We start from the raw sequence: 65,190 nt of genomic DNA on the forward strand, positions 1-65,190 counted from the left end.
AACTCTAAAGAATAATAATAATAATAATAAATCCACTCTGCCATTTTAGGAAACTGCACCAAAAGCTAACAATCTGGAGCTTATCTCTTATATTTAGTATTTCTTATGCTTCTTGACAAATAGCCGAAAGTATTCGTTGTAGGGTCCCATAAACATATTAGCTTCTTTATTTTTTTATTCTTCGTGTTTAAAACAAATGGGGCATATCCAGTTTTAGCCATACTCAGAGTAAATCCATTGAAATAAATGAAATAATGAAAGTCCATTGGTTAAATGGCTCTACTCTAACCAATATAAACATATATAAATGTAAGAATAATTTTCTTTATACTCCCCCCCCCCAAAAAAAAAAATCTGGCTGAGTTGTGCCAACCACTCTGGGTGGCTTTCAGCACACGCACACACACACACACACACACACACAAACCCCTTAATAAAACATCAAACATTTAAAAAATTCCCAATACACGGCTGCCTTAAGATTTCTTCTAAAAGTTGTGTGGTTCTTAATCTCCCTGACATCTGATGGGAGGGCATTCCACAGGGTGAGTGCTATATACTGATCCCAAATAAAGGCTGCATTTTAAATAAATAAATAAATAAAGGTAGCATTTCTCTATTTGATAAATCTAAGTATTGAATATTCTACAAAATTTGTTTTTTGTACATATGTCAATAGTTGATTTTCACTTTATTTATTTATCTCTAGATTGCTCCTGAAGAAGGAACTGCAGTTCTCAAAGACATTCGGCTTCAATAAGTATTAATAATTGGCACTTTTGAGAACCAACTACCGTATTCCTTTCTTCAATTTTATTTATAATAAAGGGGAAATTGAAAGAATATAATTGAACAGCAAGTGGACACCATTCATTTCATTTTCATTTATTATATTTCTATGCTGCTTTTCACTCACATGAGTCAGAAAGCAGTTTACATACAATAAATAATAACATAGTAGAACATCACAATTGCAACATAAATGATATAAAACAATTAACAAATTATAAATAAAGCACCTTCTATAAAACACTATTAACAGAACAACTTTAAAAATAGATTGAACAGCTAAAACAACTACAAAAAGTCATATTATAACATTCACAAAGCATTACAGCACTTGTAATCGACAAAACAATATTAACAACACTAACATACTAACAATGAAAAGCAAACTAAACACTGCTGAATTCATTCATACATATATTGATATGCATATACCTGTGGAAACTTGTAGTTACTTAAGAGGATGGACATCTGCATAGAGTATTCTGAACCGAATCCCCCAATAACTGACAATACATCTTTTCTGTCACACTTGTAATTGGGCATATTCTTTCTCTGCTTGAAAAGTAGATCCAGGATGACCTTGTATGTTCTTCTGGAGTTAAACAGGTTATCATAGATATCAAACCCCAGTGTGATGTTGGGCAGGAGCCCTGGGTTGTCATTGATCTCATGGATGGCAAAAATCAAGGCAAAGACATGTTGGTAATTTTTTAACTTTACGCTGCAATGAGGTTGACAATGAGATTTAGAAACATCAATTAGAGAGAACATAAATTGCAATTAGTAGCACAGGTATAAAAGAAGAGCTGTCAGACCTCCTGCTCCAAAAAGCAAAGCCAAACAAAACACTCTAGCTTCATAAATGAGGGTTCAGATCAGAAAATAAGTGTGAGTCGGGGGAATGTATTTTGAATCAGCATGTGTGACTAGAGTTGTTCAATGGAGGGGAAGGGGGAGAATATTTCATTCTAAAATTGGGGCAGATGCAACCAAAATTCAGCACTGTGTGCTTGGGATCAGCTGGAGTTAAAATTTGTAACAGAAGATTTGTAACAGTAGATGTGGAACTCTCACACTGAGATGGGGGGGAGTGGGGCTGGTCAGGATACTTTCTTCATGAGCCCTGCACTGCTTTCTCTCTCCCACCCCAGTCCCATGCTTATTACGTTTATCATATAAAGTCATACTTCGGGTTACAGATGCTTTGGGCTGCGCACCGCGCCAAACCCGGACGTACCAGAACGAGTTACTTCTGGGTTTTGGCGGATGTACAGAAGCACCAAATCATGCTTTGCGCATGCACAGAAGTGGCAAATCGCAACCCGTGCAGCGCTGTGGGTTGCGGACGTGCTTCCTGCATGGATCGTGTTCACAACCCAAGCGTCCACTGTAGTAGGATTACACTGAACAGGCTCCTCTTCCATTTCTTTAGGAAAACAAGGGGTGGGCTTTTGATCTATAGTTTAATGCGTTTGAGTGAGTAGCTCTTCAAAGATCTTTGGTAGCTTCTGGACCTTTAATAAATCTATTACAAGAACAAAATTTAATGCTGCAGCTTTCCCATTAACTTCAGTAATACAATATGAAAAGCACTTCTTGAAGTTCAGCTGTTTAAATTGATAACAAATCTAATACCATCTGGCAAAACTGATTACTAGTAACTACTGTACAAATCTTACACAGCACCGTCATGATTGCTATCAGGAACAGCTGTAAAATTGAGTGAATACTCCAAAGGTTGTATTAGAGAAAGAATGCCACCAATGATTACTTCTCCAGGCTTATACAAATGCTCTTGGATATTTCTGCATTTTCCTGTCATTTCCGTACAGGCAAAAGGAGGGAGCTGCAGCTGCAACAATAATAGCAACAGCAAGTGCCTGCATGTAAAAACATGCCTACCCATGCTACACTTGCATAACATATTGTTTCACCACACTCACAGCAGTAGCAGTAGATAGTACATTTATCCCTATCCTTCTTGCACAGACTACCCACTCTGTGTGTCACACTGGAACCAGTTCTCATTTGAGCTCAAAATTTAGACTCCTTATTATAAAAAATCTTATTATTTTTGTTGTTGCAGACTAAGGAAATGAATAATAGTGCTTTTCATAATTGCCGAGTAGATAAATACCTCCCTGATGTCATATATCCTCTGTTCGTTGGAAATAGAGAAAATGTCACCTGCTTCACAGTGAGGTTGCCTGAGCACAATTGCTTTCATTTACAATATTTAGACCAGGGATAGGGAGCCTGTGATCTTCCAGATATTGTTCTCCTACAGCTGCCTACCTACCACCATCCCTGGTTACTAGCCATGCTGGCTGTGGTTGTTGGGAGGAGAAAATGTTATTCTGCAGGAGAAAATATTGTCTATCCCTTATTTAGGGAGAAATCCTGGGTAGATCATCCCATTTATGCAGGCTGGGAACAGAATGGTTTCTTCTAAATGTCTAGAAAATTTCCTCACATTTGGAATGAAATTAACCATTGTTTTTGTACATATATGGCATGCCATCAAAACCAGAGGTTTCCTTTAATTCCCATGCCCATAAAGATAAACCAGTGGGAGAATCATAGTGGGTGAATGGCAAGGGTAAAATACATAAGAAGGAAGAGGCGCTCATAAAAGCTTATGACAGCCCTCTTCGAGACCAAACATCCCTTTGTGTATAGTCAGGAAAGTTGTTACTGCACCCTTTCCAGCTGTGTAGAACCAAATGTTGAAAATGTCCTGGAAGGCCTGTAAACACCACTTTTATACTCAATATAAGCCTGGGACTAATTGGTATCTGCTGTGGGAATCATAGAATTGTAGAGATGGAAGGGACCATAAGGGTCATCTAGTTCAACCCCCCTGCAATGCAGGAATCTTTTGCCCAACATGGGGCTCAAACCCACAACCCTGACATTAAGAATCTCGTGCTCTACTGATGGAGCTATCTTCTAGACGTGCATATATTTATCTGCTTGCTTTGATATATCATTTTTTGTTTGCTTTGATGCTATGCTGAGAGGCACAGACAATACCTATAAAGGCATGTGCCCCATCCTAAGCTGGCCACAACAACCCAGACATGGAGTTGCTTGGCTGGCAGAAACAGACTGTTACAAATATTAATATTGCACAGTTTGAAGAGACTGGATGCATGAAAACTGACTCCTTTTGGAAATGAAACATTGTCCAGACCCATGAAAATCTTATTCAAATTTTACTAGCAGAACTCTTCAGAAACAAAACAGAGTACAGTAAATTATACATCCAAAACACCCTTACAATGTCTTGTGCTTCCAGCACAGGCTCAGCAGTTTTTGAAATATGAAATAATTCCAGCAGACCTAGGATCAAAGGTCTGTCTCTTCCCAAAACATCCATTTTAGCCTAGGTATGTTTTCTCCCTCTCTCAGTCAGAGAGGGTCTTTTGCATGCCCTGACTTCACAAAGCCTTGAGACAAAAGACACAAAAGCAACTCCATTCAAAATGAAGATTTGCAACCCAATACCTTCATCACATTATCTAAGGTTACAACACTCACATATTAGTTTCCAGAAAACAGCAATCATTAACTAAGCAAGAGCTCTCCTTGGCTTTAATATAGCCCTATAAAAATCCCCATCTTAAACCTTTTCACCAATACATATTTTGGCATTCTCATTTCCATGTCAATTAAACCACTATCCATAACAAAGACTTGACCCTTCTCTCTCTCATCCCTTCATCTTTTTCCATACCCTATTCCCTCCCCTAATCTGCACAATTGGGTAATTTAACTATTTTCTGCAAGCCTAATAGCCATAGGATCATTTTCAGGAAAGTGGCACTGTTGAAAAGCAAAAGGTTAATAACCTTCCCCACCCCAAACTTCTCTCCACAGCGGCATCATGAATCAGACAATTTCCAAAGCCTATTTGCTGCATATGGTGGTATTTGTTGAGATGAGGGATAACCCCCCCCCCCATTGCAGCAAGTAAACTTATAATAAAGTCTCATTTACATGAATTGGACAATCTCCCCTAATATCAGTGCACCCTAGTTAACCCTTTACTTCCCAGCTGCAACACTTGAGAAAATCACTCACATTTTACAGCCAAATTTTCATGTGGGGTGGCGCAGAGGTTTGGAGACCATGGGCCAGATTGGAAGGTACCATTGTTCTAACGTGGCCCTTGAAAGATCCTCACCACTGGTCTACACACGTTTGTGACATACTTTTTATGCCCTTTTTGAATTTCACGACTCATGTGGGGTGAGGTTCAACCCCAGTGCAATGAACTTCTAATTGTGTCCTTCACCTCTTTATTTCTTAGTGTATAGATGAAAGGATTCAGCAATGGAGTCACAACTGTGTTCAATATGTTGACTATTTTGTTCATATCTGAAGAGATATTAGATAGTTTGACATAAAGAAAGATAGTGGATCCATACCAAATGAGCACTACAGCAAGATGGGAGGAACAGGTGGAGAAAGCCTTTTGCTTTCTTTGTGCAGAAGGAATGTGCAGGATGGTATTGATAATGAATATATAGGAAAGAAAGGTGATCACACAGGGACACACAATGACAACAATGGATATAACAAAAGCTGCTATCTCAATCTCAAAGATGCTGGTGCATGAAATGGCTATCCATGAATCAATGCTGCAGTAGAAGTGATTGATCACATTGGGACCACAGAAAGTCAACCTTGAGATCAAGATGGCTGGTATAAGAATAATGAGGAATGCACACAGCCAAGAGCCAGCTGCCAGCTGCAAAGAAAGCTGGCTATCCATGATACTGCTGTAACGCAAAGGGTAACATATGGCCAAATATCGGTCATAAGCCATGACAGACAAGAGGAAGTATTCTGTGGACCCTAAGGCAAACACAAAGTAAAACTGAATAATGCAGTTTGTGAAAGAGATGCTTCTGCCCCTCCCCAGAAAGATGGCAAGACTCTTAGGGATAGAAGCTGTTGTGTACCATATTTCTAGGAAGGAGAGATTACATAGAAAGAAGTACATGGGAGTATGGAGACGACGATTTGCTATTACCAGAATGATGATGGCCAAATTTCCCAGCAGTGCCATCACATACATGATAAGAAAGAGCATGAAGATGGACATCTGTAAATACTGAGTTCCCGGGAAGCCAAGAAGAATGAATTCCATCACATTTGTTCCATTTCTTTCTTTATTCTTCTCTTCCATAAGTTTAACTGCTGGGGAGGGGGGAAATCACCCAATTAACACATTGATAATTCACCAAGGATGTGATGAGGAGTATGCAGACAGAAAAGATCTACATGACTTGAGACCTTCTGAAGGATCACCTATTGCAATGTATGTCTCTTCCTACACTTTGGTCAGATGCAGAAGCCCTCATCTGGATGATCTTCTCATCTAAAGTAAAATGGGTTGCTGCTGTGAAAAGGCTCTTCTTGGCTGTGGTGCTAATAGGATACTTGCCCTTACTGATTTATTTGTTTGTTTGTTTGTTACTTATTTACATTTCCTCCTCTAAACCACATTTCATCTTTCCAAGATCACATGGTGACTTCCAGTATTCATATTAAAAGAGCAATAAATCAACAATAAAAGAACCAATTTAAGCCATTTAAACAGTATTTAAAACAACCATTTAAAAAGTAGAGTTATTTACTATTTGCCAAAAAAAATTTTTTTCTTCCAGTAGTACCTTAAAGACCAACTAAGTTAGTTCTTGGTATGAGCTTTCGTGTGCATGCACACTTCTTCAGATACACTGAAACAGAAGTTGCCAGATCCTTCTATATAGTGAGAAGGTGGGGAGGGGTATTACTCAGAAGGGTGGTGGGAATGGGTGATTGGCAGATAGCTGTGATGAGCCTGTTGACGACTCTTAACGACTGCAATAGGTCTTACAGGAAAAAGCAAGGGGTGAGAAGGTGAAAAATGGCTTTGTCTACTATTTGCCATTTCATTTGTTTGTATCAATTTGCCCAAAGTACCACTTTGAATACACAAAGATTTCCATCTACCCATCCATATATACTCTTCTCCCACTCTTACCACTTACCTTTTTCAATTACTATATACAGGTATATATATGGATTTCTTCTCTTATTCATTCTACTTACACAGTGGAAAACTTGGATAGGTGTGTCCTCTTAAACACATGCTTATAACTGAAATGCAGGTAGCTGAATAATTAAAATTGATATTAAAAAAAAACCCAACAAGATTCCTTTGAGATTTCTTCTCAATTCTGAAAATGTGTTCTAACAGTTCTTACACAACTAAACCGGGGGGGGGGGGGATCCCTGAAGTCACTTAAAACTGTTTGTATTCTATTATCCCAATGGATTTATATTGCTAGGCTCCCACAGATCCTTCACTACAGAGAATAAAACAGAGGGCCATGACAACACCATGGGATCTGAGATCTAGATAGGTGAATAATGAATATTTATCTCATTAAAATCATAGCCACCTTGAGATTTCACCTTGGCTTTCTAGGATTGGGGAAAAATACCAAAGGTCACTTAGTGTTTTTTTGTTTTGTTCTGTTCTCTTGATGTTTTATTTGTTGTTATCTTTATCTAGATCTCTCAATATAGAAATTCTGAAAGAGGTCAAGAAAAAGACAGCAGGATATGAAGGAGAGATGTGACCAATTATAACTAATATGTCACCAATTGGTAAATCGTACCCAACAGAGCGGTCATTTCTTTAATAGACCTTGATAATTCAATTAGCGTGAATTGTATTGAATTTCTTGGTGCACCTTTTGGAATTCTTATATTCCTAACTTCCCAGTTCAGTTTGCTTCCTTCATTTAATTAGAAAGCTATCAGCACAACTTTTCAGGCACACTGCCACTGCACGGTCATGTTAGTAATCCTCCTACTGCTTTGGCTTCAGCCAATCAATTAAAAAGATGGAATGTCAACATCTTTTACATCCAATTTACTGTAAATGCCTTTCTCTTTCCAAGTACCTAACACAAAGGATGCTGGGAAGAAGGGTAAGAAGAGGCATATAAGAGATAAATCCATAATGAACCTTTGTATAATTTCAAAATCAGGAGAGAGAGAGAGAGCCCTGGTCCACACCTTCTCTAGTACATTTGCAAGCTTGGAATATGCCTTTGGACTGGGATAATAGTTCCTTCCTACTTGGATGAAGGGAGGTGGTGTATGTCAAAACTACTGTCCGGACATATTTACCTATATTTACCTATATTTACCCACTAGTTCAGTTCACAGTTCAATTTAAGTTCATCCTAATGATCCTCAACATTTTCTTCCATCATTCGGAATATTACAAGCAGTGTCAAACATACCTGAGAAGATAGTAAGAAGAAGAAAACTCTCACACAGTTGAATGTCAATTACTTAATTTATTTTCCCCAACAATTATGATCTTCAAGCTTAATCACCCAGCAGAGTTTCTCCCTTTAGAGTTTCAGGCCTCTTGTGGCTGATCTACATTTATTTGTATGCACAAGCCCTCCTAACCTTGTAGAATAAAGCTTTTTTCTCTTTCTTATACATTGGTTATTTGGAATTCAGTTTACTTCATAGAAGACTAATGTAATTTTTTATGAGAACGGTGTAGGAAAACCGGCCAGTGTCAGAAGCAAAAATGGCCAACACTTCCACTATCTCAGTATATTCCATTTTTGGTATCATGAATTTGGTTAGAAAAGACATACAAACACTATAAAATACCAGAATCTAGCCATCTAACTATGACAGCTGCTGTAAAAGTACAAGTTTGTACAGTGAGGATGGACAGAACATGGTACAGTAGTGGAGTCTTGATCTGATTCCAGAATAATGTGATCAGTAAATCTAACAGCCAAAAGCCATTTCTGACATGGTTTACTGGTCCAACTGGCTTAAACTTAAAATTAGTAGCCAATATTAAGCCACAAAGTTAATTTCCTGCAGTAAACAATAGTATAAAGGTATATGAAATGTACATGTAACAAAACAGAATAAAAAAACACCCCATGTTCAATTATTCCTTTTCTTGGTTAGCAGCTTCTTGGTATTGAGATCAGCCCTGAAAACAATGACGTAACACTTGGGGAAGAAGATGCAAGCCAACAGCCCGGTATTGGAGGCCAAGATGGCAAAAAGCTCCACAGCCACAATGTGTTTCCCCTTGGTGCTCAGATAACCAGGAATAAAGGAGATCCAAACACTGCAAAACACCAACATGCTGAAGGTGATAAACTTGGCTTCATTGAAAGTGTCAGGCAAGCTTCTGGCTAAGAAAGCTACAATGAAGCTGAAGAGGGCCAGAAAGCCAATGTAGCCCAAGACACAGTAGAACATGGTGATGGAACCTTCATTGCATTCCAGTATGATCTTCCCAGCCTGTGAGTACATGTCAACATCTGGGAATGGTGGAGAGGACAACGACCATGCAATACAAATGCACACTTGTTTGAGGGAGCAGGAAAGAACAATGGTAATAGCCACTTTTTGGCCCAGCCATGTCCTGATTCTGTTGCCTGGCTTTGTGGCCAAGAAGGCCAGGATCACAAGGATTGTTTTTGCCAACACGCAAGAAACTGCCACAGAGAAAATGATGCCAAAGGTCATTTGTCGAAGAAGGCAGGACAGCTTCCCAGGTTTGCCAATGAAGAGCAAACAAGAAAGATAGCACAACAGGATGGCAATGAGAAGAACACAACTGAGGTTCTGGTTGTTGGCTTTGACAATGGGTGTGTTCCAATGCTTTAGGAAGGTTTGTAACACAAAACAAGTGATCACAGCAAAGGAAAGAGCAACACTAACCAAAACAATCCCCAAGGGCTCTTGATAGGATAGGAAAGATATAACCTTAGGGATACACTGATCATGGTTCTCATTTGGATAGTGATCTCCTGGGCACATGGTACAATGAACTGCATCTGAAAGGTATAAAAAGAATATATCATTGAAATAGCACTCTTTGCTTTAAGCAGGAAGGATTAAATGCCATAATGCCCTGTGAATGCCGGACAAAAATGATTCAATCCAAATGTTTTAATGAAGGCGTCTCAATTCCAAATATATACTAAGCACGGAACAAAGCTGAAAGACAGGAGGGTTACATTCAGCGAGGGAACTCAGGGTGACTTGAAGAAATGATCATTAAAATAATAATAATCTTTTCTGTGGGGCAATAAGACCTCACTACTTGCTGTAAGGTGGGGCCCAGGCTTTGGGGCTATATCTTGTCATGCCCTTTGGAATGGGAAGTGTTTGGCTTTGCCAAGCAGAGTCAGCCCACCATGTCCCTGAGTCACACTGAGCCAGTTGCCTCAGGCAGCAGACAGGGCACAGCTGGGAGGGGGGCAGAATGTCCCTCCCACCACCACCACCACCCATGTTGCCCTCGAGGGAAAAGGTCCCTCCACCACTGGCTGGGAAGAGTGGGGCCACTGCTGCCACAGCCTGTTCCTTTCCATCTCTTTTTTTTCTCTCTCTCCCACCTGCTTCAGCATGCTGGGGCTGATTTCTCAGGAAGCAGCAGAGGTGGCAGCAAGGGGCAGATTTTATGAATAAAATGTTCAAATCATCACTTGTGTCTTACTTCTTTATTTCTGGGTCTGGTTGCAAAACACAACCGTTTTAACTTAAGTGTGTCCATTGACAAAAATATCATGAAAACTGATTCACCAATAAAGTTCCAATATATTCCCTTGCAATCATGATTCAAAATTCTGAAGGCTGATTCAGGACAGTAGTCCCAGGGTGGATCTATGCTCATCGTTTTTAATGTTAAGGAAGGGTTAAGAAATGGTTTTGATAATGTAGATGTAATGTAGATAACACATGGTGTCCTCCTTTTTACATTCATAATGTGTTATCACCTTGTCTTTTTATCACTTAATGAATAATCATTTTATGCTGCGATATTGGTAAAACACTGCTCATATGTCCCTATGTAGCATTTTACCTTCTTTTTTTATGTCATTGAAACTCCCATCCCCCTCCAGTGGTATTTGAGGGGCACAGAAATCAAAGACAATGGAGGGAGGGAAGGATGGGAGGGAGGAAGAATTAAAATGTAACACCAGAGGACAAAGCAGAGCAACCAGTGACCAGGAGCAGGGAAAGAAACAACATTTAGGAAAATGTTGTGGCCGGGTATTATTTAAATTAGATGCAAAAACCAAGGTATAAAACATGTTAATTAATAAGTATGCCCTGTGACGTTTTAAAACAACATATCTACCACCGTCCTAATAACAGGAAATAACATTAAACACGTCAGTGTAGATCCCGCCCTGGACATTGTTGACCACTGAACTGCAAAGTAGCTCTGTGAAGCAGAAGCAGTGCCTTTCTTGAACAGCTTTTCAGTTGAGATGTCAAACATGCCCAGTGAAAAGCACTCAATTGTTGGTGGCTTTTCTGTAGAGAAGCAGCTTGCAAAAGTGCATTATGCACAAAGAAGGATTGACACCTCTGACAAACTGAGATGTGAATCTTGTGGGGTGTATGCTTGCTTCTTTGCAAGCAGCTTCCCTGCTGTCAAGCCACATGTAAAGGAGAAGGATTGGCACCTCTGCTGAGCAACCATTCAGTGGAGGCCCTGATCCTACATGTGACAGGGTGCTGCTGTGCAAGAAGCTTGTCAGAGAATTGAACTCCTGCTCCTAGTTTGGAAGTGGGAGGAGAGGGAAAGCAATAGCTCCTTCCTGCTTCCCCTTCCCGGTTACATGTTCATTAAAAATAAGTTCCTCCCTAAAATACTTCAGAACCAGGTTAAAGGTAGAGCAGGTGGTTAACCCTGATTCAAGAGCCCTGGATTGAGGTTTAGTATTGTATGTCAGTGCATAGCCCTGCACACTACAGAACTATACTGATAATTCTTTTGCTATGTTGATAAATCATCAGTAGTGCCAATCTGCATAAACACGGACTTGCAAATTGTAATTTCTCAGGGACCTGAATAGAATTAGGAATGCACTGCAGATGGAAGAGTGTTTTTTACTTTTTCCTGCTGTGCTGTGGTCCTGATAAAGTATAGAACACAAAACTCACGTTTCTAAAATTTACTGTACACTGTCACATACCCTTCTTGTTAGAAATCATGTTTTCTGAGCACGGAGTGCAGTCATAGCAACAGGCTGGTTTTCCTTCTTGAACTATCTTACTGTGTCCAATATGGCAGCTTTCAACACATATGGAACGTGGTGGCACCTATTCATTAAAAAAAGGGGTGGGGAATAGAATGCATGAACCTTGTCCTCAAACATAGGCCAGCCCATCACTTCTGTCCTTGCATGAAATCTGATGTGGTTAGGGTCTTTTTGGTGGTGGGAAATGGGGAAACAATGAAAGCAAACTATAAGGGATGTTTAAAGATATGTAGCAGCCTATATTCCTAATGCTTCACTGTGCTGCACATTTTTGATTTTAAAATATTCTGCTGGGAGCTATGACTTCCTATAGAGTGCATATAGCCCCACACTTTCACTCTTTTATTAATTGCCATACACAGCTTTTTTTACTATTTCTCTGACAAGAAGCACTATATGCCACCTGTTCTGCACTACAGCTCTAACACTAGGAGCTAATCAAGTTTGCCATTTGGTTGTGTGCCGAGCCCTGAAACCCACCCCATGGAAATAAAGACACAGTGAAGACAGAATTTAGTTTAAAGGTTAATGGGCAAATTTAGGCCACAACTTTATTGAATACACAAGTGTGACTGGTATTGGCTTAGGCATTGGTATCTAATGACTATAACAGGCTCCTGCTAACCCAGCAGGGAACCTGCAGGGGTAAACTACCAGCAGAGGGAACTCCATCAATGTATATTGACTGGAGCTCACCCCTGGGGTTTCCGGGGGTCCTGGCATGGCCCTAGCCCCTCCCTGGGCTTTGGACGAGATCCAGACCCCAGATTCCTTTAACGGAATACCCTATCAAAATGGTGGGGCAGGTGATGGCCGCACATCCCCTCCCCACATCCCCTTAAACCATTGCTTAACTGTCAAACCTTACAAAGTTGTGACGATTGCTAAGAGGTAGGCAAAAACCAAGTGGCCACAGCCAATCTGCCACATTGGGGAAAATTACTACCTGGCCTCCGTTCCAAAACAGGCGATCAACTGAAGTCCAAAGCAAGGCCAGACATGACCTAACTAACAGGTGGGAGGGCAGGTGTTCGGCAGCGCAAAGCAAGAGGAGGTCCCCATGTCGTGCTGCCTATTAAATACCCCCAACCCTTGTCACATCGCCGATTGGCCAAGCCTGTTGGGGGGAGTCCCAGGGCAACATGGACTCTCTGTTAAGAGGATCCAACTTCCCTGAGCAAGCAAGAGGCCAAAGTCCTGTCAGCTGGAAAGCTGACAGGCTCCTAGCTGCATGCAGCAGTGGAAGTGCAACCCAGTCTGCTGCTAAAAACCAGTGAACTTGGATTTGTGTGATATTTTATTACCCCAGTCAAGCTCTGGAAGGCTAAGAAATTAGTAAAGAGAAATTATAAACTGAAGGGTCTGCAGCAGGAGTGCAAAATGGCACAGACAGCAGCTCCATTCCATCAAGATACACAATTTCTTCCTACCTGCTTTAATCTCTGATTCCATACAACAACATTTTCCATAATGCTGAACATTTGGCTTGGCAAAACCTTTCCAACTAAGACTTTGATGTAGGACTCATTGGGGAAAATGACCCAGTTGATGATATCATACCCAATGGACAATTCCTTGTTCTCAAACAAGACTTCATGGGCAGCTCCATTGTTAAAATGGATGTTTTCCAGGAAAAGGTGGAGCTAGATTGGGAGACAGCACACCACCTTTTATAAAATGGCATCCGTAGTTACTGTGTACATTCAATATTCGAATTACAAAAAAATTCAAAATTGGACCTGAAGGATTCAAATTCATAAGATTTCCGTCACTTTATCTTCACATAATTCTTAAAAATATACAGTGAATGAGAGTTAGTTTTTCTTCCTGCTGAGTTCCTGTTTGCACAGGCTCAATCTCTACATTGAAAATCTGTTTAGACATGACCGCATTTCATTGGTGTCAAAATTTGACATCTAGTCTGCTTTCTGTTCTGAACAAAGAAGGGTGGGCAAGGAATATATGTTTCTAAGCAAGTGCAGTGAATGGCGATATATGTTCTTTTGTCCAATGACAGGCAGTGGGGGGGGGGTTATGCCCATTCAGTTTCATATCCCTGTCTCTTTTTCTGGTGTTTTGATATGTTACAATGTTGTGTTATGCCATGTTAACCATGGTAGCCACTTTGTGACTGGTGTCCAAGGCATGATCTCAAATTTCCAAATAGACAACACCAGCCTCAGTGCTTTTTTTTCTGGTGGAGTACACCGGAACACCATTCCAGGAACTATTTTTTCCCTGGTGGCAATGGCCATGGTAGGCTTCTTCATCTGGGTAGCAGCTCTCCAGTAGGTTTGTGTGTGAGAGACAGAGCATCAAACAGCTGACTGCTCAGTCTTGACATCAGGTCACACCCCTCCACCATGCACTGGCCCCTCCCCATGTCTGTGCCCCTACCACCACATTTTAATGTCAATAGTGCCCCTTCTTTCTCAGAAAAAAGCAGTGCCCAGCCTTAAAGTGATTACACTTTACCTGCCACGGCTGGACTTCTACATGCTCAAGTCTGCCTTTATACAACATAACTCTTTGTCTGGGAAAGTATATGGCATGCAAAGCATGTGCCACAGCATAGACAGCATTATAGATACTGTAGCTCTCACCAGACATTTCCATTTCAAAAATCCTTATAGGAAGTTCCTCCAAATTCTCCTCTCCTCTACAGCTTCCACACAGTTTAAATGCAGTTTTCCACGGCAAACAGAGAAACATCTCTAAAGTGTCATCAAGCTTGACATTCCGAAGAAATTCCTTGAATTTTGGCATTGCATTTGTGTGGCCTGAGAAAGAAAAGGCACCAAAGAAAATGTTTCTGCCAATCATTTCTCCACTTAGTTTGCTGACAAGATCCCACTGAAGAGGCATTATCCAAACCTTTCCTATGTTGCTCATCACATTGATTTCAATTATTTCCATCAACTGTATTAAAATATTAAGCAACAATACATCCATTTTGAGAACAATCACATTGGCATCAGCTGAAGCAAGTGTTTGCATCAACTCTGTGATTCTTACAATGTAATCCAATTGCATGTGATTGTTAAGAATATAGTTAGTTACTGTTTCTCTTTTCAAGAAGGCAACACATATTTTGTTCTGGGCAAGCAAAGGAGTCAGTTTCTGCACAAAGATTTCCCCAGCATCATCATCAGATACAACTAGGCCAATCCATGTCCATCTGAAATGCCAAAATAGCTGGATGATCCCCATATGATAGGTAGTTTCCCTTGGTGCCATCCGGTACAAAAAAGGGAAATCACTTTTGCCACTTACTGTAGCTTCAAATGAACCGAAAGTGAGCTAACAAACAAATAAAAAACAAAAGAACTCTGCCTTAATAAGCAACTGCATCCAAGAACACCTTTCATGTGGTCACACATTACATTCAGCAAGGCTACAATCTGCATATTTCTATATGGAAATACGGTAGTTCAGCAATACATTCATGCCATTAATCACATTAAATTTTCAATCAGAGCGCCATCTGTAAACTATACAATAATATCTGTAAGAATAGAACAGGTGCCACACTAATATGCTTATTTTCATGTACAGGCACCTAAAAGTAGGGTTTTTATTTTCTGTTCTTTTTGGCTGACAATTTATTTCTTCAGCTAGAAATGTTTTACATACCTCAACTCAAAAGTATTTCAACACTTCTGTTAAATGACCTTTCAATGCTATAGTTAGTCCATAGAATGCGTAGATAAAGGAAAAGCCAGATCTCCTACATAATCGTGTTTTATTGAGGATGTATTCTGTATTCATGCGAAACCATTGCTGAGTTTTGCATGAGGAGCTTGTTAGCAGCTAAATATTTTTCTGTTACATTTAGTCTTGGTGCAACACAGATAGCCCAAATTTATTTGTTGTAGTTGCTCATTAATTTAGGTAATCTAAGTCTATGGTTTTAAATGGCTCTAGTATGAATGTAATGAAGAGCATATATGACCATTATTAAGTGTTAATTTATGTGGAAGTTTAGTTTTTAATCAGTATTCCAACTCAGTGTCATTAACCATTAATTACTTCCACTTTTGAGAAACAACTTCTGATTTTTTTCATACTCTTTTTATGAAAAAGGGAGATTGATAGAGCATAATTGAAAAGCAAGTGGACATCATCCATACGAAGCTTGAGTGTGCATACCTGTGGGATCTTGTAGTTGCTTAAAATGGTAGACATCTTCTTGGAATATTCTGAAGTGAGTCCCCCAATAACAGATAATACATTTTTCCTGTCACACTTGTAATTGGGCATACTATTTCTCTGCTTGAAAAGTAGATCCAGAACGGATTGGAAGGTTCTTTTTAAATTATATAAATTGTTGAAGATATGGAACCCCAGGGTGATATTGGGCAAGAGCTGTGGGTTGTCATTGATCTCACGAATGGCAAAAATCAAGGCGAAAACATGTTGATAATATTTGAAGTTTGTGCTGCAATGAGGTTCACATTGAGATTTATAAAGGTGAGTTTGGGATTGTTCAATCTGCTATTAGCAGCACAGGTTTGTTTGGTTTTTAAAATTGCTGCTGGATAACTTTCTACTAGCTGGAGTAAGGGAGGTTAAGATGAATGTATTTTGGTTCAGTATCTGAGATCATAATTGTTCAGTTGAGTCAGACAGAGAGGGAACAGGTAGAGTAAGTCATTGTAAACCCAGGGCAGATGCAACCAGATTTTATCCCATTGATTAGCTGTTTGCCTTTGGATCAGTGGGACATAATATATTAACATTAGATAGTTCTTGCCAGTGGAGCAGCCAGTTTCGAGTGGGGAAAGCTATGCAGGGTACTCCCTTGTACCTCTTTCTCTTCCTGCCTGGTATATTTCCCTGGTGATTCATGCATACACTATGCATAACATGCAGTGAGAAGGCAGTGAATTGGCTCAGCTTTCATTCTTTCCTTTCCTTTTAGGTGGGGGCATATATAATGGGACACAACATTATAAAGTGGGCTGTTTTGAAGTACTTTCCCTAGAAAAAACTGGGGGGTGGGGAGCTCAAAATCCTACCCCATTACAGGGAATCTTTTGGACATTGCTCCATACAGGTGACAGGATTTTGACCAATAACCCACATTTTCTAAGGGACACGTCAGTTATGAAAAGGAACACTTTGTGGCATTCCAGAGGAATTTCTGCCATGCAGTTGTTGGCAAATCTAACATTGTCAACCAGGATTAGAAGTAGACAAAACTGTACAAAACTTACAAACCAATATCGTGATTTCTGTCTGGAACATCTTTAAAATCAAGTAAATAAACCCACTGTTGTTTTAGAGAAACAACCCCACCAATGATTACTTCTCCAGGCTTATACAAATGTTCTTGGGTGTTTCTGCATTCTCCCGTCATTTCCTTACAGGCAAAAGGAGGGGTCTGTAGCTGCCACAACAACAGCAACAGCAAACACCAGCATTTACGTACATGCCTTCCCATAACAGCATGAATGCTTCACCATACACACAGTGAGAACTGTAGGTGGTGATTTTATCTTTCCTGCATATATCACCATACGTCCAGCTCTAAGAGGCACAGTGTAACTAGCACTCAAAGGAATTCAGCCTTTACCCACCCTTGGTTTCTTTTATTTAATTCTTTGTTGTATTTTTTGGTTACATATGAATAATAGTGTTTTGCATAATTACAGAGCAGGTAAATACCTCCCCAAATTGGTGCATTCTCTGCTTGTGGGAAATAGGGAAAAAAATTCACAGACACAGCCAAGGTACCACCTGCTTCACTGTGAGGCTGTCTGAACATGGTTGGTTCTCCTTACAATATTGAGTTCAGGGATGAGGAGTCTGTGGTGTTCCAGATGCTGTTCACCTACAACTACCATCATCCCTGACTAATAGTCATGCTGGCTGGGGTGGATGGGTGTTGCAGTCCCACAACATCTGCAGTACAGGAGATTGTCCATCGCTGATATAGAAAGCATTCCTATAGCAAGATCCACTGGGATCTTGTATCCAATCCCACTGCCCAATACTTATGTTCCTCTAAGGACTTTGGGGGTAGGATTTAGACTGGATTCTATTTGGATTCAGGTCAGTCAAGTGACCTGGCAACCTGCTGTCTGTTAAGTCAGCAAAAAGGGTGGCGTAACTCAAATACTATCTTGAAGGTTTGTTTTCCCTCTGCAATGCTCAGGCTGGCTCATCCAACAGTAGTACCCTTTCCTGGCAAGCCCCATTGCATCTAGTGTACTGTATGCAGGTTACCTTATGCTGTGCTTGCTTTACACCAGTTTCTTGGGCATAAGATCATTGCCTTACATTAATTATTTACTGACCATAAGAAAAGATTACTTTATCCCAAATAAATGGGAATATCATGCAGGAACAGTAATGGAATTTACATCCAGCAGATGCCAACACAGAGTCTGCAATTCACACATCAGTAATTTTAACCAGACTGGAATTGAGCAGAGCCAAACCTCATGGGACTCCACTGCAGTCTTTTTGAATTTTCTCTGATGAGAACTGAGCAGTTAGGAGTTTGAAGCAACAGGTGTTTTTTATTGTATTTTATTGGCAAAAGAGTGAAACTGTGCAAAAGTGTGACGATGGTATGTCTCAAGTCCAATATTGCTCCAATGAATATCATTGGAAAACGTTTTTCATTAAACTGTGGGTGTTGGTGGTGATAAAAAAGCTCCTCTCTTTTTCAAACTTCTTTTGCAGGCCATCATAATCATACCCCCCCACAGACATTAACTGAGAATATTGGGGGTGGGGACAAGGATAAGCACATCACCTCCATCCTATACAGAGCTGATTCTGTCACTTTACAATTCATACAGGTAAACTTTTTGCACTGAGGTGTCTCTACTTGTTGTGGAAGATCAATACATATCATCTATATATCCAAAAAGATGCAAATAATAACAATCATATATACCAAACTAAAAAAGAAAACAATTATTCTTTGGATGGTTGTGACCAACCATGGCAGTTAGAACGGCTTGCCTCATTGCCCAGACAATGAAAAGGCAGGCATGGGGTGCAATGGAGGCTCTTTTCCTACCACAAGTCAGCCAAGCTTACCTGTGCTCTGGGAGACCTGAGTGAGGGAGTGGGGGGGGCACAATTAAGAAAATGTGGCTCCGTCCTCACAAGGTGGGCAGTAGCTCAGCTCTGCAGGTGGCCAGGAAGGGCCCCCTATCATTAGAGGAGACCACCAGGGGCCAGCAGGCCAGTTGGTAATTGAGTGAGCAAACAGGGAAGGAGGAGTGGAGCACACATGTGAGCCAGAATGGGACTTTCAAGGGAGCTTCTGACACCATCAACACTTATGTGAATATCTGTTCATGTTGCACATCCGTGGAAGGGAAGAAGGGTTGGCTTTTAACCTGAGGTGATTGATGGGAATAAAAGAGCCTGGGTAGTCTGGTGAGTATTGTGAAAGATGTAAGAAAATTGGCCTCTGGTGGAAGTGAAAATGTCCAGAACTTCCACTATATATCCACCTTTTTGGTGTTCAGGTAAGCAGGTTGGAAAGAAATCCACACAGAACAAAATAACAGCATGTCAAGATTTATGAACTTGGCTTCAGTGAATGTGCCAAGCAATTTTCAGGTACAATAAAGCTGTATCTTTGAACAGTGAGAATGGATAATTCTAATTATAGTACATGGCAGCACAGGCTTCATTTCATTCTAGTATGAATTTATTGGTTAACCTGACACCTAAACTATGATATGGTTTCCTTGTCCCAATGGCTTAACAATTGAAAGTTATTAGCCAACATGCAGTTACACAGTTTATTAAGTTCAGTTAAAAAGTCTTTATTGGAACTCTCCCCTCGGGGGGGGGGGGGACATGTAACAAAAACTAATCAGTCATTTCCTTTTTTTGTTAGCACCATCTTAGTATTGAAATCAGCCCTGAAAATAATGATGTAACATTTGGGGAGGAAGATGCAAGCCAACAGCCCAGTATTTGAGGCCAAGATGGCAAAAAGCTCCACAGCCACGATATATTTTCCCTTGGTGCTTAGGTAACCTGGGATAAAGGAGATCCAAACACTACAAAACACCAGCATGCTGAAGGTGATAAACTTTGCTTCATTGAAAGTGTCAGGCAATTTTCTGGCTAAGAAAGCAACAGTGAAGCTGATCATGGCTAGAAACCCCATGTAGCCCAAGACACAATAGAACATGGTGATGGAACCTTCATTGCATTCCAGTATGATCTTCCCAGTCTGTGAGTGCATGTCAACATCTGGGAATGGTGGAGAGGACAACAACCATGCAATACAAATACACACTTGCTGGAGGGAGCAGAAAAAAACAATGGAAGTAGCCACTTTTTGGCCCAGCCATGTCCTGATCCTGTTGCCTGGCTTTGTGGCCAAGAAGGCCAGGACCACAAGGATTGTTTTTGCCAACACACAAGAAACTGCCACAGAGAAAATGATGCCAAAAGTCATTTGTCGAAGAAGGCAGGACAGCTTCCCAGGTTTGCCAATGAAGAGCAAACAAGAAAGATAGCACAACAGGATGGCAATGAGAAGAACACAACTGAGGTTCTGGTTATTGGCTTTGACAATGGGCGTGTTCCAATTCTTTAGGAAGGTTTGTATCACAAAACAAGTGATCACAGTAAAGGAAAGAGCAACACTAACCAAAACAATCCCCAAGGGCTCTTGATAGGACAGGAAAGATATAACCTTAGGGATACAGTGGTCATGGTTCTCATTTGGGTAGTGATCTCCTGGGCACTTGACACAATGAGTTGCATCTGAAAGGAATGAATAGGATATATCATATAAATGAAGGCTTTTATGCAGAAGGGAAGAAATGGCATAATGTATAATTAATACTGGACAAAAATGGCTCAATCCACATGTTTATACGAAGCATAAAAGCAAAGTTTAATTAAGCAATCCCCTTCTCTGATCTTTCATTTTAAGAAAGGGTGGGAAGGATTATTTGCCCAATTTCTCTCTTCAGCAAAGAAGCTGAAGTTGACCTGCAAGAATGGATAGTGAATACATACATACATACATATATACATACATACATACATACACTAAAGAAATAAATTTAACAAGGTAATAAGGGAACAAAAATATGAGGGATAGGCTAGGTACATTCCACAGCCTAGCCGTCAGCCTAGTCATCCTACAGCCTGGTTTAAAATATTTGGTGGTCCGAAATGTGGTTGTTATCCTTTCTTGACATATGTATCACAAATCAAGTTATTATTATGAGATGCTTATACTTCCATATCCTTATCTATCAGGTTGGATGGGATCACTCAGATCAGTCTGCAGCTATTGGGGGATGGGGTACTGAGCAGGAAGGACCAGCATGTATCAGGGGAGGGGGGGCTGAATGAAAAGCCTGGCATCTACCCTGACCACTGGAAGAAGATAGCAGCCCATCGCATGATTCATCTTTTTGTTTGTTGTTAAGGGGCAGAAGCAGAGCCACTGATTTCATCTGCACAGCTGCTCCTTTCCAAGCCACCTCTCTGAGAGGGAGGAGGGAGAGCGGAGCAACATCTCTTTCCTCTGGTGGCTGTATGCTAATTAAAGTAAGACCTACCTATAAACTAGTTCAGAATAGGTCCAGGTTAACCTCTGGTTTAGCCCAGGGTTGGTTGCCCTGGTTAGAGACTCCTAGATTCTGTTTCTGGGGAAAAGGGGATGGGTAGGTATTGGGGACTCTTTGATTCTATATGTATATATTTCTCTCTATGTTGAGAAATCCTCAGTTCTCTGGATAACCTGGGTCAGCCTATATAAACTCTGTCTTGCAGTATGTGAATCTTTAAAAATTGCAAATTGTAATTCCTTGGGGGCCTGCATAGGTTTAGGAATGTACGGCACAAGAAGGAGCTTTTCCCCCTTTCCTGGTCCTGACAAAGTATATAAAAACGTGAAACACATATTTGATTCCCCCTCCCTTTGCATAGCTGTGTACTGCCACATACCCTTCTCGTTGGAAATCATGTTTTCTGAGCATGCAGTGCAGTCATAACAACAGAGTGGTTTGCCTTCTTGAACTATCTTGCTCTGTCCAATATGGCAGCTTTCAACACATATGGAATGTGGTGGCACCTATTCATAAAAAAATGTATGAGTCCAACCATACTTACCTCAGGAATCCAGGCTTCCTACAGCTCTGGTCTCCTTTTATAGCTTGGTTGCAGACCAAGGGAGCACAATTTACTCTCTGTTCTGTGCCCTGGCTATGAGCTAGTCAAGAGAGCTGATTGGCTCCCAGAGCAAGCAGAGGCCCAAGCCCAGCCAGCCAGGAGGGAGCCCGGTTTCCAGCTGCTTACTGCAATAAATGAGCAACTCTGTCTGCTGTGGAGAAACACTGAACCTGAATATGTACAGGATGAGTCCTTTAAAAGAGGCTCCGTGGATACAGAGTACACATGTTCCACGGGGCCTCTTTTAAAAGACTCACCCTGTATAAAAGAAGCCTCGTTTCATTGCACCAGTCTATCTCTGTGGGGCTCAGAGATTATTAAAGACAAATAAGAGGACTTAAGGTTCTACAGCAAGAGTGCGGATAGCAGCTCCATCCACAGTTGATTCCTACCTGCTTCAATCTTGTATTCCACACAATGGCATCTTTGATAATGCTGAAGTTCTGACTTGATGAAACCCTTCCAACCAAGACTTTTAGGTAGGTCTCATTGGGGAAAGTGACCCAGTTGATGATATCATATCCAATGGACAAATCCTTCTTATCAAAAAAGAATTCCTGGGCAGCTCCATTGTTAAAGTGGATGTTTTCAAGGAAAGCATGGAGCTGGATTGGAAGAAAACAAAATGAGTTTTATAAAATGGTAGCCATAGTTTCTGCATGCCCTCAATATGCCATGAGGTCATTTACAAGCATTTTAAATTATAGCTGAAGTGAAGTACAGAGAAAAGTTCAAAAGCTGTCTGTTACCTTATTTCCACACATTATGGGTAGCAGTTTTATGATTTAATTCTCTCCAAGTAAAGACCAGTATTCGGTACCTGGCCTACCTTTTGTTCTAAACAGAGACAACAAGCAGAGATTTTTCTTTCTTTCTCAGCAAGCACAGTGAATGCTGATATAGATCATCCCCCCCATGGATGGGGGCATATTCCCATACAGTTTTGTGTTCCTTTTTCTTTTCCCAGTATTTTGATGTGTTAGCCATGCTGTGCTATTGCCTAATAACCATGGTAGCCATTTTGTAACTGGTGCCCACAACATGTTCTCAAAACTGTGGATTACAAATAGGTACTCCCAGCCTTAAAGTGATTAATTTACCTGCCATGGGTGAACTTTCACAGGCTCCACATTGACTTTATGCAACATAGCTTTTGGTCTGGAAAAGTATATAGCATGCAAAGCATGTGCCACAGCATAGACACCATTGTAGATACTGTAGCTCTCGCCAGACATATCCATCTCAAAAACCTTGGAAGGAAGATCTTCTAAATATTCCTCTCTACAGTTTTTACACCGTAGCAGTGCTAATCGCCAGAAGAAACAGAGGAACATACTAAGTGTTTTATCAAACTTTACATTCAGAAGGAAATCATGGAAACCTGGAACTATATCTGTGTGGACAGAGAAGGAAAATGCACCAAAGAAAATGTTTCTGCCAATCAATTCTCCCTTTAAGAAGGTGCTGAAATACCACTGAAGTGGCATGATCCAAACCTTCCCTACATTGGTGTTCATCTTGAATTCATTTATTTCCATCAAGTGTGTTAAGGTATTCGACAACAGAGCATCCGCCTTGAGAATAATCACACTGGCATTGCTTGAAATAAGTATTTGCATTAATTCCATGATTCTTTCAGTGCATTCAGGTTTCCAGTAATCATTAAGAAGAAAATGAGTTACTATTTCCCTTATCAAGAAGGCAATGCATATGTTGTTGTGGATAAACAAAGAAGACAGCTTCTGTGCAAAGCTTTCCCCTGCATCATCATCAGATACAATGAGGCCAACCCATGTCCATCTAAAATGCAGGAGTAGCTGGATGATACCAACATGATGTATGGTTTCTCTTGGTGCTGTCCAGTATGAAAAAGGGAAATCACTTTTATCATTCACTGTAGCTTCAAATGAGTCAAAGGTGATCTAACAAATGAGCAAACATATGTTTTCTTTTAAAACTCAAGATTTTTTTTTAAAAAACTGCCTTTATAAGAATCTGCAACCAAAAGACCCAATCCAGGTGATGACTATGTTCACACATGACATTCAAAAAGTATACAATTTGTGAATTTTGTTTACACAATAGTTGAGCTACACACTTACTGTTATTCACATTTAATTTTCAATGTGTGTACAATCTGTGAACAAAACAATGATATCTGTAAGAATAGGAAATGTCTCCAACATTAATACACCAATTTTCACAAATGTGCAAGGATCCCCCCTTTTTTTAGTTCTTAGGAAATGCTGAATGAAAAAAAATCTTTCTTTTAATGTTCTACATACTTCATTTCAAAAGTTGATCAATAGCTCTGCTAAATAAAGATTTACAACACCTGTCTCTGCTAAACTAGTACCTAGTATATAAAAGTAAGCCTAGGGCTCTTGCAAACCAGTGTTTTCTTGTGGGTGTAATCTGCAATGTGGTCTTGAAACAAAAACAGTGTGTTGGTAGTAGATTAATTCTGCTTAATTACTTTTTCTGTGATATATCCAATGTAATTACATTATTGCCGTCAAAGGGAGATAGAACAATCCAGAATATTTTTGGTATAAGAAGGTACAGGATTTCAGCAGATGTACCATGTGCATGGTTCAAAAATTGATGTTTACCTTTTAAAATTATGTTTACTTTTGAAATTATGATTATATATATGTCAATTAGAAAGAAAATATAAGCTATTCTACAAACTTTTACAGTAATTGGTATATATGGTAACTTTTACATTAATTGGTATATATTTTGCATTCTTTATTTATCTTCAGGTTGTTCCTAAAGAAGAAAATGCAGTTTCTTCACATTCTTCACATTCTTCACAAACACATTGAGCTTCCCAAACTATTAATAATCAGCACTTATGTGAACCAATTACATTTTTCCTATATCTTTTTTTTTCCAAAGAATGAAAAATTGAGAGGGTATAACTGAACAGCAAGCATGCACATACCTGTGGAATTTTGAAGTTACTTAAGATAGAGGCCATCTGCGTGGAGTATTCTGAAGTGAGTCCTCCAGTAACAGAAAATACATCTTTCCTACCACACTTGTAATTTGGTATATTATTTTTCTGCTTGAAAAGTAGATCCAGGGTGGCCTCGTACGTTCTTCTTGAGTTATATAGGTTGTCAAAGATATGGAACCCCAGTGTGATATTGGGCAACAGCCGTGGGTTATTGTTGATCTCATTAATGGCAAAAATCATGGCGAGGACATGTTGATAATGTTTAAACTTTATGCTGCAATGAGGTTCACAATGAGATTTACAAAGGTCAATTAGATATTATGCATTAGCAGACTGCAAATAGTCAAGGAACACACACAGAGAATGGGATAAAATTAGGGCCCCTTTATTAAAATAACATAAGAACATAATGAAGTCATAAAATTTCATAGTGGGCAATGAAAACTATGTGAAACCCAATTGTATCAGGCTCCTTATCATATTGACTGGGTGAGCCTACCATATGGCAAGTTGGTTCTGAATTCTAACTTTCACCTTTTGGCACTCTTAAGAAGAGGATACAAAACCCCAAGAGAATGATGCAGGCTATCCCCAAAAGTGATCCATATACTGCTCCATGGGCCACAAAGCCCAATGTGTAAGTCTCTGAGATCATTATTCATCTCAACATGCCTCAGAGTACTCACCATCTGTTTCAACCTCTTCCGTTGTCCACACACACATGCCCCCAAATGAAGACAAGTCCCCTGTTTCATTTACCTTCCAGCTTGGTGGTGTTTTTAATTACTGAAAAGCTATTAGACAACTCCCTAATAGCTTGAGAAAGGCAGGTTACTATCAGAAAAGAAGTGTGAATTTTGATTCAGCATTCAGGCAGAGTTGTTGAACTGAGTCAGACAAATGGGGATTAAGGAAAATATTTTCTTGTAAACCTGGGACAGATCCAGCCAGAATTAAGCACTTTGTCCTAATGATTAGCTTGCTGCCTTTGGATCAGCTTAACAATTGTCTGGTTATTGCCAGTGGAATTGTCTATTTTTAAAGCATGGTGGGCAGGATACCATATTTTGGGCAGGAAGGGTGTCATGCACTAATTTCTCTTCCTCCCTCCCTCCCATTAAAGTGCGCTGTTTTGAAGGGCTTTTCCTAGGAAAATTGGGGATGGGGTCAAAATCCTACACTATTGTGCCACCCACAGTGGCTAGGTCTTTAATAAATGTATTACAAGTAGAAATTGAAATTAGACATCTTGCCCATTAACATCATATGAAAAGCAGAACTTCGTAGCATTCCACACACATCTGCTGTGCAATTGTTGGCATATGTAATATTAAGTAGTAAAAATGATTACTAGTAAAAAAACATATGCAAAACTTACAGAGGAAAATCATGAATTCTGTATGGAACGAATGTAAAATTGAGCAAATATACCCCATGTTGTATAAGAGAAAGAATCCCACCGATGATCACTTCTCCAGGCTTATACAAATGGTATTGGGTGTTTGTGCATTTTTCTGACGTTTTCTTGCAAGCAAAGGGAGGGAGCTGTAGCTGCAACAGCAGCAGCAACAGCAAGCACCTTAATTCAAATACATGCCTGCCCATACCACAACTGCACAACGGCATGCTTTGCCACACAGAAAGCAGCAACTGTAAGAGGTCAATTTATCCCTTCTGCATGTGTCACAACAAACACACACCCTCCAACCTATGCAGCACATTGTAACCAGTACTTAAGTGAGCTCAAAATTTGAAGCACTTGTTTTTAATCTCTCCGTCTCTCTTTTTTGATTACAGATTAAGGAAAAACAATAATAGTGTTTTTCATAATTACATAGTGGATAAACATCTCCCTGATGTCACAAAGTGTGAAATACTTGTTTTTCCTTCCTTGTTTGCAACCTTCAGAGGGGCACATGCCAGTAGTGCACAGGGGCAACTGAAAAAGTGGGCGAAGCAAGGCATTCAGATTTTACTTTTGTTCAGAAAATTAGTTTCTACACTCACACACCCCTTTCTCAAGTAGGGCCAGTGACGGATGTGGCCTGGAAAGAGATAGGGTGGCACTGGTATTTCTCCTAATATACATACTTTAGTGTACCAATTTACCAAATATATCCCTTTTTGCAAGCAGTTCTGCATAATTTAGTATACTGCATGTTTGCGTGTAGTTTTCACTAATGTACACTTTTAATGTTCACTTCCCCCCAATATATGCATTTCAGTATACATTTTAAGATTACAGAACTGCACACAATATTGAGAACAGTGTGAATTTTGAAGAATATTTGTGAGACAGAAAGAGGCACTCTGTAAGTGCTCAAAGACACTTTTACTATATTCTGGCTAGCTAGTAGATTTTTTTTCTTTTTGACTATGAAACCCAGACATGGTTTGTTGACTGCAGCTAATGTGCACAATGATTCTTACTGAGATACATTAACTTGTTGCACTTAGCAAATTAAGTTCCTAAGTTAATATGGGAAATGCTATTCACAATGGTCTTTAACTCATATATATATATATATATATATATATATATATATATATATATATAAACTTTAGAAAGTTGGTGAGTGTTCTTAAGTAAACAAGGCTTTGGGGATTATGACTTTTGGGAATATAGAAGTGGAAATAGTTCCATTGTCTATTTATTTCTTAAAAATAAAATAAATTTCTTATGTAATTTGTCTCATTTCCACATATGTTAATCAGGTAGAGGTTTTATTAGAGCCTAGCTGCCTTTTGTTTATTTTGCTAATAATGCTGTAACATCAAATATCCCATCTATGGTTTCCAATTACTCCAACATGGGGGGGGGTCAATTTTTTTTGGGGGGGTGTTCTTACCTTGATTTGAGAAGCTACTTCCAGAATACCCCTCCCCCCCCCACAAAAATTCCATCATGTTAATTAATTGCATGTTGAATGTTTATTACATATTTATATAGTTACTTTAATTCAACGACCTCAGTATGGCTAAGTTATAGACAATTGCTTTTGTGAATGAGCTCTCCTTTATACAACTCCCCATATGAACTGACCTGAACCCTGCAATCACCTTCTGAGGCCCTTCTTCATGTGCACCCTCCACAAGAGGTCAGGAGGGTGGCAACACAAGAACGGGCCTTTTGTGCAGTGCCTCCCCACTTGTGGAATGCTGTATTGGAAAGTGTCATGATTTTAAAAATTGCTGCTGCTTTATTAAATGACAGGGATGTATGCATTTGTATAATGTAAAACAATACCTGAGAAGGACAATATAATTATTTTTTTACAATTAATTGGATGGATCCCAATATATTCATACTTAGAGTTGACCCGTTTAAACCAACAGAACAAGTTAACCAAGCCTATATGGTCCCATTGATTTCAGGGGAACTACATTAAGCATAGCCAAGTCTAGATCCACTGAAAAGTAACCATGCACTCTTTCCATTTGAGTACTACTGCTGCTAATACAATGATTGCAATGAGTTTTTTAATGTATGACATATTAGTGTATTTTTGGTCTTTGTGGAAACTGCCCAGAGTGGCTGGGGAAACCCAGCCAGATGTGCGGGGTACAAATAATAAATTATTATTATTAATTATTATTATTATTATTATTATTATTATTATTATTATTATTATTATTATTATTATTGCTTCTGCTAACATAAAAACAACCTGCTGGATAGGACCAATGACCCACATAGTCCAGCATGTTTTCTCACAGTAGCCAACCAGATGCTTGTAAGAAATCCAGAAACAGGACCTGAACGCAAGGGCCCTCTCACCTCCTACAATTTTCTGTAACTGATTTTCGGAAGCATACTGCCTCTGACTGTGGAGATGGAGCATAACCATCATGACAAGTAACCACTGATAAACGTACCCACCATGAATTTATCCAATCCTCTCTTAAAACAACCCAAGTTGGTGGCCATCACTGCCACCTGTGGGAGAGAGTTCTCTAGTTCAATTACATGCTGTGTGAAGAAGGACTTGCTTATGTATATTGTGAATTTTCTAATATCTAGCTTCATTGGATACCTGCAAGTTCTAGAATCCTAAGAGAAGGAGAAAAACTTTTCTCTATCTGCTTTCTCCATGTCATACATAACTGTATAAAGTCCCAAATGCTGCAGCCTAATTCCATAGCACTGGGGAAGCATCACAAAACAAACAACACCCACACACAATGTTATATTATTATAACAGAGGTTTCCAGCTTTATTGAGTCCACAGCTCCGTTGACCAACTGCATTCTTTCTGTGGCACCCCTGTGGGGCTCAGGAGCCGAGTTATGCTACCCTAGTGCTTTCCAAATGCACTCAGTACTTCTGCTCACTAGACCTGCTGGTCGTTTATCTGGCTGAAGGCAACCTATGGACACAAAAGGCTGTTTACTTGGAGTGGACCATTTTAAAAGACATTGCCTCGTTGCCTGATGGAGATCTGAAAATGTGCATCACCCGGTCATCTTGGTGCAACGATGCTCTTGGAGGGGAGATCAGCCTCTGCAGGTGGATAGGGTGCAATGGCAGTGGCACGTGGTGCGTGCTGTAATGCTCTAGGGTGGCCTGGAAAATCTGTCACCCCTTGATCAGGTTTGAGTTTTCGGACTTCTTTCGCCTAGGTGGGGTTCACCTGTCAGAAAGCGGCAATTAACATTTGATTGGAAGATCTTTATTTGGGCCTTTGGATTGGCCGTGGGGGCAGGTTTGGATTGGCAGGAGTCAGACCGTGGTAGGTCCTCCCTTGTGGTGGAAATGGCATTGGTCAGGATCAAAATAGTATGGGGGGGCATAATGGGCCTAAGAGGAGGATTGACCATGGCAAACCGAAGCGTGGGTTCGATATTTGCCTGGTTGAAATCTGCACCCTGGTCACCCCGTGAGAATTTGCTTGCTTGACTTGCACCACGGCAAGGTTCAACACTGGCTGACTTCCGTCGTACAGGTTTGGAACGATCCAAACCCAGAGGATCCATTCCAGCAACCTGAGGCTTGTGAAACGATGAACTGATCCTGGGACCTGATGCCATGCCAACCTTTGCCCTGCCTGCGGCTGTGAAAAACGAATTGGCCTGATTTTATCCCATCACCATTATACAGTCTGGTTCTTTTGCTGCGCTCATGAGTCACATGGGCAAAAATATCATTATTAGCAGAATAGCATCCCTTCTTTGGTGTTCTAAAATAAATTAAGCATGTTGGGATTATGGCCAGTGGGGATTTTGAAGAAATAGTGAGCATTAAAAAATGAAAATATCAGATTAAAAGCTCCCTTCTAGACTAAAGTTAGGCTTAACTCATCAGTTAAACAGATTTAAACCCCCACCCCAGTCTATTAGGATTGTTTGCTAGGAAATTTCCAAAATGATCTTAGATCCTGTTTTAATGAGCAGTGTTTGATCAACAGCATTAGCAAATCCTTCTACTTGATCAGTTGTTGAATATCAGCCTATATAACAGGTATTTTAGTCAAGGGGTAGAGAGAAAGAGGGGGAGGGGAGTATTTTGATTTTATAAACATTTATGTCGTATCATAGGGCTGATATACGTACGGAATCTCCCAGACATTACTGGAAATTTCCAAAAGGTGTTGCTTTGTTCTGGATCTTCAGCAAGTCAATTTTAGGCATATTTTTTGGCATTTTTGTAAAGAAAAGCTCAGCAACTTTCGGATTGTCCTGGTTTTTACTTTTTGAAATATGGCAACCCTAGGTATCATTACAATATCATCAACTACACTATCATCAACTTTTCTTCTACTTTTCAAGGAATACAAAGAGGCATTGTTTTGTTTAATTCCCTACTGGGGAGGCTATTTTAAAAACAGTTGAAAATAATATTAACCAATTTGTACTTTAATATCAATTTCTCTCTTTGATAGCTCAGGTCCAATATATGGAACCCAATTAGATAAAGGATATTTAATGTAGAAATTAATTCAATTGCTGATTTCTAGGTTCACTTCACAGGAGACCCATGCTTTTACCTGTATAGTTTTACATATAAAATCATTCATCTGTTTGCTTTTTCTAACATTGTAAGCTACCCCACTCTAGGAAAGTTGGTAATAGGTGAACAGAGGTTAACTGTATTGTATTTTTTACGAATGAATGTGATGTGACACATAAAAGAGCTTCAATGTCATAAAACAAACTATTATTCTCAAAAACAGTGTTTTGAAGCCACTTTTCATAATATTGGCTTAATGCTTTCTAAAACATTGAGATGTGATGGACATGCTTAAATTTATTGTGTTTTGCTATTCTGTATGTCTGGCTGTGAAAGATGCAAACATGCCTACCCACAAATGAAATAATCTGTGGAATAATGAGCCCAAAGGACAAGAAATAACAGGTAATAAAGAAAAAGGAGATCAAGAGACAATGCATTTCCCTTTTTCAATTTCAGATCTGCCCTCATGCAGGACATAGGGGAAAATGAGACAGAAGTAACTGAATTTGTTCTCGTGGGATGGTCAGGTCGACCCAAGGCAAGAATGGGATTGATGGTCCTCTTCATTGTATCCTATGCAGTCATCCTTGTTGGAAATGGACTCATTATTGTGGTGGTAATAAATGACTCCCGGTTGCACAGTCCTATGTACTTTTTCCTCTGTAATTTGTCCATCATTGACCTTTGTTTCTCATCGACTGGCATCCCACAATCTATAGTCAATTGTTTAGTGGATAGACCTGTTATGCCTCTTCCGCTGTGCTATTCTCAAATTCTTCTGGGTCTTCTTTTTGGAACGTGTGAATGTTTGCTGCTGGCTGTCATGGCTTATGATCGCTATGTGGCCATTTCCAACCCACTGCGATATACGCTTATCATGAACAGGAATATTTGTATCACCTTTGCTGCTATGATATGGACTACTGCCTTCATGGTTACAATAGTTCCCTGTCTTGCAAAGCCAGCACGATTCTGTGGGAACAATGAGGTGGACCATTTAGTATGTGAATTCAAAGCTGTCTTTAAGTTACTCTGCACTGATACGTCTGCGAGCACGCTGGGCATGTATTTTACAAGCATTTTCACACTGATTTTACCCCTAGCTTTCATTTCTTTTTCTTATATGCGCATTCTTATTGCCATCATGAGAATGCACTCAGATTCTGAAGGGGGTAGGATGAAGGCTTTTTCCACATGTGGGTCTCATCTGGTTGTGGTGGTCATGTACTATGGCTCAGGTATGTCTGCATACCTTATCCCTCAAACTAAAGAAACTCATTTAGGTGACAAGATTGTTTATATATTTTACACGGTAGTTACACCTATGTTTAACCCTATGATTTATGCACTCAGGAATCAGGAAGTGATGGGAGCACTAAAGAGACTAATGAGCGGGAAGAAATAATGCAAAATTATGTTATTAGATGTTTCAAATCTAACATTCTATTGATTTTTCAACTGCAGTCTCAGCTTATGTAAGGGAGTGTTCTATGAAAATCTTATGTAGATAGAAATGTGCACAAGTGCAAATTGCCCATATGGCATCACAATTTTCTCATAAGTGTTGGAAGGGATGTTGAAAAAGAGGCACCTTTTTTCACTTATGGTGGTACAGCCCACAAGTATTCAAATTCAGGACAATGGTTAGTCAAGAAATGACCAAAATACCCAAATATCCCATTGCAACTTCACTGTAGCTTTGTTTACCAAATCAATTGAACAATCAACTGAAAGATTTTTGCCAGGGCTTTTTTTCAGCCTGAATTCATTGGAACACAGCTGGCAGCTGCCAGAATCTCAATTGCCCCCAAATGGACAGGACTTGCAACTTTCATTTCGGTATTAAAATGTATTAAATTTAGCATCAGCTGGGGGGGGGGCGCTAATAAATTATGTGTTGCCAAGTGCTTGGAGTATCATGAAAAAGTATACTGTTTGGTGGGATTTTATCATATAAGCAACAAATGCAAACATATAGGACTCCCTCTCCATGGTACAATGTGAAATTGGGCTTCCTTAATGGTCTTAATTACTTTAAATCTCTTCTATATATACTGTGCTGCTTTTTTGTATTTTTATATCAATTATGTTCAAGCAGTAGTAAGGGGCACTCATTGTAGTAGAATTTTAAAAGAATGGGAACTCCAACATGCAACCAACATCTTCCAATAACTAGAATGGAGGTATTTCTTTTCAGATTAGGATAATTCAGATTAGGATAATTGTGCCTTTTCCAAAACTAAATATAAGTTTTGGATATTTGAAAACTAATCTGTGAAACTATTGTATTCAATAGAGTTGATGATCAGAAAATAAAATATATTGGTTATTTGGGAAATGTACTGCCTGAACATTCTGAACATGCCACTAGAGAAGGACTTGTGTGTCCAACAACTGATGCCAAGTGAGAACTGTGCCCTTACAAAGCACCGTGTTCCTAGCCTATTCTCTGAGGGAGCTGGGAAATAAAATGACCATGGATTTTGCATGTAGGGGATACATGAAGTCACCAAGAGTTGAAAAGCAAACCCCTAGCCATGAGGTGATGGAGGAGTGGGAAAAGGTCATTTAAAGTGTTCCCAAGAACCAGTACATATGGTCACCCCAGGGATACACAATGTGGTGAATTACAAACAACTCCCATCCAGCATGGCCAATTCGATGTCTACCTTCCCAAACGCTTCCATTGTTCATCCTATTGCCCACAATAGACCCTGTTGGTTTCTGTGCCCTCACTGATTTATAGCATCTTTTCCCACTTATATATTCTTTGAATATATAAACCCCATTGTTTGAGCTGAATCACTATTTTGTGCCTGTCTGAGGTGGCAAGATCAGCTGGACTATTTAAGGTTTGTAGAAATGACAGGGAGAAGCTGCATGGCACATTATGTAGTATGTTATGAGATGTGTGGTGCCATCTGATGAAAGGGGAATTGGAGGGAATATATGGCTGTGCTGCAGTTTTGCAATTGTATTGCATTGCTTAATTGTAGAATCACACAAATAGAAAGAGAACATTGGTTTGCAACTATGGCATTGCATTTACAGAAAAAAATCATTTATATCAATTTGAAAGAGGAAGCAAATTCACGCTTCTCTGTATCCTAACATATATAACACACCAGGTGAATGCAATTCTGCTATTTATACACTGCTTAACCAACAATGTTTCTAAGTGGTATACATAAAGATTACAAAAAAGGGCACAACATCCATTAAGATTAATCATAAAACAAAAGTACCATAATAAGTGGTATAGAGATAGGGTGAAATTCTATACTTTTCTCACTGTAATGGGAACCGAATTCATATTTTCTGAAACAATATGCAAACTGGAACACTGTTATCCTTCTGAAGTGGGTAGGATGGAGGCTTTTTCTACCTGTGGTTCTCATTTGCCTTTATTGGTCATGCACTATGGCTCAAGTAAGTCTGCATGCCTTATCCCTCAAACTGAAGAAGCTGTTTAGGTACTAAATTGTTTATATATGTTACACGGTAGTCATACTCATGTTTTATCACGATCCTTCCAAATTTGCACTTCTCCAAATTTTGAACTGCAGTTCTGCAGCAAAAAAAAAAATGTCCACAAGAAAGCATATATTTGGGGGAAGTGTGTATACACACAAAAATATATTGGGGAAAATCACTTGCAAAAATGTGTATATTAGGATAAATAAACACAAAAAATGCAGACAATCTTTCATTAGGTCATTTTTAAATATAAAAGAGCTTCCAATATGTGCATTGGATTCATGTATACTCGGTACTTTTTTCTGGCAGGATACAGGGGTATGCATACCCCTAAACATTTTGTGGAGTTTTGTCAATTTACTGCATTTATTTTTCCCAGTTTGAACTACAAAATTGTGGTTCTCTTGAGTCAAAATGAGAGCACCCCTATATATATATCAATATAGTAGGAAAAAAAGCACTGTGTATACTCATGTATTAAAGTATAGGCAAATTAACAGAAGAACATTCAGTCCCTGATTCTAAAACAAATGAGGCATTTGGGATTATGGCCGTTGGGAATTATGAAGAAATTGTAAGTGTTAAAAAAAATAATCAGATTAATAATTCTGTTCTAGACTTGAGATCTACACCCAACACTATTTGAATTATTTCCTAGGAACTTTCCAAAATGATTTCCCACACCCTTTTAATAAATCGGCACCGTTAATAAATCCTTCCACTTGATTAGATGCTGCATTTCAGTACAGAAATTTGGATCAAAGGGGAGAGAGAACAAGACGGAGAGGAACTATTTAGAATTTATTACTATTCATGTTGCTAGATTTTATTCTGTCCTCATCACCCTACTCACATACTTGTGATATCAGTGCAATCTGGAAGATAAATCACTAACTGGGGGACGATTCACTTTGAAAAACTTATACTTCTTCTTTTCAAGAAATACAAACAGGCAAGTCCTTTGTTTAATTTTCTTATTGCTATATTGAGATATTATTCACACTTTTTTTAAAAAAGGAAATAATACTAATTAACTGATTTGTACATTTATGTCAATCTTTATGTTTAAATACTATATAATATTGATGCCTACATTTAATAATTGAAATCCAAAATATATGTGTACAGTCAAGATAGCCATATTCCCAATGTGTAGAAATCAATTCCGTTGCTAAATTCTTGAATGATTTTAAAAGGACTTCAACGTATCATTCAATGGATTGCGCCTGTTGTGTCTAATTGAATCTCTCAGCCTCTATATCATCACAGTCAAAATGGAGTCGCAAACATCATTTAAAAGCTTTTCTAATTTTTTATCCATCACATTCTTCCAATGAGCTTAGGGTGGAATATATGGTAGCCACCTACACACTATCCTTCCAACAACCTTGTAATTAATGTTAAGTCCAGAAATTGGCCTACAGAGAGCTGAATTAAATATAATACATTTTATGGACTTAACAATTTTTTCAGTGGTTTGCAAGTAGAAGATACATATGGAGGGGAGGGAACCTAGATCAGTGGGAGATGGTGGGTGTTTAAATACTTTGCCTTTTGTTGTGGTTTCAGTCCAGACTAGTCCCCTGCATCTGTTATTTATACTGGAAGTAAAGCTTCCACTGGTGAGAATGGTACTCAACACCCAGTGTATAGAGCAGGTGTGGTATGCATGTGGCAGGTAGAATCCAGATTGAGATTTCAGCAGGAGACTAACAAAAGATTTTCCTACTGCCTCCAAAGTATAGCCTTCACATGAATTAACACATTTTAAAAAATCAAACAATTATCAGTTGTGTGAATGATGCCACGTTTAGTTTATCCTTAAGCACTGTGACTGAAAGGATTGGAATTTTTCATTCCCTCATTGAAGTCCATCTTCTATACTAGCAATAGCTAACATGGTGTCTTCCATATATCTATTCATTTTACTTATTTCATAAAAGTTATATACTGCTTGATCATAGAAGACATCAAAGTGGTTACTGAAAGATTGGTGCTGTTGGACTACAGCTCCCATCATCCATAGTCAGCATGTCAAATGCTCAAAGATAATGGGAGCTGTAGTCAAATATCATCTGGAGGTCACTACATTGATATTCCCTGAATTATTCAAAAATGGATCTATTTTTAAAAAGTTTTATTTGCAATGATTTCCAATATAATCAACATGTATTCATTTGATAAAATGTTGCCCACGGATATACCTAGAGTGAAAAGAAAGGAATGAAATGAATTGTTTCCACTTTGATTAAAAACTGACAGAAGCATTGTATTTTTGTCCATTTTCTAAAATTATTAATCTATTTGCTTCCTCTAACATTATTGAAGGCTACCCTGCTCTGGGATGGTACGTAATAGATTGAGGAACAATTACTGGGTTACATTTTTAAAAACATTTTTTAAAAAAATTTTGTATCTCCCTCATGCTCTCTAACCATAAAACCAAACATTGACAATCACTTCTTAATGTATACCTTTACATATAGGCACAATACTATGTGTGATAATGAAAACTCACAGGACAATAAATAAACGGTAAGAAAGAAAAAGGAGATCAAGAGATAATGCATCTCCCTTTTCTTCTGTTTCAGGTCTACACCCATGCAAGACGTAGGGGAAAATGAGACGGAAGTAACAGAATTTATCCTTGTGGGGTGGTCAGATCGACCCAAGGCAAGAATGGGATTGATGGTCCTCTTCATTGTATCCTATGCAGTCATCCTTGTTGGAAATGGACTCATTATTGTGGTGGTCATAAATGACTCCCGGTTGCACAGTCCTATGTACTTTTTCCTCTGTAATTTGTCCATCATTGACCTTTGTTTCTCATCGACTGGCATCCCACAATCCATAGTCAACTGTTTAGTGGATAGACCTGTTATGTCCCTTCCACTGTGCTATTCTCAAATTCTTCTGGGTCTCCTTTTCGGAACGTGTGAATGTTTGTTGCTGGCTGTCATGGCTTATGATCGCTATGTGGCCATTTCCAACCCACTGCGATATACACTCATCATGAACAGGAACATTTGCATCACCTTTGCTGCTATGACATGGACTACTGCCTTCATGGTTACAATAGTTCCCTGTCTTGCGAAGCCAGCACGATTCTGTGGGAACAATGAGGTGGACCATTTAGTATGTGAATTCAAAGCTGTCTTTAAGTTACTCTGCACTGATACCTCTGCTGATACATTGGGCATGTTTTTTACAAGCACATTCACGCTTGTTTTCCCTCTGATTTTCATCGTTTTTTCTTATATGCGCATTCTTGTCGCCATCATGAGAATGCACTCAGATTCTGAAGGGGGTAGGATGAAGGCTTTTTCTACATGTGGGTCTCATCTGGCTGTGGTGGTCATGTACTATGGCTCATGTATGGCCTCCTACCTCACCCCTCAGAGTAAAGAAACCCATTTAGGTGACAAGATAATTTTTGTATTTTATGCAATAGCCACCCCCATGTTTAATCCTCTGATTTATACACTCCGGAATCAGGAAGTAATGGGGTCATTGAAGAGACTGGTGAGTGGAAAAAAGTAATACAGAAGTATGTTATTAGATGCTTTTAGTCCACTGATATATATTGGTGTTTTCCTATATATAAACTGTTATATTCATACCCCAATCCAATCTTTTTAAAAAAATAAAAAATAAACTTGATTTGGTAGTTTATTTAAAATAAATAGGAATATGTCCGAATTTAACTCTGATTCTCAACAAATTGTGTATATGTATATGTGTGCTCATGTACATAAGGTGTTTATTTAAAAATTAAAATTAAAATGTAAGATTTCAGACTACTTCTGTCCATATGCATTGATCATCACAAAATAAAATAAATTGGTTGTTCAGGAGCTATACTGCCTGCACAGTCTGGCTCTGGAATTAGACAGACACTCAAGTGCCCAGTTCCTGATGCCAGGCTATTCCTAGTCTAGCCTCTGTGGCAGATAGGACAGAAACTATTGGCATACCCCATTAAAAGCTCCTTATGTTCCCTGAAGATCTCAAAACCCAAGCAGGTTTGTATGTGAGAAGAAGGTCTTTCAGATAGCTTGGACCTAAACCACATAGGGATTTATACATCATAAAACTAGCGCTTTGAATTGTGCAGGAAACAGGCTGGAAGCCAGCCTCTATTGTTTTACCAAGAGAGTTGTATGCTACCTATTACCAGCCCCAGTCAACCATTTGGCTGCAGGTCTTTGACCCAGATGAAGTTTCTAAGTCGTTTTCAAAGACAGCCCCACATCATGCATTATAGTAATCCGAACAGGATGTAACTAAGGAATATATCACAGCGGCCAAATCAGATATATAAAGGAATGGGTGAAGCTGGCAACAGGTTCATTACTTCCAAAAGCTGTCCGAAAGCACTCCTGGCCACTGAAGAGACCTGGGCATTTAGGCTGCGAACTTCTATCTTTAGAGGGAACGTTACTCCATCTAGGACTGGCAGAATTAGGTGAAAGCGTAACTAAAAACGCCTATGTTCATGAAAACAACACACAAAAATGCATTGCAACTCAGAAAATTGCTTGCAATGTTAATCAAAACTGCACACAAAATGTGTATCTTTGGAGAAATGTGAAGTAATGTGATGAATTTTAATGAGGAAAGTTTTTTTCCCATGCAAAGTACAGTACTGCAGAAATGTGGAGACCATAATTTTGCATACTTTCCAAGTGTCCCTATTTTCCAGGGACAAAGTTTATATAATTCTTACTGCAGTTCCTCTTGAAGCAAACTGTTGCAGACTACAGACTCTGGGCCTTTTAGGTAATTCCTGACTCCCTCTCTCTCCTCTACCCCAGCTTACTCTCTCAGTTGTGAAATCTTGATCACAACTCTGTGACATTTAAATGGGCCAATCTCTTGTATTACTATAGCCATCTAACTGAAAGCATCAATGGGGTCTGATGTACTTGTCAAGAGACTTATTTCAGATTTTGGATACCAAAGGAGGCGTATGTTCTGTGCCCACCTGGTGCACATCTGAGAGTGAGGGAGATATGGGGAAGAGCCTCAGAAAGGATATTTCAGAAAGGGAGGGGGAGGCTCCTTCAAAAGGTGCTTTTGCCAAGAACTTCAAGACAGTCTCTATGTCTTAAAACTACAGATAAATCTGAAGCAGCCTCTCCCCTCTTTAAATAAGGGGGCAGATGGCAACAGAGTTGTGACTTTTTTTGGTCATGGACCATTTGTGATAGCTCCACATCTCTCATGTGGAGATAAATGGTCTGGGGATAAATGATAATGCCAAATTGCCAATGGTAAGCAAGCCTAGGACTGATCACTGCCCAAATGGAAGTCAGCCTTGAAAACCCATAAAGATCCATGGTTGAAGAAAGCTGGGACACAAAAATGCTAAACCAATGTACTAAATAATGTTGATGTATAAATATACTAAATAATAATACTGGCAAGGATGCTACATAAATTCCGCTGGAGGAATGATCTGAAATCAACATGGCATTTCACATTGACTGATATTTAACAATTATTTTACCTTCAAGTTGGTTTTTGCAATGTTATTTACTGTGGTCATAAGTTTTAGTTATAGAGTAACTTCAGAAAGTAATGAGACATTTGGGAATGCACCCAATGGGAAGACAAAAAGCAGAGTACTAAAATAAAATCTAGCCCATTGTTTCCTATATAAAAACTCCCATTGAAAATTACTTACATCTCTATTAATTTACTCAGGCACCATCTGTGTGGTTTGCTTGGCACTTAAAAAATAATAATAATCCTGATTCTCCAGTGCTAATTCTTCTAAGAGTGCTCGAACTATTAGTGCATTAAAAGGTAATGTAAATTGTATTTGTATTAATGAATAGGACTATTTCAAACCAGGATTTCTACCAAGTTATTTCTTTTCTAGTTTTGCTTACAGTTAAATTCTACCTATGTTTTCTTTTTTAAAACAACAACACCACAGTTTTAACCAATTTGATGCAACTAGCTAATACATAAAGTATGGATAGTACTATTAAAATAGATAATATAGAGAAGTAGAATTTCTTCAATGGCTTTTGATTTCAAGGAGTTTTAAGAAGGTAATGAATTTTCTTACACATTTTATTCTTTATAATAATTATACATCATAATACATGTTTTATGCATTTATATCAATTTTGTTCCATATATAATGTGCAAAATACTATTCTCTCCCTCACTCTCCTAGAAACAACAGTAACTAGTCATTAGTATTATAATAAAATTATTGATGTTTCCATTGGCTGTGTAATTTTCTTACTAGGGGGCTGCAACCACTGGTAGTCACAGTCTAAGTACTAAAAGACAAGTTAAAATTAATAGAAATGGCTATGCAAGGTTTGCTCATTTCTGTTTTTCTGACTGTATGGGGAAGGGAGAAATGAAAATGTTGTGGATAAAATGTTCACCATGTTATTTTCTTGTTCTGTTTCGCAAGACATATATTTGCATCAGAAATTTTCCTTAAAAGTTTACATTGTGGAAAGGAAACATGTGTCCTTTTACCCTCTAAATGGCCACCCATGAAATAATAATAATCTAATAATAATAATCAGACCCTCCAAATCTCTATATTTTCCAAGGACAGTCCTGGATTTACAGAAGGCATCCTAGTTTTTAATTTGGTCCCAGAATGTCCCACTTTTCCTTAGGGCATCCCTATTTCATTGGAGAAATGTTGGAGGGTGTGGAGTTATGGGACCCCTGAGCCAATGCGATAAGTAACTGTACAGACTTTAGGAGAAATCTGAAGGCAGCCTTGTGTAGGGAAGTTTTTTTAACGCTTAAAGTTTTATTAAGTTTACATATATACTGGAAGTTGCCCAGAGTGGCTTGGTCAACACAGTCAGGTGTGCAGAGTAGAATTCTTCTTCTTTCTTCTTCTTCTTCTTCTTCTTCTTCTTCTTCTTCTTCTTCTTCTTCTTCTTCTTCTTCTTCTTGACTAGGACAGCCCTATTTTAATCAGAGAAATGGAGGGTATGATAATTTAAGAAAGTTCAGTGGTTGGAGTCTCTTACTTGAGTATAAGAGACGTTTACTGAGGCAAAGTAGAGGTATAGGCTCAGCAATAGGCAGTGAGTCACAGAAGCCTTTGCACTCTAGCCAGGTGACAGGAAAGGTGAGAGTAGGTAGCCTAGAAAGAATAGTTCAGCCCTGCAGAGTCCAAGATCGGGGCAAAGAGTTCAGAACTGAAAAGAAGCAACCGAGTTGTCACAACAGGTCGGGCTAGATGAGCTTGGTGGCAAACTCTTTTGAGTGTGCAGACCCTTGCTGTGTCAGGGGAGGGGTACGTCCATAGACTAGTTCCTGCACACACACTCACACTCCTCTCTATCATCTGTCTAGGCAAGCAAGAGACATGATCAGACTTCAAATGCATATTTCAGCCATGCAAATGTACTTAAGGGTTCAAAACAGAGTTGCTGAGTGTTGCAACCTTGAAAGAAAAGAAAGGCCGGGGGGGCAGAGACCCAGAGGGTTGCATTCAACTCCTGGATCTGAGGGTCCCCAACCCTGCCATAGAAGGGGGTGTGCAAAGAAGGAAACATATTTCTTTCCATACTCTTCTATGTTTCTTCATGCCAAGAGTCTAGTAATCAACTCCTTAATTTGTGAATGGCATTGTTTAGTTTCCAAACTGATAGTCACTCATCTACCTGAATTCACTATTACAGAGAATTCTAGCCCTTGAAAGTTATGGACCAAAGTCATACTTATAGTATTATGTAGAAGGATTACTCTGTTTCTAAAGATGCAAAATAGGAGAAATTAATGGAAAATTCAATTGGAAAAGGCACTACCTTCCTTTCCCTCAATAAAATAAAAAGTAATATATAAATACATCAGTGCTTTTATATTTTTGCTCTTTTTATATGTTTTTATCATTCTGTTTTACTGTTTTATGTTATCTTTTTTAACACTTAGGGATTAAACAAAATTAAGTTGCTTAGAAATGATGGTAAATAAATGAATAAAATAATTAACTCAACCATAACAATTCTAGACACAAAATAACATTGTAAATATTCCCTGGGATCTCCACATCTCAGGCATTTTGTGTCAGCCCACATTAATACACTCATCTGAGATTTAGATGTTTTTTATGCTCACAATTTTTCCTATATGGTCACATTTAATCTCACAGTCTGATGCTTTATTGCTTCATCTTCTGTTACATAAACTAGGCATCTGAAAAAATGGATATGCCCAGTAAATAACAAATAAATTTGTTCAACTGTATTCTAATCTATTTCAAAACTATTTAAACATCATTATTTATCTCTCCCCGTCCCCGTCTTATCAGCCTTTATGCAGGAAGTAGGAGAAAATGAGACCGCAGTGACTGAATTTGTTCTCATTGGATGGTCGGGCCGCCCCAAGGCAAGGATGGGTTTAATGGCGTTCATGATAATTGCATATTTGATTACAGTTGTTGGAAATGGACTCATTGTGGTGGTGGTCATAGCTGATCCCCGGCTCCACAACCCCATGTATTTTTTCCTGTGCAATTTGTCCATCCTTGATCTGTGCATGTCATCATCTGGAGTCCCCCAGTCTATAGCCAACTGCATGGTGGACAGACCTGTCATATCTTTTCCTTTATGCCTCACCCAACTCTACACTGGCCTTTTCTTTGGCACAACCGAATGCTTCCTTCTTGCTGTCATGGCTTATGATCGATTCATTGCCATCTCCAACCCACTGCGCTACATGCTCATAATGAACAATACAGTTTGTACCGTCTTGGCTTCTGTGACTTGGTTTAGTGCCTTTATGCTAACAGTAGTCCCCTGCCTTGCAAAGCCAGCTAGATTCTGTGGAAACAATGAGGTGGACCATTTATCATGTGAATTTAAAGCTGTTTTCAAACTCATTTGTACAGATACCTCTATGAGCCAAATAAGCATATTCTTCACTAGCACTGTGACACTGGTTCTGCCCCTTGGCTTCATCCTTTTTTCTTACATGCGTATCCTTGCAGCTATCCTGAGGATGAAATCAGGAGGCAGGATAAAGGCATTTTCCACCTGTGGGTCCCACCTGGCTGTGGTTTGCATGTTCTATGGCACATGCATATTTACATACCTCCTCCCTCAAAATAAGAACACGCGTTTAGTTGACAAAATAATTTCGGCATTTTATGGAGTGCTGACGCCCATGTTTAATCCTTTAATTTATACACTCAGAAACCAGGAAGTGTTGGGAGCATTGAAGAAGCTTCTGTTTACAAAAAGCTTATAGGTAACTAATTACACTTTTAAAATAACTTATTTTGTGTGTAGATGTCTTATCTGTAACTGAAATCTGTTATCTGAAAACTGTTGTGTCTGTTGTACATACCCATCCCAATTTCCAGTCTAGAAATTTAAAATGGTTCTTTTAAATAGTATCTCTATGTAGAACACTAACTGTGGTAGGAAATGAAATGTTCATCTTAATTTCTACTCACATTGTCATTTGGGGCTGAGGCAACTCTTGAACATGCAAATCTTCCACAACATTTGCAGCTGGAAGTGGTGAAGTGCCAGTTAAACCTGTTAAATGTGTGAACTGGTTATTGTTGTTTAGTCGTTTAGTCGTGCCCGACTCTTCGTGACCCCATGGACCAGAGCATGCCAGGCACTCCTGTCTTCCACTGCCTCCCGCAGTTTGGTCAGACTCATGTTTGTAGCTTCGAGAACACTGTCCAACCATCTCGTCCTCTGCCGTCCCCTTCTCCTTGTGCCCTCCATCTTTCCCAGCATCAGGGTCTTTTCCAGGGAGTCTTCTCTTCTCATGAGGTGGCCAAAGTATTGGAGCCTCAGCTTCACGATCTGTCCTTCCAGTGAGCACTCAGGGCTGATTTCCTTAAGAATGGATACGTTTGATCTTCTTGCAGTCCATGGGACTCTCAAGAGTCTCCTCCAGCACCATAATTCAAAAGCATCAATTCTTCGGTGATCAGCCTTCTTTATGGTCCAGCTCTCACTTCCATACATCACTACTGGGAAAACCATGGCTTTAACTATGCAGACCTTTGTTGGTAAGATGATGTCTCTGCTTTTTAAGATGCTGAAACTGGTTATTAGAACTGAACTGGTTATTAGAACCCCTGAATATTCAGTCACTTCAATAGTTTGCATTGATTGGTTTATAACATATATTTGTAATATGTGATTCGGTGTGTTTTAATTTGCTCTGCTCCGCTTAGAGATGTTGAATATATTAATTGGTATAGAAATAATAATTATATAATAATTATATTCTATGCAGCCATCTGACTGAAACTGTGTGCAACAATATTTTCATTTTACCAAGCTGGTGCACCATTCCTGACAATAGATGTCATTGCCCAATATTCTATTATAACAATATTATAAAATATATGGTTTCAGAGCATTACAGAAGTAGTACAGGAAGTTCATAGCCTTTCCTTGCTTCAAAAATGGGGTTGTCAGAAATGCACCTCTTGAAACCGAAGTTGCATTTTAGCAACAGAGAGAGGCTTTTAACTTAGGACTTCTCCTCCTTGTATACTAGTGGGTTTATTCTAATGGAAAGGATCATGACAATATTTCTATCAATAACCTAAGAATTTTCCTCCCCCAGTGTTTGCAAATAGTCTTCTATCTGTATAAGCCTCTTTCAAATTACACACACACACACCAGTAACCTAAAATGCCCTACCATTTACTTTCTAGCTATTCTGGCTTCACCTTTCTGGCTATTCATTATTCTAAAGATGAATTGACTAAGAACATATAAAATTAGTGCTGTGCCAAAATTTTCTCCATTATCTTAAAAACCATTTTAAAACCATTCATCATCAACTGATGGGGGGGGGGTATTCAAAAACTATCAAAGGCGAAAGCAAATTCCAGTGAAATTATCATGGACAGTGCAGGGGACGGGGGTTGGTTGTGTTCAATTAGGTTGTGTTTCAAAGAGGCCAAAGGGGACTAGTGAATGTCCTTTCTACAAATCAATTTCACAGTTGTCTGGATTCTGTTTTGTAGAAAAGCATCACTGTTAGGATATGAGACCCATTTTTTATGTTTTTGTAGTTCTGGAGACAAGTGGAGAGCATTTCAACAAGCTGTCCCAGCCAGAGTATACTTGAGACTTATGTGGAAGGCAATTTAATCAGCATCAACACCTGCAGCCTCCCAGGAGCTCCTGCCTCCTGAAAAACTAGCCAAGCTTTCTTGTATGTGTCTGGTTGCTCTCCATTGTTATTCTTTTTATTTTTTGAAAGTAGATGGTTTCATCTTAAAGAAGCCAACGTGGATATAAATAAATGCAGTGAGAGGAGGAGGAGGAGGACTTCCGTTAAGAACCATATGCACTGAGGTCAGGCTATCAGCAATTCATAGCTACCTTTCCCAGTTTCCAACACTTCAGTGAAAAGATTGGATAATCCCTCCCAATGCAGCTTTTTCACAGCAGGAAACCCAGGTAGCAAGGAAGACTGTAGAACTCTGAAGAAATGTTTAATGGAAAGAAATAAGAAACACACAGTGCCCCCCCCCCACGCGCCAGCCACTTCACAGTGATAAAGGAAGCTCAGAACCACACCAGAATCCACTGGAATCCAGTGTCCCAAGAAAGAGATAGGAAAATGGAAGTCCCTTTTACAGGGGAAGAAAACTTTTGAGAAAAGTGGAGAATAGGCTTTGGCACAGCACTACATAGAAATTCTGCAATGGTCTCATGCTGTTAAGAAGAAGAGAGAGTTAAGCAAACTCTAAGCTAATCTCTTGGAGAGTTAAGCTAATCTCTTGGAGAGTTAAGCAAACAAGACTCTCCCATTGAAATCAGAACAGTTACAGATTTGAATACATTTCCCCATGTGTATACTAAGAAACTTTCTGTCATCCTCATCTTTATGGTGACTCAGCTCTTTGAATGCTGAGCAGATTTCTAAAATAGATAGGAGTCACAGAGGTAAAAGCCTGTTTCTATGTATATGGCAAAGCTCTGGACTGGGTTGAATAAGAGTGTAATGTGGAAAGCCAAAGCATCAGCCTGACATAACTGAGAAAAAGAAAGAGTGGGAAGAAATCTCTATAATATTTTTTTAATGCATTAGAATGGAAGAGAAATTAAATTTACACTCAAACCTTAATGTTTTAATGTAGCTAATCAAAAATACATACTACATCATCATCACCATCATTGTCACCATCAGATATGGGACTAAATAGTCCCCCAGAACTGACTGGGATTGCACCTGCTAAAGACCTTCTGTATCACAGTAATAGGGCTCTGTATCAGGCTAAGAAGACTGATAATCTCTGTGATATGTATCAGTTTTATTCTTAGATGGATTGTGGTGGAACTACAATGCAAACAACAATAAACAATAATAGGAGTAAGTCTCTCCTTGACCCATCCAGTCCCCCTTTCCCAAATACCCTCTTTAGGGACTTAGACTGGTGTGAGTTATACCAGGGGAGCCCTGAAGTGAGACATGTACTCTCATGTATCTCTAGTTCACCTGGGGGGGGGGGTAAGGAACTTACACTGAGCTATCTGTGGCTGAGCCCTGACAAGATTAGCCAAATCCAAATTCTTTTGCCCTGGTGGATCCTGGGTCTGGATTGTGCTGTAAGACACACATGGATCTTTCCTTTCTACTATTAGATTGGATGATCTACATGGAAATACCAAATAAGTTTTAGTAATCTCCCTGGCAAGCATTTTACACATAATTTTGCAAATGCAGTAGGCATAGTAAATGTATTTCCTTATTTTTCCATTTGACTCTTTCTGCTTAATAACTATGACTGCAAATGGACTTGTTGCCTAATGTACCATTTCCTTTGCTACTGGTCCATACTTGATATCTATTTTTATTGCATCTTCATTCCCACAAGCTATTGCTAACTGCTTGTTTTCACTTTTCTCCCTTTTCATTGCTCTGCTGTCACGTGATAGGCAAAAAAAATGTGTTAGCCCTAGTATTATTTTTATTTTTTGAGGTCTAGCCCAGGATTATGTGCGGCAATAATTAAGAACACTGCTAGCACTTGTGCTAAGGGTCTTTCCTTCATGCACAAATTATTGTCATTTGCCCACAGGGATTCCAGGTGAAATGCCATATTCTTTTTGCGATGAGGGGGATCATGGCCTAAAGACAATGTGGCAGAATGATTCAACAAATGAGCTATGAAATTAATTAAAGATTACAGCCCTAAAAAGAATCATTAATTTTCTGATAGAATAAACAAATTCCTTCCAGTAGCACCTTAGAGACCAACTAAGTTTGTTATTTGTATGAGCTTTTGTGTGCATGCACACTTCTTCAGATACACTGAAACAGAAGTCGCCAGACCCTTATATATAGTGAGAGGGAGGGAAGGGGTATTACTCAGAAGGGTGGTGGGAATGGGTGATTGGCTGATAGGTGTGGTAAACCTGTTGACAACTGTTAACGACTGCAATTGGTCTTACAGGAAAAAGCAAGGGGTGAGATGGCTAAAGATAGCTTTATCATGTACAATGAGATAGAATACAATGTCTCTATTCAGACCAGGTCTCTCCATGGTTTTAAGTTTGGTAATACCATAATTTTCGCTCCAAAACACGCACTTTTTTGCTCCTAGAAAGTAAGGGAAAATGCCTGTCCGTGTTACGGAGCGAATGCACTCGACCGGAGCCATGGCTGCCGTCAATCAAGCAAAGCGGGAGCCGCTTGCAGGACTTTGCACGGCTCTAGCTTTGATTGCTTTACAGCCAGGAGGAGGGGGAGGAGCCGAGGAGGAGGGAGGGAAGGAGAGCCATGGCAGCAAAGCGGGCAGCAGCCGCTTACACACGAGGAGGGACAGACGGGAGCCATAGGGAGCCGGAAAATCGCCGCGTAGCCAGCAACAGCTGCTGCAGCCTCAGCTAGCAAAGGTCCGTGCGCTCTCTAAACAGAGCAATGAGGCTGCAGAGGGACGGCAGGGCACAGGAGGGCTCTGAGCCACGAGTGCAGTGAAAACCAGTAAAAAAGTTTTTTAAAAGGCTGCTGGGGACAGGAGGGCATGGGATGGGGGAGACGGGGAAATTACGATTCTCCCAGCGTCTCAGCTGATCCGCTGAGCAGGACTTGGGTTGCAGGGGATTCGCCATTAGCTGCGTAAAGCAGCAAACAGGGAGAGAAGGAGCAAAGCGGGAGAGGAAAGGAGCTGCTTACACTGCTGTAAGTGGCTGCTGTCCGGTTGGCTCCTTTAAAGCAACAGTGCTCTTTCCCTCCCCGCTCAGCTCACCAAAAAGCTCCTTTTCCACACACCCCACGCGTGTTCCTTCTCCCCTTAAACCCCTCTCCTGCATCATTAGCAGCATCCTTCTCCACCCACCCCACGCGTGTTCCTTCTCCCCTTAAACCCCTCTCCTGCATCATTAGCAGCATCCTTCTCCACACACCCCATGCATGTTCCTTCTCCCCTTAAACCCCTCTTCTGCATCATTAGCAGCATCCTTCTCCACACACCCCACGCGTGTTCCTTCTCCCCTTAAACCCCTCGCCTGCATTATTAGCCGCATCCTTCTCCACACACCCACCCCACGCGTGTTCCTTCTTCCCTTAAACCCCTCGCCTGCATTATTAGCAGCATCCTTCTCCACACACCCCACACGTGTTCCTTGTCCCTTGAATGCTTTTCCTTCCCTCCCCACTTAAAACGTGGTTACAAAGCACAGATCCACATGGATCCTCAGGATTTTTGCACTGGGTCACCCCAAGTTCACCATCAGATCACATAGCATGTCCATGGCTACAGCCTGCACCAAAAAACACACACGCACCCACTGTTTCATGGGGCTGCAATGGTGCAAAAACATGGTTACAAAGCATGGATCCACGTGGATCCTCAGGATTTTTGCATTGGGCTACCCCAAACTCACCGTCAGCCTATTTATTTATATTTATTTATTTATTTACGGCTATTAGCCCATAAAATATGTACAAACATAAAAACACAGGGACATAAAAACAGATATATCCGACAACAGAAGGTGAACACCACGATGCAAGGGTGGGTCATTGACCAGAGCCAAGTGGCGTCTTGGGGCCAGGAGAGCTCCAAGGGATGGATCACAGAAAAGGAAAACTAAAGACGAACTCCGACATGCACTCTCAACATAACAGTCCAATTAGTTTTGATGTTGTTGTTGTTTTTTGGTGGTTTTTGAGTGTGAGATAACCGCATTCAGAAATCTCGCCACCTGCAGAGTTACAGAAGGATCTGTATCCTGCAAAAGCAGTGTGGTGTGTGACTCAACAGGCCTGCCAACCAAGCGCAGTAAAGCAGGACCCAGGAATTTAGCCCTGGCTATGCTATGTAGGGGACAGTTGAACATTATATGTGAAAGAGATTCAACAGTTTCCCCGTCACACACGCATAGCGGAGACACCAAACCATTGGAAAATCTGTGGTTCAGCAGGTTTGATGGAAAGACATTGAACCTTGCACGAATAAATGCACGTCGGTGTGGTACTGATGAAAGAGATGACATGTATGATGGAAGGCCAAGTGGTGGGGTTATTCCGTGATACCTGGGGGAGCAGACACCCCCACCCCTGGCGAGGTTGTGTTGATTTTCAATGTCCGCTAATCTTTGCTCAATAAGGCTTTTGGCTGAGCGTAAGTTCATCTTTAAGGAGTCCGCTGGGGAAATTCCGATGCTCAGGAGTTTGGCATGGATTTTTCCTACCCACGGATTGACAAAGACGTCCCGCCAGAGGCACTGAAAAAGATAATGGTCGGGAAGCCTATGCCAGCTGGACAGCCAATAGCCAAAGACTCGCTTCCAGATGACAGTCTCCAATGATGCAATCCTTAACTCCAGACGTATGGCTGCATTGCTCACACACATGGGGAGTTTCAGAAGGCGACGGAGAAACTGATTCTGCAATGTCCCCAGTGATGTTAAATTGGACCCTGGGGCCCAGAGCGGGGCAGCATAACAGAGGGTGGAAACCACTTTTGCGTGGTATACCTTCAATGCAGAAGGGATGTGAGAGGCTCCGTCGGCCGCAAGAAATTGGAGTAGAGTATAAAGTATTGTTTTCCCTTTGTTTAGTAAATACTGTATCTGTGGCTTCCAGCTTAGATTGTAATGAAAAAAGACTCCCAGGTATTTAAATTTGAAAACCTGTTCTAACTGGACTCCATCTAACTTCCAGCTGTAAGTTTTCCGAGACCTGGAAAAGACCAGGACTTTAGATTTCCCATGATTAATTGTCAGATGGTTAAGTTTGCAATAAGCCGCAAAAATCTTTAGAGCTCTGCATAAACCAACTCTAGAGTAGGAAAGGATCGCTGCATCGTCGGCATATAGGAGCAAAGGGCAGCGAAAATCAGCTAGGCGGGGGGCATGAATGTTGGCTTGAGACTCGTTCAGAAAGAGCTTCATATCGCTAATAAACAGGTTGAATAGGAGTGGGGCCAAAATGCAGCCTTGGCGCACACCTCTATTTATTGGGACCTCGTTGGATAGGTTTCCCGTCGGTGTGAGTCTCACTCTAGCCGACGACCCATGGTGTAATTGGGTTATAAGCCATAACAGCCTTCTATCTATGCCCCATCTCTCTAATTTCTTCCATAGGCAATTTCTTGGGATACTGTCGAAGGCAGCCTTTAGGTCTATAAAAGCGACACATAGGCGCCCCCGACTCGGGGCAGAATATTTTCTGGCAAGATGATACATGATTACCATATGGTCAGAGGTCGAGTAATTGTTCCTAAAACCCGCTTGCTCATGGCCAATCAAATTTGAGTCGTTTGCCCAATGGGACAGCTTGGACAGCAAAAATTTTGCATAAATTTTCCCGATGATAGACAAAAGGCTGATGTTCCGATAGTTCTCCGGGTCAGCAGGGGGACCCTTTTTATGGACTGGCACGATCACGGCCTCCTTCCATGACCTAGGGATAAGCCCCGTAGAATTAATTGCATCAAAGACTTTGGCCAGAATTTCAGCCCACCACCTCGGTTGCGCAACAATAGCCTCAGCAGGGACTAGATCCGGCCCGGGGGCTTTGCCCGTTTTCAGATCTAATATCAAGTCCATTATCAGGTCTGGGTCAGTGGAGGGCCACAAAGGTAGATGGTCGGCTCGGAGTTCCGTGGATGAGTTGGATTCCTCTGCCAAGGAGAAATATTTACTCAAGAATTGTTCCCATGTGGGCGCAGGGATAATCGTCAGTGGGTACTTCCTTGCTCTTTTGTTTATCAGAGCCCAAAATTCCTGTGGCCTGCGGGATCTCGAGGCCGCAATCAAGGCTCGCCAACGTTTTTGATACCACTCGCGTTTGGCCAGCTTTAAAGTCTGTTTGTATGCTCTTTTGGCTTGTAAATAGGAAGATGGTAGAGCCTGAGCATTAGAGTTTTTGTATTCATTATAGATGGAACGAAGAAGGGATCTTGCTTGTTTGCAAGAGGTGTTAAACCAAGGGGCCCCAGCACTGCAATGCGCCACTTTCGCCTTTTGAGGAGGTGATGTAAAAAAAGTGGTAAGGTTTGTTATAAGAAGGTTAAAAAGTTTCAAAACCGAATTGGAATCTTGTAAGTCAGTAGTTATTTGAGGTAAGTAGGCGTTGATTTCCCTATGGAAGAAAACCTGGTATTTTTGGGCCACAGCCTCCGACCATTTGATCCCTCTTATTTTGATCGATGATGAGGTTTCCAGAAGGACTGAGTGTTTATTGTCATTCTGGCACCGGAACAATGACAGAGTGGTCACTATTGGGAGGTGATCACTGAAATGTTGGTTTTCAACTTGAAAGGAAAGTACATTAACGGCCAGATTTGCGGAGATCAAGAGGTAATCGATAACACTGTTAGATGTTAGTCCCAGGTGAGTGAACTCCCCCGGTATATCGGGGGGGAAGGTGCCGTTCAAAAATACTAGATTCAGGCGAATGGCCATTTGGTAAAGGGTCACTCCTGCTTTGTTTACTCTGTTGTCCTTTGAAGTTCTGATTCTGGCATGTTCCAAGTCAAAATTGTCCAAACATGGGGGAGTCCACCATTTGGACTTGGTTAGTAAGTCCCAATTTGTGGCAATACGAGCATTAAAGTCTCCCCCAATTAAGGAGTACGAGTTAGGGCATTTAGTATGACATGACAGTAGGTGATTTTCAAATGATTCCCATCTCCAATCAAGATCAGGCACTGAGCCTTCGGGGGGGAGATAAACATTAGTAATTAGTAATGAGGACTTCCCTTCTGTGATCAGTCCAGATAGAGCAAAAGGCGGGGAAGCCCGTACCAGAGTGAATTTGGCGCGAAGTTGGAGTGAAATCCCAATCAAAAGGCCCCCTTTGGGGCGACCACCTTTCAAAGAAGGGGAGGCCGGAAGTGTTAGAAGATCAAAGCCGTCTATGGTAATCTCTTCCTCATCCCATGTTTCTTGGAATAGAATGATTTTAAATGAATTTATGTACTTCCTGAATTCGGGGTCTGATTTTTTGGTTCTCCAACCAGCAATGTTCCAGCTAAGTATTGATAATGTCGAGTCCTTGTGCTGTCCCGGTAATTGTCACTTTGAGTTGTTTAATGGGTTCTTGGAGGTAGAACGAGGACCCATAAGGAAATCGGTAATTTTAGTTTGTGCGGATAAGGTCTTCTTCCGTGTTAATTGTATCGATGATTTGGTAACATTAACAGGCAGGAAGGGCTTTGCCGGGAAGGAAGAATTAGGCAAAGTTGGTGAGGTCGGATGCTGTTCATTGAGGTGAGTAGTAACAAGTCTTTGATGGGCTACACTAGTAGATCCGTCAGAATTATCAGTCTTAACCAGGGTAGCGCTAAGAGGTGTTCCAGCCATCACTTGTAGTTGCTGCGCAGATGGAGAGGAATTATCACGCAGATGTATTAAAGGACATGAACGTGAGGATGGTGCATGCATAGTCATTTCCTGGTGATCTTCAGGCAGGGTAGATTCTAGCTCAGGCATTGAGGCAAAGGAGTCATCAACTTCCATATTTTGATTGGGCATAAGGACTGAGACGGGAGTATTGAGTTTATCGACTTCCTCCACGGTAGAATGGTGCTGTTGGTCAACAGGTGACTGCTGATTCAGATCAGTAGGGGGTAACAAGGTAACAGGTTGAGAAATTATCAGGGCATTTGATGGAGACACCATGTGGGACGTGGAGCGCCTGCTCTCCTCTCTCATCGGTATAGAGGGGTCCCCTTGCGATAGAAGTCTTTGTTTGAGTAGATCCAATCTATCGAGAATAGCCTGCTGTTCTTCTGAAGGGAGTTTTCCATAAGAGGAGATAAGATTTCTCTCTTCAGGGATATTCCAATCTCCGCTTGCAATTGGATCATTCCTCAACGTAACTAGATGGGCACTTGGGGTCGCAGGTGGAACAGGGGATACCCGGCTAGGTGTTTTTCCTGTTATTATAGGAACAGAAGAAGGAAACGAGCGTTCATTGCCAGTTGAGATGTTGGCAAAAAGAGGTTTAACACTCATGTCCTTAAAGACTCTTGTTGTTACAATCTCCCAGGGTGCCAGCCGATCTTTTTGTCTTGCAAGAAGATGTGGGATCCTTGCAGACTGGAAGGAGAGCATAAATTTCCTGGGCCAGGGCGTGGCATTTAGGGGTGCTACAGATATAAGATCTATCTGGAAAAAAGGAATATTTAACAAATCACGAAGGTACCCTTTAGCCATCCTCAGGTTATTCCACCTAAGACTGGGGGCGTCACGGGAGAAAATGGATAAACATATTTTGTTAGGTTGAAAAATCAAAGATTGCTTATTCCTTTGGAGCAGAGGCAGCCTGCATCTTTGGCCCTTAAGGAGAGATTTCTGATCAAGTTGTCTCTTTAAGGCACTTACAAGCTGCACAGGAGATTGATGCAAATTAGATAGTTCAGTTGAGGAAGGTAGATGAGCCAGAAGGGCCCGTGAAAGTTTGTTCAATGACAAAGAAATCCCCTCCAATTCCTTGAAAATGAAGCTTAAAGTCCTGATTACCAGTTGTATTTGATCAGGTACTAAATCATGGGCAGTTTGCCCTAATGCTTCCCGTTTCAGTGACGGAGGGGTAATTAAGGTGTCAGGGAGGAGGGCTTCCCTATGGCTTCCATCCCCCGCTGAATCAGCTAGCTTTTCCAACTCTCCTTGATCATACAGAGGCCAGAAGCGGTTGTATGTTTCGACCGCAGAAACAGTTACTTGCTCCGTTTTGCTGTTATTGTTAGTAGATGGTGGGGGAGATTCAAGCTTTGATTGCTTTGCTCTTGGAGGTGAACAACCTTTCTCAGCAGATCTTGGTCGCTTGCCATGACCCATTTGTCGCTGTCTCGCTGACTACGGAGGTTCAAAGTAGAGGTAAACGGAGACAAAAGAGAACTTATCTTTTATGGCTGCAACTCCTCTGCTACTCCTCCTCCACTGCTCAGCATAACCCAATCTTCAAGGCGGCGTTACTAATCAGCAGAAGGTTTGAATATCCTTGTTGATACGTATATTGGCCAAACATAGAAGTAAAACGATTAAAACTTCTAACAAAGGTAAAATGATTTAAAAGTCTAATAAAAACAGCTAAAAAGACGGCTATAAAAGGCTATAAATGCTATAAAAGGTTTGTAATCCGGAGGGTTCATGAAGGAGAAGTTGTTACCCTCACCGTCAGATCACGTCTGTGGCCACAGCATGAACCACAAAAATCATACATAAACTGTTTCGTTTAGAATATTTTTTTCTTGTTTTCCTCCTCTAAAAACTACGTGCGTGTTATGGTCAGGTGCGTGTTATAGAGCGAAAAATATGGTAAGTTGCAGGGATGCGGGTGGCACTGTGGGTTAAACCACAGAGCCTAGGACTTGCCGATCAGAAGGTCGGCGGTTCGAATCCCCGCGATGGGGTGAGCTCCTGTTGCTCAGTCCCTGCTCCTGCCAACCTAGCAGGTCAAAAGCACGTCAAAGTGCAAGTAGAGAAATAGGTACCACTCCGGCGGGAAGGTAAACGGCGTTTCCGTGCGCTGCTCTAGTTCGCCAGAAGCGGCTTAGTCATGCTGGCCACATGCTGGCCGGAAGCTGTACGCCAGCTCCCTCGCCCAATAAAGTGAGATGAGCGCCGCAACCCCAGAGTCGGCCACGACTGGACCTAATGGTCAGGGGTCCCTTTACCTTTACTAATAAGTTGCAATTCAGAAACTTCTCTTTCCAGTCTATTTCTGAATTTTTTTTGTAATATGACAGCTACTTTGAGATCTTGTATAGAATGTCCTGGGAGATTGAAGTGTTCTCTTATGGGTTTCTCTGTCTTGTGATTCCTGATGTCAGATTTATGTCCATTTATGTCATTAACAGTCGTCAACAGGTTTACCACACCTATCAGCCAATCACCCATTCCCACCACCCTTCTGAGTAATACCCCTCCCCCCCTCTCACTATATATAAGGGTCTAGTGGCTTCTGTTTCAGTGTATCTGAAGAAGTGTGCATGCACATGAAAGCTCATACTAATAACAAACTTAGTTGGTCTCTAAGGTGCTACTTGAATGATTTTTTTAATTTTGTTTCGACTACTGCAGACCAACACGTCTACCTACCTGTTTCTGATAGAATATTGTGTGTGTGTGTGTTTATAGTACAATTTATTACACATGATGAAAGATGCAAGGCATATCATATACTGATCAAGAGTACCAAAGATTCATGTTAAGCTCCTATAGCTGGTCAGACTGCTTAGTTCCTGAGGGCACTACATGGTTTTCCATATACCTGTTTCGTCCTTGATGGACAGAATGAGACTTGATTGAAATTTGAAAGTGCTTGCCAATGTGTGTGTGTGCAACTCATTCACACACATGGCACACATGCACAAGAAAGATCACTGATCCAGAGCCAGACAGATATGACACTTTTTCCCCAGACCTAAAAATATTTAACAATAAGCTTAAATCAAATTGAAGGAGGGCAAAAACAGACCCTCTAAGTGTCCCTATTTTCCAGGAACATCCCTGATTTAGAAAAGCTATCCTGGTTTCTGATTTTATCCCAAAATGTCCTACTTTTCCTTAGGATGTCCCTATTTACATTGGAGAAATGTTGGAGGGTATGGAGTTATCCGACCCCCAAGCCATCTGAAGGCAATGCTGTATAAGGAAGGTTTTTTTTAATGTTTAATGTTTTATGATGTTTTTATGAATGTTGGAAGCTGCCGAGAGTAGCTAGGGCAGCCCAGTAAGATGTGTGGCGTATAAATATTAAAATTATCATTATGGAATGGGAGGTCCCTATTTCCATCAGATAAATGTTGGAGGGTATGCAAGAATGAGTTGGTGGCAGCATAAAGCACAGTGTTACCAACGTAATTATCTAACTAACACTCAAAGTAGAAAAATAAAACAGGCAGTGTAAACAAGAGTTATGGTGCAAGGGATTGACTTTTAGTAAATGGTTTTAGGAAATAATAGAACTGGGTTTATTTATATATAAACACACTTGACTTCTACAAGATGTTAAAATGCAAAAACAGAGCAAAATTCCCAGCAGCATTTCCAAGCATCTGGGTGGGCTTGTCTAATCAAGAATGTTTTTAGTAGATCCCTAAAAGGATGCACTAAAGGATCCGGCTTGATATTAATAGGCAGAAAGTTAAGATGAAGCAAAACACAACCCTCAACTCCACAACTCTTGTAGTATTGCAGCTCCTGCACACAGGAAGGAGAGATCTACAAGAAACCAAGTGTCAATCTTATAGGCCCTTTAAATTAAATAAGTTGCTGAACGATAACCTGTTTTTCTTCTTCCAGAAAGGTATACTATTGACTTAGTGTTGTTTTATACAGAGAGTGACTATTGGAACATATGCAGAAACAATAACAGGGAATGCAGGGCAAATACTATAGAGCAAATACTATAGTAGAAGTGGTGGTGTACACTGCAAATATATTAACAATGCCAAGCTGCAATCGCAACTGATAGTATAGTTACAAAACAAACGAGAATAAATTACATCACTGCTAACGTTACAACAAACAGAATTGCAGGGAAATACATTTTTGAAGAATTCTGGATGGTGAACATTCATTTAAAGGGCCTGCAATATTAATCTGAAGTTTGCTGAATCTAAAATGAAATCTGGTGAAAATAAATAAATAAAACATTCAAAATTAGGTGATTTACAGGGGGAACATCCAAATAAAAAATCTATTTAATATGTCATGTCTGGTTTTTTCTTACCTATCAGTTTTTTCAATGCTCCCAAGACTTCTTGGTTTCTGAGTGTATAAATTAAAGGATTAAACATGGGAGTCAGCACTGAATTAAATGGTGATATTATTTTATCTATCTCATGTGTCCCTGCATTTTGTGGAAGGAGGTAAGTGAATATAGCTGTGCCATAGTACATGATCACTACAGTCAGATGGGAACCACAGGTGGAGAAAGCCTTTGTCCTACCTCCTTCTGAGTGGATCCTAAGGATGGTCACAAGAATGCGCATGTAGGAAAAAAGGATGAAGCCCAGAGGGAGAACCAGTGTCAAAGTGCTAGTGAAGTACATGCTTATCTGGCTTGAAGAGGACTCTGCACAAATGAGCTTAATAATAGATTTAACTTCACATCCTATATGGTCAACCTCATTGTTTCCACAGAATCGAATGGGATTAGTAATAGATGGAATCACAGTAATCATAAAGGAAGCAGTCCATGTTGCAGTGGCGAGGAGGATGCACACTGTTTTGTTCATAATCATGGTGTAGCGCAGTGGATTGGAAATGGCAACATAACGATCATAAGCCATGACAGCCAGAAGGAAACATTCTGTTGTACCAAACAGAAGAAGAGAATACATCTGTGCATAGCACAAAGGAAGAAGCATTACAGGTCTGTCCACTAAGCAATTAGCTATCGATTGCGGGATTGCTGTTGTTGTGAGGCAGAGGTCAAGGATGGCCAAATTGCAGAGGAAGAAATACATGGGATTATGAAGCTTTGGATCGTGTATGACTACCAAGATAATAAGTCCATTTCCAATAACTATTATTGAATAGGAAATGATCAAAAAGGTCATTAAAGCCATTCTTGATTTGGGTCGATCTGACCACCCAGTGAGAATAAATTCAGTCACTTCTGTCTCATTTTCTCCCGCTTGCTGCATGAAGATGGATCTGAAAGTTTACAGTATGTTATATATTATGTATTAGCACATTTAAATACATTTAATTAGAACCAACTATTTTGTACCATGGTTGGTCTATTTTGGAATCGTAGTTCATGCACAAGCAGCAGGTGCTGCTGTAGAAGATTTCCTGCACTGCATCATATGAGATTGCATGATAGGTTGCCTCTCAAATCCCCACTTAAAAACAATAAACTGGGAGAAGATTCTAGACTAACCTTCCAGCTGATATGCAAGGCTAAAAGTTGCAACTGTGTCTAACACTCATTCTTTTCATTGAGCCTATAAAATCTTTCAAGAAAGATATCCTAGGATTTTGACAACTGATCAGCCTTATAACACAGCACATGCACACGAAACTCATACCAATAGCAAACTTAGTTGGTCTCTAAGGTGCTACTGGAAGGATTTTTTTTATTTTGTTTCGACTACAGCAGACCAACACAGCTACCTACCTGTAACTCGAAAAACACATATATATTTTCTATATCATATTGTAGGAAGATGTAATGAAGAGAATCAGAAACAACAATAGATTGAAAAGCATATTATGGTCACAGATATTTTCAATTAACCCAAATAGTAAGTTATATTGCACTTTTTTGAAACACAGTGTTATGAATATTTACTCATCATTGCTGCTATGTTCTGTAAGGCTTAGTTCCGGGGAGGTATTCATAACACAGCAGCTTTATTTGCATGCATATTAAAATACACCTATACATTAACTACTGTTTAATTATGTTGAGTTTAATAATTCAAGGAAGAGTCTGATAATAGAGCCTGACATATAACTGAGAGAAAACCACCCCAATCCTGACAATAGTCAGTCAGCTAAGTCATCACCCAGGATACTTCTATTCCATTTCTTTTCCAACTGAGTTTTGCATATCTCTCTACCCTCCTCCAATAGTGAGTCAGCATTCCACTGGTCACTGAGCATGAAGTTTATTCCCCATTGAGCTACCTCAGGGGTTACCCACTTAGGGTTTTTTCCTAAAATTAAAATTGTGTACATCTGCAAAACTTTATCCTAAAAAGAAAATGGTGCACAACTGCTAAACATTTGGTTCTCAGCCCCCCACCACAACAAGCCTTCTGATAAATTTCCCTTTCTTCATTCCAAAAGTGGAATAGGAGTATTTTAGGATTAAAGAAAAAAGAAAAAGAAATAAACAATAAAAAATAAAAGTGTCTGCATAAGCAATGGCACTACTACCAAACAGACTGAATGAGAATTCTTACAATGAGGACAACGAAAAGTAGGCAAAAATTATACTTGCCTTCTTAAATCTCATTGAACTCAGAAGAAGATAATGCACTATTTTTAGATTGTCTAGTGTGTTTAAGAAGTCAGCAATTACAGATTCATAAAAAGAAAGAAAAATGCAGACAAACTGCTTGAATAAGACTCCCCATATCATCTGTGCAAATGAATGGAGAAACAGCTACTGTATCTGGCTTTCAGTGGGAGATTTTATTTAAGAAACTATGGCATAGCATTTTATTTGCATACTTATTTACTTACTGTTTTTTATTCCCTCTGAGCAGATTCTCTATTGCCTCATTACTGTTTGAAATTATTACAGTAGTTTTAATTAGTAGAAGTTTTAATGGGTTGTCTGCAACTAGTTTTCATGCTGAGTTTGGAGAACTGCCTGTGCAAAACAGTGCAAACAAGCAAGAGTTTGTAGAAGTCTTCTGAAATTTCCTCTGTGAATTTGTCTAATCCTCTTTTAAAGCTACCCATGTTGGTGGCTATTGGCTGCCTCCTGTGGGAGTGAGTTCCAGAGTTTAACTATGTGCTGTATATAGAAGTACTTTCCTTTTTCTGTTCTGAATTTGCCAACATTCTATTTAAATTGATGTCCAAGAGTTCTAGTGTAGAGAGAGAGAGAACTCTTCCACATCCATTTTCTCTATCCCATGCATCATTTTAGAAACATCTATATTTTCTTTTCTGAGGAATTATATATAATGAAATGAAAAGGATATTTAAAATAACTTTTGTAACAAAAACTAGAAGCTTTTCTTTTGGGAATTATAGTGACCTAAACTGTATAGAAACTTATTCATGCTGCAGCAAGAACGTTACTTGCCCCAAAATGGAAAGAAGCAAAAGTCCCAGCAAAGGAAGAATTTATACAAAAACTTATGGAATATGCAGAAATGGCAAAACTTACTGGAAGAATAAGAAATCAAGATAACAAACTTTTTATTAAAAAATGGAAATGGTTTATTGAATATTTAAAGATAAATTGTAAACAGATAAGAACATTGGCAGGATTATTGTAATAACCTGTGGTTTCACAAGAGTATATATTTAAAGAAGATGAATAAATGAGCACATTAATTTGGATATGCAGAAGATATTTAAAATAAATTTAAGGAACTGCAGAAAGAGGGGGAAGGAAGTCAAGTTTTGAAATGTCGAAATGATTGTAAAATTAGTGAAATGTATAAACTTGAAAAGTATAATCATTTTAAAAAATAAAATAAAATATTTTTAAAGCGTTTATTAATTTTCCAATAAAAACATCCAATTAACATATCAAATCAAATCCAATAAAAATAAAAAACTAAAATAAAAAAGGTCCAATTGTCTTCCAAATTGTAATAATTTTGTTTTGATTTCCCACGGTCTGAATTTCGAAGCGCATTCAACATCATAGTCCTGCCTCTCATCATCCCCAATGTTATTCATAATTCCATGTCCGGTTTTTCCCTTCCCCATTTTGACTCTGGTTCTACGATCCTCATTCATGTCAGAAAACAGATACTTTTTTTCCCTATGGAGTGCAGATTTGTCCGTATATTGTACTCCTTCAGCTGTTTTTTCATCGCACCACTTCATTTAATTGCATCCAATTTCAAAGTTCTGTCCAGCTCTTTGAGTTGTTATTTTGGCAGCTCCCAGATCGTTAATCTTTCCCGTCCAGGTGTTATCAAAGAAACAGAGAGAAATTTCCTTCTGTAACCTCCTTGTTGATTTATCTTAAACAGACTGTTTGCAGTGTAGCCATGTATCAGACAGTTAGCAATTGGCCTTTGGAATCCTCCCAGTCCCCCCTCCGGGCCCTGGAGGGGGGCTGCCAGACATCCATTTAGCCCTCTCTCTCGCTCGTAATCAAAAAAACATATTTTTGCAAACAGTTGTATATGTAATATTGTTTCCAGTCTTTATAACCAACCATCTGTTGGCTCCTGTTTCTCTTAATCAGGGAAGTATTTCAGATATTCAATAACGACGTAGTGGGTGGAAGCCATTTTGTCCTCCTTTGTTTTCGTCTTTAACAGACATTTCCGGTCTTAGAAGAGAAGTGGCTGCCAATTATATATGAAAGTCCATCTGAACTCACTTTTTGAAGAGCAATTTAAGTTCTTAATGAGGCTTGGCATGCATTACGGATTGTTGATATAAAGGATAAAATAATGTTTTTTTACATACCAAGCCCCTCCACATTCCAAACGTCATGATGAGGATCTCTTTGAAGTTCGATCTTTTGCACCAGAGACTGTACATACTGCAGGTTTTTTCCAGCTTCTTCAATTCAGAGCGTGTCTGTTTGTTTTCCAAATCTATATATTTTCCCAAACAGATGCGTCCGGCTATGGGGTGGCGTCGCAGGAGTGTCAGCCGCCCCTAGCTCCGTGACCCAGTGCACCTGCCGTCTGCCACATCGACAATCTGGGACAGACCGTGGGTCATTGAGACAGTCCTCCCCTGCCCTGGGGAGGCTGCCAGGGCTAATTACCCCCATATCAGCCCTGAATTATCGGAACGGCTGAGGTCCGATTGTGTGGGATCAGCCATTTTCCACCGCCGGAAACAGGAAGTCATCCCAAATTTCAGCCCAGCTGGTGTTTGTTGCAGAGGAACCTGTGCAGACTGGAACTCTTCAGGGTCAGGCCCCAGACTTGGTTCAGATGATGCCTGAGGCAAAGGATCCGGTGCAGATTGAGACTCCTCTGGTTCCGAGTCTGAGCCCGAGTCCCAGGCCATCACACAGAATTTCAAAACTTTCTCAAATTCAATTTACTTTCAAGTTAACCACACTACTGATATTCACTATGACTTAAAGTTTTAGGTAAGAATAACTTTGTGAAGTAATGAGACATTTGGGAGCATGCCTAAAGGGAATAAGAAAGCAAATAGTTTTTCTTTTTTTCTTTTTAAAAATCACATACGAGACAAAGTTTTCTCAGATAAAAACTCTTGTTAATGAGGAAATAGTTATTTCTCCAACCATTTTTATTGATGTTAGTAAGGGAATTACACTGCAGCGTCTTACTTGCACTTTTTTCTACTTATAAATGCATGTGTTGTATCCATAGCCATTAGTACACAATTCTGTATTTAAATTAACATCTGATTAAAGTGCATTTTTATTAAGTAGTAAACTATTTCAAAACAAGTCTTCCGACATTTGAAGCACATTTGAAGCTTAGAGGACATTTTTCATGTTTTTTTTAAATCAACTTGCTACAATTCAGCTTAGAGATAAGAGTTATACCAATTAAGATAAGAATTCAAAAGACAATTAGATATTGTCAGCCTAAAGGATGGTGATTTCTGCTATGCAAAGGGCTTAAAAAGGCAAGTAGTGAATTTTCTTACTCATTACTGACCTCATTGTGATTATCTTTATTTTTTTTAATGAAGATATGTTTGAATTCATAAATTTCCATTAATTCCCCTTGTATGATTTATGCAAACATCTATTTTCCCTCCTCCCAGTTCTACATTAAAAACCCTATATGGTTAGCCTGTTCAGTACAGCACCAGTTTTCATTTTAAAATCTGATACAGAGAGTTGAGAAATCTTTGAGATATAACAGAAGGTGGAGCAGGGGGCTGCTAGGGGTGTGTCAGTTGCTCCCCAAAACCCAGCCTTCTTCCCTGTTCCACTAGCAAAAGTAATTTTCTTAATTTATCTGACAGTAGTTTATTTGTTTTTAATGGGCATTTTGCAGGAAATGCTTGGTTGATGTTGTTCTCATGCTAGAATAAGTGCAATCCAACTTTGGTCCACAAAGATAAATATTATATAGATTTCCTCTTGACACCCTTCTTATTAGTCATGCCTTCCCTGTGGAATGACCTCCCATCAAGGAAATAAACATCTATTTGACTTTTAGAAGACATATTAAGGCTACCCTGTACTGGGAGGTTTTGAGTGTTTCTTGGGTTTTTTTGTTTTTAATATTTTATTAGAAGCTGCCCAGAGTGGGTGGGGCAATGCATTCAGATGGGGGGCATTTAAATGTTGTTTGAGTCAACAAAAGCTATTTATTGAAATGCTTAAATATTTAATCGAAGAACTCGCAGAAACTGTTTTCCAGTGCTGAAATCCTATGCATTTTTACCAGTGAGTAAGCAAGCTACAATGAAAACAATAGGATTTACTTCTGAGTAGCGATGTGCTAGCTCATAATGTTTGTGGGGAGCAGAGGCATAGCATAAAGAGAGGATTCATTTTCTTCCGTCCCCATCACTTGTTATTCTATTATTCTATTTGCACCTATCTGAATTTTGCAATGAAAAACTCAGTGTACAACCAAAAACTGTCTACAAAAATGCTTATATTGGGGAAAAGTATGCCTGAAAATGGACTCATTGGGGGAAATAGCATATTTGCACATTTGGCAAATGTGCATTCAATGTGTATTATAGGAAATTGCATACCAAATTGCTGATGAGTTTTTGTGAGGACCTTTGTTGCGAACTCCTAGAGCTGACTGGGGGGGAAAGATGAGAAACTTTGAACTGCTTCAGTCAGGCTCTTCTAATGTTCATATTACACACGCATGGTAAATATTGAGCAGTTCATGCTTACTTGATGCAAGAAATATTTCACATTTGCACTCTGGTGCCATTTTAGAAAGTTTAGCATATGTTCCATTTTGGTTGTGTAAGAGTCTGTTACCCAAATGTTTTGCAAACTTCCTTACCTTCCAAAGGGAAGCAAAATATTTAGATCCTACCTGCTTCTTTACTATAATCATCTATGAAAAGCCCAATGCACCTATATTTATATTTGGGGTGTGTTTGTGTGTTAATAAAGGCATGTGAGATTACAATCTTAATATAGTGGACACTCGGGTTGCGAACGTGATCCATGTGGGAAGCACGTCCACAACCTGCAGCGCTGCATCTGTGCACGGGCGGGTAGCGATTAGGTGCTTCTGCGCATGCCCAAAGCACCATTTAGTGCTTCTGTGCATGCGCAAGCGCCGAAACCTGTTCCAGTTCCAGGTTTGGCGCGGTGCACAACCCGAAATCACACAACCCGAAGCATCTGTAACCCGAGGTATGACTGTAGTATTGTCTGAAATTTATTGTATTTAAAATTTGAGGTTCAGGTAGAACTCTCCTCTCTGACACCGCAATTTCTAAATGCAAGGTGCTTTCTCTATATCCAACTATGTTCTCTGAAGTGATATAGTCCTGGAAACATTTTACAACCTCATCAGCTGTTTATGCGAAGCCAGACACCAAAGGAGACCAAAAGTACACCAACAACAACATCATAGTATCCTACCCTTTATCTACAGATAAAGGATGGCATACTATGTTGTTGTTGTTGTGGAAGGCAGTTCACAACAGTTCACAGCATAGAGCGC

The 65,190-nt window shown here is 39.9% G+C and overlaps 5 protein-coding genes across 6 annotated transcripts; 3 read left to right on the forward strand and 2 right to left on the reverse strand.

Moving 5' to 3' along the window:
• Nucleotides 1-19,550: 19,550 nt before the first annotated feature.
• On the reverse strand, nt 19,551-27,024 carry LOC310746705 (vomeronasal type-2 receptor 26-like). Of its 2 annotated transcripts, XM_083580689.1 has the most exons (4): nt 25,015-26,266; nt 22,460-24,204; nt 21,843-21,969; nt 19,551-20,645 (listed from the first exon to the last, which is right to left on the reverse strand). In XM_083580689.1, the coding sequence occupies exons 3-4, from the start codon at nt 21,859-21,861 to the stop codon at nt 19,741-19,743; spliced, it is 924 nt and encodes a 307-aa protein (XP_083436815.1). In that variant the 5' UTR covers nt 21,862-21,969; nt 22,460-24,204; nt 25,015-26,266; the 3' UTR covers nt 19,551-19,740. The 2 variants fall into 2 exon arrangements, 1 of the variants encoding a protein (XP_083436815.1); XR_014540773.1 differs by lacking the exon at nt 21,843-21,969 and having other exon boundaries at nt 25,015-27,024.
• Nucleotides 27,025-31,523: 4,499 nt separating this feature from the next.
• LOC310746718 (olfactory receptor 13H1-like) lies at nt 31,524-32,384 on the forward strand (the record flags this gene model as incomplete). Its single annotated transcript, XM_083580706.1, has 1 exon — nt 31,524-32,384. The coding sequence occupies one exon, from the start codon at nt 31,524-31,526 to the stop codon at nt 32,382-32,384; it is 861 nt and encodes a 286-aa protein (XP_083436832.1).
• A 4,751-nt stretch (nt 32,385-37,135) lies between these two features.
• Nucleotides 37,136-37,996, forward strand: LOC310746717 (olfactory receptor 13H1-like; the record flags this gene model as incomplete). Its single annotated transcript, XM_083580705.1, has 1 exon — nt 37,136-37,996. One exon carries the CDS (start codon nt 37,136-37,138, stop codon nt 37,994-37,996), a length of 861 nt encoding a protein of 286 aa, XP_083436831.1.
• Nucleotides 37,997-42,763: 4,767 nt separating this feature from the next.
• On the forward strand, nt 42,764-43,696 carry LOC310748620 (olfactory receptor 13H1-like; the record flags this gene model as incomplete). Its single annotated transcript, XM_083584471.1, has 1 exon — nt 42,764-43,696. The coding sequence occupies one exon, from the start codon at nt 42,764-42,766 to the stop codon at nt 43,694-43,696; it is 933 nt and encodes a 310-aa protein (XP_083440597.1).
• A 13,901-nt stretch (nt 43,697-57,597) lies between these two features.
• On the reverse strand, nt 57,598-58,545 carry LOC310748621 (olfactory receptor 13H1-like; the record flags this gene model as incomplete). Its single annotated transcript, XM_083584472.1, has 1 exon — nt 57,598-58,545. One exon carries the CDS (start codon nt 58,543-58,545, stop codon nt 57,598-57,600), a length of 948 nt encoding a protein of 315 aa, XP_083440598.1.
• Nucleotides 58,546-65,190: the final 6,645 nt, after the last annotated feature.

Source organism: Podarcis filfolensis, assembly GCF_964270895.1.
Source record: "Podarcis filfolensis genome assembly, chromosome: 13".
Classification (NCBI taxonomy): Eukaryota; Metazoa; Chordata; class Lepidosauria; order Squamata; family Lacertidae; genus Podarcis; species Podarcis filfolensis.